General features: G+C 36.8%; 1 protein-coding gene across 1 annotated transcript; it reads left to right on the top strand.

Moving 5' to 3' along the window:
• The first annotated feature begins 16,590 nt into the window (after window positions 1–16,590).
• Window positions 16,591–60,907, top strand: LOC124357767 (pH-sensitive chloride channel 2-like). Its single transcript, XM_046809805.1, has 10 exons — window positions 16,591–16,646; window positions 19,156–19,330; window positions 24,345–24,571; window positions 27,217–27,299; window positions 33,555–33,716; window positions 46,045–46,122; window positions 47,726–47,881; window positions 49,956–50,118; window positions 52,229–52,391; window positions 60,631–60,907. The coding sequence occupies exons 2-10, from the start codon at window positions 19,175–19,177 to the stop codon at window positions 60,835–60,837; spliced, it is 1,395 nt and encodes a 464-aa protein (XP_046665761.1). The 5' UTR covers window positions 16,591–16,646; window positions 19,156–19,174; the 3' UTR covers window positions 60,838–60,907.
• The last annotated feature ends 11,182 nt before the right edge of the window (window positions 60,908–72,089 follow it).

Here is a 72,089-nt window from a genome sequence, read left to right as displayed (position 1 = left end):
TACAAAGAGATATTTTTAATATGAAAGAGATAATTTTTTAAACAAAGAGGATAAAAATTATTTTAGTATTTACAGAATTCGCAAATAAAGTCTTTAGCTGATTCTTTCATTGTGCATGCTGCGTGATACCACTTTCCGCACAATATACATCTGTACCACAGTTCCCTGTCTTTTCCATGATCTCCACAAAAACCACACAACTCATTGGGCGCCCCCTCAACTGCGTCTAGATCGATTACACTTCTGTCTACATCGTCAAACTCGTCATCATTGCAGATGGCTGAAGGGTCTATGTCTGATTCATCTGATGTGTCCCAAACGCTTTTCTCTAGTTTGTGATAAGGCCTAACTTTGGTCTTTTTTACCTTACTGGCAGTAGGCCCATTGCTTTTATTAAGTTTAGGAGACAAAGCTAAACTTTGAACAACTTTCTGGTTTTTTTTGGTCAGTCTCTTTTTTTTCAGTTCTTCTTTTAGTTTTTTCTTTTCTGCATTAGCTTCTAGTTTTATTTTAACTGGAGTGCTAGTTAGAATTTCTGAATGTTGTTTTTCCCTGGGTTTTTTCTGATTTGCAGGCTTATAAACCTTCTTATTTGAACTCAAGAAAGGAGCGTATGCCAGAAAGGAGTTGGAAGCTTTGGTCGATGTGCACGGTAACGGATCATCAAAAAGACTTGGTGCAATTGCAGTTGACTGAGGACTTCCGAAAGTTGATGGTGTTGACACTTGACTTGTGGAAGGGAGTGTTTTTTCTGGACAAACAGTGATCCTAGTTGGTGTAGGCATTTCATGCTCTGGAACTCCTTCTACTGGAGGGATAGGCAAGTCGCGCATTTCAGCCATTCCGTTGTCAAAAAACTTATCAGGGTTGAAAGGGAAAATCCCAGCAGAACGGAAGCCTGACGCAGCATTAGACATGGTAGCTACCTTTATAAAAGCTTGATTAAGGAGTCCGGCAACATCATACTCGGTTATCTTCTCATGACCGGATCGCATTAGATGAAGATCATATTCTCTATACAAGGCGTTTTTCAATGGACCGAAAAAAGTCAGGTCCAGTGGCTGAAGCCGATGGGACGTGTGAGGGGGCAAAGATATCATATGAATGTTGCTGTCTTTGCAAAACTTGTAGGCCGGTATGGATATATGACTGTTGTGATTGTCCAGGATTAGAAGAACAGGATCCTCGGGTGTAGGGTGTGAGTGTTTTTTAAAGTGAGCTAGCCACTCCAAAAACAGCTCCGAGTTTGTCCAGCCGTTGTTAGAGAGGCAGTAAAGTGCACCATGTGGTCCATTCACTTGAAGGTTGGGGGTCATTCTTTTGCGTGGATATATCAGCATTGGTGGGATGTAGTGGCCACCAGCACTTACACAAAAAACTGCTGTGATTGTTCTTCCCCTTTCCCCTGAAGTAGCCCCACCTACTCTTTTAGCACCCTTTAGTGCCAACACTTTTGGGCACTTCTTTTGGACGGTTGTTATACCGGTTTCGTCCTGATTGTACGTACGGTGGGGGTCTATTTCAAATTTATGTATCACTGCTTTCAAGTTATCAAAAAAAATCTTAACCTCTTGCTCATTGAACGCTGAAATTCTGTTAAGACTTGTGTTTTCAGGCTGGCGTAACTTCAGGTTTGTGTTGCGTTTCAAGTAGCTATATAACCAGTCTTTGCCTGCCAGACAAGTTTCTTTGTTGAAAGAGTGCTTAAGACCATTGTCTTCAGCAAATCTGTAGGCAATTCGGCGAAGCTCTTTGGGTGTTAAACCATAAAAAAGACTACTTAGCAGCAAAACAAATTCACTAAGTTCAGCTTCCGTCTCTGCCGGGAAAATAGTTTTCCGACCTAATCGAAGATTGACGTCTCTTAGGCCTATTGGTTCCTGAACGGCAAGGTATTTTCGTAAGGTCGCCTCTGGAATGTTGAAACTTCTTCCGACTTCTCTGATTTTCCTTTTCTCTTCTTTGACAGCCCGCAAAGCATTTTTTAGGTCATCTGGCGAGTACTTTAGGCGATCACCCTTTCGAATGTAATTTCTCGGCATCTGAGAACAAAACCACGAAAAACAAAGATTAGGCAAACCTTTGTATATAAGCGTGTGAGGGGGAATCATGCGCGCAAACGCGTACCATTACCCGACTGCGACCATGTGCGAATAAACCTAACCTAAAATATGCAACTGAACTAATCTAAAGACCAATCATATACCGAAACACGCGTAAATTAACGTAGTTTAAGACTATGTACAGATTATTTAGATTGGAGAAATGATGTAGGCTTACCTTCTTATTTCCTGATGAGAGAAAATTATAAGAAAATCACGATAAACACTTCTTTCACTCTCACTCATTAACAACTGCCAGTGGCGCGCCGGGTGTTGTTGTCTAGTAGTTCGCATAGCAACCGCTAGGTGCAGCACTTATCAGACATCGGATTACTATGTCCGTTTGTCTCAAACAGTGATGCGCACTATTACCCACTGCGCAGAATTACCCCACTCTCCCCTACGCGTCCTTTTTCTTGTGAAAATAGTAATATGACTTTTGTTGGCATTCAATTCTAGATGTAATTTATCATCAATTAGGGCATACTGCATGTGATTATGGGCGATATCATAATATTTATGGCTTGTATATAGCGTTATGTCATCAGCAAACTGGACTGAATTAATTTCTTTTGGAAGGTAGTTTTTTATGTCCGATATGTAGATAGAGAACAGGATAGGACTAATAACACTTCCTTGCGGTAGGCCCTTACATGTATGTCTTATAATAGTATCATGAGGAAGTATCAGATGAAGACTTCTGTCAGTAAGCCATTTACTGAAGTGAGTAATAAATTTGGTTGGAATACCAGCGAAATAAAGTTTTCTCAGCAATGTAGGTATGGATACATTATCATAAGCATTTGTTATGTCAAGTGCGGTAACAATAACATTTTCTGTATGGGTTAATGCAATATGGATACCCTTTGTCAAGGACAGTAAATAATCTTGACAGCTACGTTTTTTCCTAAATCCAAATTGAGTATCAGGAATAATTTTCAATTTATTTACAAGCCACTCAAGTCTATTCTTTATCATTATGTTCATAATTTTCGTAAGGCATGATATTAATGATATAGGCCTATATGATTTTTCTCATCTTTATTTTTACTGGGTTTCAATATGGCGATTATTTCTTTCCACTGTACCGGTATACCTTCCTCATTTTTCCATATCTTGTTGTAGATGGTAAGTAATATTTCCAGAGCATTCTTCGGGAGATGCATGATCATGCTGTAGGTAACATCAAGTCCTGTGGCATTATCTTTCTTCTTCGTTTTAATGGCATTAAGAAGTTCTTTCATATTAAAATCGTTATCTAAATTGTGGTTGCTGTCATTGATTAAAGGATAATTTATTTCATAGTTTTGTGGTACGTAATCGGGCACAATGTGACTCATAATTCTTTCTGCCAAATTGATATTGTTATAAAGTTCATGATTTTGAGAGCTTGTATTATTTTTAAGTTTTTGTACTTTTTCCATGCATGAGTTGTAGATTTTGTATCACTGATCTGGGTAGGTACATAATTTTATCCATCCTTGTTTTTTGGCATGTTGTATTAATGCTTTGGCTTTAGATTGGGCAATTTGATAATTTCTGTAGTTCACAGCAGTCTTATTTATGTAAAACAATTTTAATGCTAATCTTCTATAGGCTACTGCTTGAGAACATTTTTCAGTCCACCAAGATTTGGGTGAAAACCTCAACTTCTTGTTATCAGTTGGCAACGTTATATTGGGAATAAATGATTTAGCAACGTCATTTATAATGTCGTACAGCTCAGAAATTTGTATGGACGACGTGTTCGAGATGTCATTTATCCTGGTTTGTACATAAGCAGTATAGTATTCCCAGTTTGCTTTTTTAAAATTTATAGATGTGGACCTATTTAGTTTAGTATTGATATACGAATAAATCTGATTAATTTGAAAAGACATTATAATTGAATAATGGTTACTGCCCATTGGATCCTTCAGTATATCCCAGTTCTGTAATGATGAATATAATTTAGGTGTAGCAAATGTAAGATCAATGGTAGACTGTTGATGACATAAAGCTGGAGTTGTTGTCGGATTGTTTGAATTGGCTAAAATAAATAGAGTTATTATAATGTTTGTATATATCATTACCTCTGCTATTGGCTTTATTGCCTCCCCAAAAGGGATGATGGGCATTGAAATCGCCACATACAATGGTATATCCTTTATCATCGGAGAATATGTTTTCAAACCAAAAGTTTTGGTTAAATTTCTTACTAGTGCTATATATGTTTATAATTTTTATTTGATGTTTTAAATTGGTAGTTATGATACTCAAGAGTTGATTGATTCTGAATTATATTCTTTTATTATTTTTATTGATATTGCTTTGTGAACTATTAAAGCTGTACCACCATATCCATCTAACCTATCAATTCTTACCATATTGTAATAATTTGTATCTGATAATTTGTCTGGGTTGGTTAGCCAGGTTTCTTGAATAGCACCTATATGTATTTGTTCTTTTGTGAAGAAATGCATAAGTTCAGGCCATTTAGGTTTTAATGACCTGGCATTCCACTGGCATATTTTAAGTAATAATAATAATAACGTCTTTATTTGAAGCGATTTTCAACATTACATTGTTGTTTTTCAAAATAACTCAAGTCATACATTTTCAATCAAGTCACATACAAATCTATCTACCATCATCCTAGAAATACAAAATTAATTTAATCAAACCGATAATACAATACATTAAACAGCTATTTAGGAGTGAAACACTCCTCCTCGAAAGCCAGTTTGAGATTGTTTTTAAACGAGGAATATCCATAAGCCTTTAGACTGAGGGACGCTGTTGTATATCTGGGGGCCAAAGTATCTAAATCCATTCCTCCCCATCTCCAGCCTTACCCTGGGCACCTCAAGCATAGCGTCCTGCCGAGTATGAGAGTTCCTAATCTCAGCCCGGGTCTGTAGCATCCCCCTGAGGTAAGAGGGCTTTCCCGTCAGCAACACCTTGTGAACAAGGCAAGCCACCTGAAGTTTGAAAATGCACTTTATCGGAAGGATCCTTGCTGTACGGCGATACTGGCTAACGTGATCAAATTTTGTCAGGCCTCTCACAAATCTTACAGCAGAGTTCTGTAACCTATCAATCAGGACCGTACCCTCAAGGGTCAATCTTCCCCCAAATACAGGAAGAGCATAAACAATAACTGGGAAAACCACAGCTTTGACAATCTTAAGTTTCACTTCCTCCTGAAGTAACCCCTTAAACTTAAACAATACTCTTAACCTATTCATTACACCACGATTGATATTTTGAACATGGTTCCAGAAGGTTAACTGCTTGTCAAAAGTAACGCCAAGGATTTTTACTGTGTCCGAAACCTGCAAAGGAACACCTCCTAAGGAAACTCCCAAGGGTCCATTACCATGAAAGACTGCATTTGAAGAGGGGTAAAAATTAACAAGTGAACACTTTCTTGGATTCAACTGAAGCCCGTGATCGTCAGCCCAGAGCCTGACCCTCGACAAATCAGCATTAATCTGCTGCATTGCCAAGGAAGATTGTAATGGAGAAGAATATGACAACACAAGCTGAGTGTCATCAGCGTAGGAGTAAAGGGAACAGAACGATAACTCAAGATTAAGATCCGCAGTATACAATAGAAACATAATAGGACCTAAGTAGCTACCCTGAGGAACCCCAGACTCCTTGAGAGCAATATTTGAAAGGCGATCATTCACCCTGGTTACCTGGGTTCTGTCGATCAGATAAGAGCGAAACCACATTGTTGAAACCTCATCAAAACCGTAGTAATGCAGCTTATAGCCAAAAACATATAAAAATTCACTGAATCGAATGCATGTGAGAAATCAAGAACAGCTAAACTACTACAGAAATTCTTATCCCTGGTGGTAAACAGTTGGCTTGTCAAACTTAGTAGAGCAGATATCGTACTGAAACCCTTCCTGAAACCAGACTGACTATCGGGCAAAACACCGCTGCACTCCAGGAAGGAAACCAACTGATTTGTCACAATTCTTTCCAATACCTTAGACAGAACTTGTAAAATGGAAATGGGCCTAAGCTCGGACACACTTGTAGGATTACTATTTTTGGGAAGCGGGATGACCAGGCTTTTTTTCCATCCAGAGGGGAATCGGCCAGAGGAGAGAGAGAGAGATTAATGATATGGGTGATAGCCCCGATACAGAAAGGACTAACTGCTCTGACCACGATGATTGAAATTCCGTCAATGCCAAGAGCCGCTGTGGAGATACTGTTGATAATGTTTTTTACCTCACTCTCGCTCACCTGCCGAAACTGAAATTTATCTTGCACCTTTTCGCAAGTAGCGTGCTTATAAAAAGCGAGCCTTTCCGGGTTCACACTGTTATCGCCGCCCAAGCCAGCAAAATAGCGGTTAATTTCATTCGGGGAAATATTAACCGATACAGAACCGCCAGCAGTGCCTGCCTTTAGATCTCCTGCGCGCAAGGTTGCCCAGAAAGATTTTGAGTCACTGCACTTTAACTTTGCCGCAAAATAATCTTTTTTTGCCTTTCTAACGGCGTGATTGAGTTTATTGCGTGCGCTACAGTATGCCGCATTCGCACGTGCATCATTACGACAAAGTAAATCTTTTTTTAATTGGTTCAGAAGCATTATTTCTGAATTTCGCCAGGACGCCTTCCTTTTGGTCACACGATTTTTTACCAATGGAGCAAATGCATCAAATACCTGTGTAATTCCCGCGGTTAACATATCCACAGCATCGTCAACATCACTCTGAAGTTCAACCCTATGCCATTCAAAGGAGGAAAGCTCTGAGGAAAACATTTGCAGATCCACCTTTGACAGTTCTCTGTAGGAAATGAATTTTTCCTTCATCCTTTCCTTAGTCTTGCAAGGGCAGTCACAGAAAACCAACTTGTGGTCGGTGATACGCTTGCCTCAACCATCCAAGATCTTAGACGTGTCAACCACACCAACAGTCATGGTGCTCAGGGAATTCCTAATGATATGATCAATCAAGGCTGCGGCATTCTCTGTTTCGCGGGTTGGCTCATTGACGATCTGAGCAAGGTTCATCGATGCCAAGAGATACCTGAAATAATTGAACTCCGGCTTATTGTTCCCAAGAAGATCAACATTAAAGTCGCCCATAAAAATCACCTCATCTACTTGAGAGAGCATGTCAATGAAGACGGCGTGGAACGGAGAAGTAAAGCATGAGTAAGGGATATTCGGAGGCTTTTAGACCGCACAGACACACAAGCGTAATCCCTGAACTTTTCCCAACACGCATATGTATTCCAGCCGGCCATCAATATGATCAAGATTGATCCGCTTCATATCGAATCTTTCCCTGAAGTAGACGGCGACACCGCCGCCATTTGAAGGCAAGCTAGGTCCGCACGTCCTACCAAAACGCCAAAATGAATAGCCCTTCAAACTGTAACAATCCGAAGACATGTCAGGAGTAAGCCAGGTTTCTGTGATACCCAGGAAATCAAAGTCAAAATCCTCAACCACAGAGCAGAGCTCACTGAACCCCGTGTTAATTGAACGAATGTTCACATGGGCTAATCTGCAGAAAGATGGCGGCCCAAGACTGCGTTTCCCGACAAAGTGGGAGATAGAGGTGGTTGTACAGAGCTGGCCACTGAGGGTAAAACATTCAAAGAGGGGTGACCGTCCAAGGCTGCGGTCTCCGAGGAGTAGGCGCTAGAGGAAGAGGTACAGAGCTAACCGCCGAAGGCACTACATCCACTCCCCCCTGAATATGGGAGGAAATAAACTTGCCGAGAAGATGGTTCCCCGTTCTGTTAAGATAATGACCATCACGAGCCAAGTGATATCTTTTTATTGAGTCATTGGCGTCAACAAAAACCACACCGAAGTTATTGCACATGAGATCTAATTGCTCGTTAAAAAGATAAATGGATGAGTTGATGATATCTCCTCGCTTCAGGTCTCCACTCATGATGATCCTAGATTTAGGGAACTGACCCGTAGCAACACTCAGCAGATCAGCCATGCTGTGGAGAGCGCCTTCTTTCCCCATCCACCATTATATCCAGCACCCCCATTGTACCCATTTACCAGATTATTTGTCCCAGCATGAATGAAGATAAGTTTTGGCTGGGAAGCCACATACCCCAAAAGCTTTTGCTTAATATGTACTATTTTTGCCCCGGGACAGACATCAACGGTTGCCCCATTCTCAGCACAAGGGGTACCCGCGTACCTCAACAAATAGTCCCCAATCACCAACGCCCCCGCGGATGATAGACACCCAATTGAGTATGAATCAGAGCCGGCCTCTCCAGAAGTACAACAGACCCCCAAGTCAGCCTTACTAGCAACTACCTCTTTAGGTGCTTTACCAGTTTGCATTAATGATTTCGTAATAGTATGCAACCTGAAAGGCTTGACCCCAAATATTGACTGAAATCCCTTAAAACAGACTGGAACCTCAACCACTGTCCCCTCTTGCACGACCCTTACTTTGTAGGTAAATGAACCATCGTTTTGTTTGGCATCTGGTCCTCTAGGCCTTCTTCGGGCAACTTGTTGTAAACTTATCAGGCCCGCTAAGTAACTATTTTGGTGGTCCCGACCACCAACTAAGCCTAGTTCATTGAAATCTGTTATTAAGATCTTTCTTTCCTCAATAGATATGTTTCTTAAACACTCATACCTTATGCAAAAGCAATCATCGCCTGTCTCATGAGTTGATGCTCTCATTTTCTTCATGACGTCTGTAAGCCGACCGGTTTTTCTTGCGGTTTCTAGTTGACTTCATCACAAGTAACCCCCTCATCGTCAATATCACTTTGCAGATCGCCGTCAATCATTTCAAAAGTCACACAATACTTAATTGAAACTTTACTGTTAATGCTCAGGATTAAAGTAATTAACTACATCACTTAACCTCAAAACAGCATTAGCCACATCGATAACAAAACAGAACTAAAGCTAAACAAAACCATACAAAACAATCAGCTGTTGATGGACTTTGTTGGTTTTTTAGCCAGTACCAACTGGACTGAGTTGTTTCTTCCCCTATGCTACAATATTTTTAATTATTATATCTAGTGACTGAGTTAGTTCTTCCCCTGGAGCAGCATGTTAAAATTAGACCATACAATATCAAACGGCATCATAAACTGAATTTCGATTTTTTTGGACTTAGTTGTTTTTCCCCTTCACCCTTCAAATGTTTCTGCCTCTTTGATGAACTTCAGCTGAAAATATTAACAGCTGTTAAGTATCAGTTCGCTTTCTATTACGTGTCGTAGCGCAGTCTGTCGGATCCAATATAGAACACTCCAACTTGTCTTCTCCATTCCAGTAAATTTTTCAGGAAACATAAAAAATGAATTTTTAAATAATGCCTAGGAATATATTTACAACAACTCTAAAAATAAGAAAAAAATCGTCCAAAACCATGGAGTATTGTGTAAATAAAGGATTTTTTAAAGAAATTAAGCTATTTACGTTTTAAAATTGGAGAAGGCGAGTTTTGGTACGACTATTGGGATAAGGCAAGTTTTGCTCCAACACAGATGGGATAAGACCAGCTTTGCTTCTACCGAAAATGATTTGTAATATCTGGGTGGTAACGTGAGTGAATGTAACATGATTGGTAACGTGGGGTGTCTCAGCACCCCCAATTTTTTTGTGGTTTTTTATTACTAATAGCTCGTTTTTTATGTTAGTTCTTCATTAGATCAGTTAGGTTGATCAATAAAAAGACTGTAGTTTTGTATTTAAAAAATTATATTTCATTAAACAAATTTTTATACTAATTTTACAAAAACTTGGATTTTTTAGTAAGTTTTAGTATATACAAGCAATAAACGCCCATGAAAGTGTAACTACCATATACGAAACATGTGGTTTTCTTAAATTACATATTTATTCAATAGTAAAAATATAAAAAAAATACTAAAGTACTGGATATAATTACTAAGTTCAGTCCATATTTAGTCCAAATTTTACATTAAAATTTAACTGTCGGATTCTTCTGTAAAGTTATCCGGAGGTTCAAGGCAGGGCTCACAGATGGTTTTCATGTGTGTATTACACATAGGCTTATTACATTTGTAGCATGTTGTCTTAACCTTCATATCCTTCATCCTGGGACAAACTGAGCACCTTACCTTTCGACCAGGAACGGGAGCAGCAGGTGGAGGTACATCATCAAGCTTAGCTCTCTTTGCTGTTCTCTTCCGTATAGCTTTAGGCAAGCGGCTTGTTGTAGCTCTTAACGTCACTTGGTCGTCCACAAAACTTAATCCTAGCTCTTCTAGGAAGCTTTTACGACTCAGCTTATTTTGAGGTACGTTGCTATTGAATAACACCAAACTATTTACACCTGCTAGGTCTAAAATTCTAAAAAAAAGCACTAAAGGCCAGCGGTTAGTTTTTCTTGATGTAGAGTATGTCGTACATAGTTTATCAACAACGTCTACTCCACTTTTTGTCATGTTATAGAAGGTTATTATATTGGGCTTGTTGTCGTCTCCAGTACTTTCATCGATTGAGTCATCTTCCAAGTGCATGGTTGAAAGAAGCACAACGACCTTATTTCTTTTTGGTACGTATGAAACGATTGTTTTATCTTTCTGATATGCAAAAATTGAAGACTTCAAAGGTCTATTTTTACTAATAAGTTCTGGAGGTAACTCCTTTTTGTTTTTTTTTAAAGTCCCTACTAATGTTACATTTTGTGTTAACAATAAATCTGCCAAGGGAACACTGGTGAACCAATTGTCGGTAGTTAGGTTTCTTCCTGTTCCATGAATGGGTTGAGACAAACGCATTGATACATCAACTGTACTGTTCGATACCTGAAATGGTCCATTGGGTTGTTTCGGCACATAAACCTCAGAGTTCAGAACGTACCATGTTCTAGCATCTACCAATGAGTACACCTTTAAGCCATATTTGGCCGGTTTGCTAGGAATATAAGTACGAAATGAACAGCCTCCTCGAAAACCGACTAGCTGCTCATCCAGAGTACAGTATTCAGAAACACTGTAATATTTCTTACAGTTATTATTGAACATTTCAAAAATTTCTCGGAATGCACTTAGCTTGTCCTCTTGCTTTCTAGCAGGCCGAGTGTTTATGTCATCAAACCTGATGTATCTCAGTAAAAATCTAAATCTCTTCAAATTCATAGTGGTTTGAAAAATATCAATCCCTAATCTGTCAACATTCCAAAGATCGTCAAGATTTTGATGACCAGATTTGACTAATCCACTGAGAATTAGTAGCCCAATAAATGCCTTAATTTCTGTAACGTTGGTTTTATAAGTACTTCTGTCGCTTTTATTTTTTTCTGAGTCTTTTTCAATTTTTATGTTAGTGTACACTACTATTTTTTCAATGATATCGTCATTTATAAATAATGAGAAACACTCCTTAGGAGTTTTACTGTTTTTACCTGCAGCCCGCACTCCTGGTAAATGTGTCACAATGTTTTGCTGCCGTGTCCTCACATTTCTGGGCAACGCATGTTTCCTCCACTTAGTAAGATTATCCTTGCCAGTGTATGTTGGGTCGTCGTTGGTAACAACCACCGGTTCTTCATCTCCAGATTGCTCAGATTCTGAAAGATGGTCAGAAAGTTCAACCTCATCCTCTTCAGAATCTTCATTTGTTGAAGAAGCAGCTGACTCACTTGCATCTTCAACCTCCTGAAGGAGCCTTTGTATTCTTTGGCATTCTTCTTGATCCATACTGCAACATAAATCAGAAGCTATAAATATAAATACTATTTATGTAGGATTAGATTAAGTTAAACAGATTGTAAAGGTTAGGTTCGTTATCATGCAAAATTAACAGTAATTTAATTCAAATATTTTAACTATTATGCACAGGATTTACACTTACTTCAATAAAAATAGAATAATCCGTCCAGCAAAAAGTTGGAACACAATTAGTAACGTGGGGTGTTAGCGACACCCCAAACACTTTTTGAGGTTATGACGGACAAACACGTGCAGCGAACTTAGTGGCTCAACTGAATATCGGATGTCTGCAAGGTCACAGGAAGGTACTTGGAGCGTCCCGACTGCTGCCAACCTAGGAAAAAAAATATTCCCACATTTAGAGTAGTGGGGTGTTTTGTACACCCCACGTTACCAGTTAAGGGTTAACAGTGGAAAGGCTGAACCAAATTAATAAACACTGTTAAAATTATGCTCAAATATTTATTTATCAATACCAAAAAAGGTAAATAATTATATTTAACATGTGGCGTAAAGTTTCACTAGTCCTCCAGTGGTTCAAACCAATACATCTTCACTTCTTCTTCCTGACAACAGTAAGGCTTCTCATCCTCATTGGTTCCAACAACAGCTTCATCATACGTACTGAGAACATTCTTCAAATAGTTCGTTGGTGGATTATCAAACCAATGATCACCAAAGTGACTGATAAGTAGTTTTTTGACATCACTTATCTTAACTGGTTTAACCATAGCACCTCGTGGAACCTCATTGACAAATATGTCCTTTAAAGTTTTACCTTTCTTCATGACTGACCTCGGGTTGTTTATGTCAGACTGATACGATACTTCACCTCTGATCAGAACTTTATTAGTTGACTTGGCTCGTGAAAGTATGAACCGTTTGCACATTGAAAATTTGAAATGCAACTGTCCTGGTTTTTTCATAACTGCTGTGGCACAGTTTTTCCAGTCTAGCACTTGACAATCTTCACCTAGTTTTCTAACTGTTCCATGTTTGTTGAAGATCTCAGTATATGTATCAGGTTCATAGATAACTGGTATTTTCCTGATGGATTTTTCAATTAAACCAAAAATCCTATCTGATGGCAGGAAGGAATGCCCTCTAACTGGAAAAACAAGTTCTATTTTCTCCACATTTCTCGGAGCGCTATTTAGTAAATAATGATCACACATAAACATCATAGTAGAGTTGCGATTCTGACCACCGCAACCATCAGCACAAAGCCTGATTACAGATGTATCAGACAGGTCAGTTTTGACTAAACAATCATGGACAGCTATTTCATTGGATGACTTGCTGTAATCATTTTCATTCCAAGTGTAAATATGTACATTGTCTTTAGTAAATTTTTCTTTGGACGAACCTTTGATAATGGTAAAATTGTAGGTATAAAGTTGTCTACAATAGTAGGGACATTAGTCCGGTACTTTGGGAATTACTAAGTTCTTCTGACATTCAAAATTAAATATTTGCATTCTTTCAGCATTATCCCGAAGCTTAGAGAAGAACGCTTTTGCACGTAATTTATGAACATATAATGCAATCATTGCGTTTGATTTAAAACCAGGATCCTTTGCAGTTTTCAACTTTTCTTTGTATGAAATGCAAGTAGAACAGGCTTCTGTGACTGGAGTGCCAAATCCAATATTATATTCTAAACAAAACAGCGATCGGAAAAATGTTTTCTTCACTTTTAACTCATTTGACGACTGATTGTTGTAAATCCTTCAAAGCTTACTTATACTTAAATCTCCGGGCAATTACTGCCGAGCTTGTGACTTTCCTCTGCAGTAGTGTGTTTTCCTTCAATAAAATGTCTGACTGATAATTTTTTGCAGTGTATCTCTGTGACATTTATCACCACCGCGTTTTTCCCTGGGCATTTCACCTGTAATTAAATGATTGCGAGCAATTCCCTTATTCTCTATCTTTTGAAAATAAATATCTAAGATTCCAAGAAATGTTTTTTGGCACACTTGAAGTTTGAATTCAGAAGAATTCTTAACTTTAACATAGTAGTTAACACTAATACCTTTCTTGGAGCTATTCTCCTTTGAAGACCTTTCTTCTAGCAGGTTGACGTATTCTAATATACTTCAAAATAAATGAGTCTTGGATGGCCTTGTCGGTTTCCTTGTAAAAGTTATCACGAAACTCCTTGACATCTCCCATCCTTAGACTTGTACATCTAAATGTCTTATTTCCTTTGTGGCTACAAGATAGCATGTTCGGCAATTTCTTTGACTTGTGCCTGAAACAAAAAGTATATATGTAGATTGGCTGTTATAGTCTTAGCTCAGTTACATTTACACCATAATAATGAATATTTATGAAATCCTTGTGTTCAAGAGTAAACATTAATGCAAAACAATCCTTTACTTTTCGCTTTTTGTAATACCATAGCCTACTTTTAGTTTCCAATTTGTAGCTAACATTATGAACCGAATGATTTAATTTGATTAATGTTAACATGTGAGTAAGTAAACAGCTGATCTGATTATATTCAATTCCAATGCATTATTCAAATTAATCTTGTGAAGAAAGCTGTATTAACAGTAATGTTTGATTAGGAACCTAAGCCTAGTAAACAAAGAAACTTACCTTTGGCGTTTTGCTATTTTTCTTTTCCAGTTTTCAAGGTCTGCCTTCTTCTTCCTACCTTTTCCCTTTTCTGCCGGAGATATTATACAACTATCCATATTACACCTGTTATTAAATAAATGAACGGTATTGTTTAATAAAATAAACAGAAAGTTAATACAGCAACAGTGCTTCTTTGACAGAGTATAAGAAACACAAAATGGGTGCAAGCTGTGTGGTCACATGACGTTCCAGCTGAGCTGTGATTGGCCAGTTGGATTAGACCAGTTTAGGCATGACAGATGCGTTGGAAAAGGCAAGTTTTGGTTTGACACTGCATTTTCTACGATAGTTTTAACAGGAAAAGACCAGTTTTAGCACAATATTTCATTAAAAAAACAAACATGGATTTACCCAAGGAATCCAGTGCTATAGCTAACTCAATTTCGGAAAAAAGTGGTTAAGGCGAACTTTGGCATGGGACGCCTCAATTTATAATTAAAAAATTAATTAAATAAACTATTTAAATTGGACCAAATTGTGAATCTGAACATTCTCGAATCCCCTTCAATACACACAAAAAAATTTCATCACAATCGGTCTAGTCGTTTAGGAGAAGTTCAATCACATACACGCGAACACAAGAAGTATATATAAAGGTTATGTTCCAAATTGTTATATTTAATATAAATTCCAACTACAAACTAAGAATGAAGAAATCTCTCTTTTTAAAATGTTTAAACAATATTACATTTTACAAACTACGCAAGAGGTCTTTCTCTTTAAATATTTAAACAATAACAATCATCAAACTGTGCATTGAAATGTTTTTCTCTTTAAATATTTAAACAATTAATTATCTTTTACAAACTACATAAGGTGGCATCTTTTTTTCAAACATTTAAACAATTTCATAAATCTTTACGTAATCAACTGGAAGAAAATTTCTTGTCATAATTAAGAACAATTTACATATCTTATACGGAATTTATAAACATATTATATTAAGTAAAAAACAAATAATTTAACATTTGTAAATTATCTTTAAATTGATTGCTTTTAAATACAATTACTCTGAATGTACAAGATGAGGTCCGTGTTTTTTACTATAATGTTGTCGTCATGTTTGAGCTGGAAATGGTGTTGTTTTTTTAGATTGTGAAACCTGTCATTACAATCATTAAAATCTAATTTTAATATAAACCAATATAAAGTTTGATTCATGCCCGTAATTATAATTGTTTCATGCTAATTGTATATTTCTGATCTCTGATGTTATTTTATAATGAACACAAAGTAATTAAGTTTTGTTTTAAATAAGTGTTAGTTCATGTGAATGTGTTGTATTGCAGATTGAACCTACTAACAAATCTTGTCACAGTAAACAAGTTTACCAGTTCACAGCCAAGCCTCTCTTGGTGAACTTTCAAATCAGACTTTCTATAGTAAGAATATAATCACTCTGTAATAAATCTGCACTCTAGTCTTGCGTAGCCTAACTGCGTGAAATTCCATATAACAAGAAAACCTCAAAATTAGGTACATGCTAGGAAAACTATTTAACGTAATAACGAAAGAAATGTTGTACTAACTCAAAATCATACGGAACGGACTGACAGAATTGCGCACGCTTACAACCGAAAATCGGGCGGAAATCGAGAAGTGCTGGTTCAGATATTTCCCTCCCCCCATAATTAATGATTTCATAACCCTGCTAATCAATTTGTCCAACAAATCAGCTAGCTTTCCTGGTCCGAACCAACCAAAACCCAGTAATAATTGTACAACAAAGGATCAAAAGAATCAAACTACTACCCTCAAGTAACATGAGCAGACTTGCCAGAACATTGCAATATGATTACCTACCGTTTAACAATCTACTTAATATTACAACTCCTTATTTATTTTCTTATACAATTAAATCCGCAAAATAGAAAAAAACGAATTTATTCTACAACAGTACAGTATTGTAACCAACTTATACAAAATTCAATTAATTTAGTTGACAATATTATATTTATTTAAAAACAATTAAGTGAATTAAATTAAACTTTCATTATTAAAATGTTTAGGTAATCATTACATTTGACAGATAACATTACACCCTTGTCAACAAACGCTGTGGAGTAAAAGGTAGCTTGATGTATAATTCTGATTGTACTGTATTATAGCACCTGACTCTTATCTAATCCTCTGTTGTTTAACTCGGCGATTATGCGAGGACACGCGCAGAGACTCGGCAGTGTGTTCCTCACCTTCACATCAAGTATGAAGTTCTTGCAGTTTTCTATTGTTGTTTCTTTTAGTTTGTGTACTATTGGAAATGCTTTGTAAGTAAACACATTTAATTGTTTCTGCAACCAGAGCATTATTGTTTCAGTCAGTGTGTTTCATTTCATGAAAATCTGTGTCCTTTATAGATAGGTCTAACTTAATATAGCGTTATTATACAATACAATATATTATTAATTTGCCGCAGATCATATGCCGTAGATAGATTTAATTTTCTTCATATTGAAAATTATTTCGAATTATCACATACATGAAGATAAGAAACACAATAATATACCTAATCGCTTAATATATAAAGCGTACGAAGTAGTGAACTAGTAGTCATATACTTTTCAGCTCTTTAGTTTTTTATATAATGTAATTATAAAATTATGATTTCAAGTTCTTAATTAGCATTAGTGTAAGCTATTTAGAATAAAAATAAACCGGATGGTAGAAAAAACAAAAGAATGTATTTTACATAATAAACCTTTCTAGTTTTATTTAGACTTTTCAGAATTTTGTGCATAATCGATAATTACATCGGCAAGAATCTTATTTGACTGTACCTGAGATAAGTTTTAAGAAAAAATGTGTTAGAATACTTACTAATGGCTAATAAAATATGCATATTTAAGGCGTCATACTCTGCCTGTAAGTGATTACAAATTTATTTTAGAATATAATAAAGGAACGGTACTTGATCTAGTAAACCGGCATTTATAAGACAATATTCTTTATTAACACCTAGCTGTTACCCGCGGCTTCGCACGCAATCTTTAGAACCGAAGTCTTTATATTAGTTAGTAAAAGCAATTTTGGTTTAATATGATGGGAGTCCTATAAAAATTTTAAAACAAGTAGGCATACATCAGGTAGATATTATTTAAGTTCATCGTAAATAGTATCAGAGTTTACCTTAATTATTATATCATGTTTGGCACGTGTAGGAGCATTTCTGGTTCTAATTAATTATATACATAACGTCACAGCTGAATCTGCCTTGTCATCCCGATCAAGAAAACACAAATCTCGGAAACTTACTTCGGTCAAAAAGCGTATATTTCCAGTCCTTGTCATATATTTCAGGTCTAATATATTTCCAGTACCATAGTAGAGTTTGCCTTGTTGTTCTGACGAAGAAAAAATATATGAACTTACGTAGGACCGAGATGCCTACTTCGGTTAAACAGTGTCTACTTAAGACCGTTTGAATGCATTTACCCACTATGCTACAGTTTAGCTTGCCAGATTGCCTCGATCAAAATACTATATACGTTCGATTATCTAGTTTTCGGAAATCTATTTTGGTCCAAATCGGCTTGACATAGTTGAGTTTGCCTTGTCCTGATGAAAAAATACACACATAAATAGGACTGAAAAGCCTATTACGACCTAGGGGAAGTCCTACCTACTTCTTAGGTACTTTCGGTATAAGAGGGAAATCCTTATTAAGGTTATGCAACATTAAAAAATAATCGTTATTAAAGTTTTGAGTTACACTTGTTTTTTGGACTGTAGCCAGGGAACGAATGAATCGTTGAGGCATGTTAGTATTTATTTCTCTGTTTTTCTATAAGCCATTGTTAAAATGTAATATAATGTCAAGGACACTCACCAGTTTAAAGTAACTTATGTGCAAACATTCGCAACTTTGTTCATTAAGGTTAGTTTTTTAACAGTATTTAATGCATTAGATGATTTCAATTCGTCACTGGCGCAATATAGAGTAAAATTTATATATTAATGTTTAATTTACTATCTGCATTACATTACCGACCAAGCACTGTTTACTTATTATTGATAAAATTAAAATGTAAACAGATGTTTTAGAAAGTTTGTCGAACTATAGATGTCAACAGCTGTTTAGTGCCATTTTAATTTGAATTATGAAACGTAAAACTACAATTTTTTAAAAATTTCAAAATATTCCAGGTAACTTTTCTTAAATTCGTCATAAAAACCTTCCATTTCAATGGACATTTTACAAAAAGAATTAACCGAATTGGTCCAGCCGTTCTCGAGATTTGCGCTTACCAACACATTTTGCGATTCATTTTTATTTATTAGATATCATTAAGATATGTTACAGTGTCGTTAGCAGAATTCTTTAGTCAGTCAGGTTTATCATTACCATGAGAAGAACTCGTCCAGCGTGTTGAACTCTGAAGGGTCTTCTTCATGGTACTTAGATTGTGGGCCTTCAGATATTTTTTCAGATGTAGTGGCCTAGTACATCATTCATTATTTTCATTTTGTGTAGTTCTTTCATTTTATTGTGTATTGCCTGGTATTACTAATTAATGTGAATTAATGCTGACAGGAATTTTCCACCTCTGGAAATGAACGGCTCCAGCCAGTACGAGCTGGTGTCTCGGCTGACACACCGCAGCCGCTACTCAGGTTCGACCTGTCCTCGTCCATGGTGACCCCTCGCAGTCAAACCCTATTTGCACGATCTGTACTACCTAGTATTACTAATTAATGTGTATTAATGCTGACAGGAACTGTCCACCGCTGGAAATGAACGGCTCCAGCCAGTATGAGCTGGTGTCTCGGCTGACACACCGCTGCCGCTACGATCCTCAGGTTCGACCTGTCCTCGTCCATGGTGAGCCCCTAGCAGTCAGAGCCAGGTTGTACATTTACCATCTCCAGATGAAGCACTCAACCGCCCTGGTTAGTTAACGTACCATCTTAGATAGCTGTAAAGAATAATTTTAACAATAAGCATTTACAAACCTTTTTTTAATTTTTCATTTTTTTAGGGGTAGAGTAAAAGAAGTTTCTGGTACTTGCGCTTTTTGTTACTTCACTTACTTTTTGTATGTTTTTGGTTTAAAATAACGAAAATATCACCAAATCCAACTACCTGAATCAGTAACGTTCTCCAAAGTATGCTACCCGAGGGTCTACGTTGCTGTCAAAATAATATTTGTAAAGATTGTCTTCTGTTAACACTGTATATTTAAATATATTATTTTCATTTAGTCCTTATGTTCCACTAAGTTGAACATTTCCAATGTTTACATTATAACAAAGTATTAATTTTATATATTTAAAAGCAATATTAGGAGGTTCAAATAACATTATATGATAATATAAATTGTTTCGGAAAGAATAAGTAAAGGTGTCGTTACATCCAAGGGTAGTTGAAGTCCTTAGTACATTTTACGAGCTATTGAAATCATCACAAGCTTTCTTGAGTTCATAGTTAATATATTAGGATTATATTACCGGATTTAAATTCTTCCTATTTTTATTATTGTTAGTTGCATCAAGTAGGTTTATATTTCCAAATTCAATTTTTTTAAATCAAACTTAAAAATAAAGTAGTTACGAAGTTTTCTTACGACTATGCTTTATCGTTTATAAATGTTGGCTGAGAATATGGTTAAAGATGCTGTGTAAAGGAGAGTGTACAATTGCTATTGCATAAATAAATATCTTCATAATTCAGTAAGCGTTTTTCAAAGTTACAGACTCTGATTTACAAGACAACTCTTGTCATAGCATACAGATAAATAATCATCATTCAAATCTAAAACTAAATAAAATGACATTAAAATCTGTTTGGAATGATTTGAAACGAACGGTAACTAAGGCTCTTCAAAGCAGGGGGTAAAGTATTGTATATTTCCGGTCCAAAGTACCTAAAACTTTCTTGCCAATTTATAGACGGACCCTTGACAAATGAAGTAGGCCGACCTGTGGAACACTGCGAGTGTTTATTTCATGCCTGAAAATAAGCTTTGTCCTGATATATTCAGGCTTGCCAGTCTGAATAACTTTGTAAATAAGTTGAACAGTTTCCAAGTAATAGCAATCTTTAATCGATAACACCTTAGACCTTAACCTAAATTCATTGATGTGACCAAATGTTTTGAGACTATAGACAAATCTTAGGGCTCTGTTTTGCAATCTAGTGAGAACCATTACATTTTCCCGAGTAAGGCAACGAGCGAAGGATAAGAGAATAGTATATTGTGGGAAAAACTGTTAAGCGGACAATTTCAAACTTAGCAGACACTGGCAGTATGTTTACACAAATACGTTATTTTTACTCGTATATAACGTCCTCAACCTGATCACGACGCTTTTACATATAGATTTTACATGACTCGTAAAATCAAGATTGGAATCCAACGTGACTATTTGGCTCATGTTATTAACCAGATGTGATAAAACAATTTATCCATTACTGAATTTATCATACCATAGTTCTCGGAAATAGGTTAGAAGGCTAACAATGTACAAAAATTATTCGTGTTTTCATTATATGATTAGTAAAGGAAATGTTGCATGCTGTTAGAAGAAAGAAATTGATTTTCACATCGAATACTATAAAATCTGTACAACAATATTCAAAATTCAAACTGATATTGAGTTATAAATTAACTATAATTATTTGTTTCTCTAAAAATATATATAAACAAGTCTTAGTAAACCTTTTATATTTGAAAAATAAGTCCTCCCAATGAAAAATACCATACTTTAATCTTCTGCTTGCAAATGAAAATAAACAAACCATTATTTCGTATAATTTCCTTAAAACTATTACCTGGTTGACCACCGTAGCCTTCGGTACCCCTGTCAGTTTGCGTCACAGGTCACGAGTTTTGATCGATGCTCAGTACACAGTTTTGAGTGCGGCGATCAGAGCACACGGGGCTCAGTGCAGGACTCCTTCGTCTTTCAATGGCCTCTGGTAGGGCAGTTCGTCTTCGGTTAGGGCTGTTTACTGGTAAGGTTGTACACCATAAATTACTATTTAAGTTAGGTAAAGTCTCGTTTTATCAAAACCAATATATTCCTCAAGGTAGGGTAGTTTTAAGATACAAGTTTTACAACTTAAGGCTAGGGTTTGGTACGTTATAGTGTGGTTAGGGTAGGTACACTTGCGCTACTAAACTCAATACAGTGACACTCCCACGCCGACTGATCTTTGCTTGTAAAAATAAATTAAACCGACGAAACAATACAAACTATAGGGCAGTTTTCATTTTTTCAACATTCAAGTTGAACAAAATGTCTGGAATCACCTTGATAACAAATTATTGAAACCACAACGGATAAAATTATTAAATTTAATCTAGTAAATCTCTATTCCATTTTATTTAAATGAACAATAATGTAATGCCTGCTCTTGGAATAAGATCAATGTTGAATCTTTAAACGGCCGTCACTTCGTATAGAATATAAACGTTTTAGGAATCGTTCTATCTGAAAATTTGAACACTTTTACCAAGTATTGAATTTCGGTTATTAAAGAGAATATTTTAGATTTCCTACTTACGTATTTTATACATCCTTTATGTGTTTCATTAAGTTTCCTACCGCAAAAAGAAAGCGTGGCTGATACAATGTATAAGTACCAAAATTGCTCATTCAATTACCTATATATTTAAACTTGTTACATTATTCAGTCTACGGGCGTATCTAATGAATAAGTTGGATGGAGTTTATCCATCACAACATATTCCTGCCCACCTAATACATAGCCGAGGCCTCACCAAGGGAATAAAAGATTAGTTATATTTGAGCAATGCCGGTTAGTTATCAGGCCACACGGTTGACTCACCGTGGGATCCACGTTTTGTCTGTAGGTGTGTTATCTCAGAATAAACGTGCAAATATTATCTTTCATCCTTATCAGTTAAGTCAGAAACACACATGTTTTCTGCAATTCTTAATAGTCTTAAATATTAAAATTTCCTTCAGTATTGTTCATTCGAATCGAATTAGAATAAAAGTGTTGTCTTCCACTGAGAACAATTTTGGAACATAATACTCTTACGTTCTGTCATGAATTAAAGTTCTACTGGCGCCACTATTTTCACTAATTAGTTTATTCGACAATCGTCGTGAAATGGATGTCACTGTCCAATGGCTTATAAGAATAAATTGCAGTAAAGGTAGAGGCCTCAAACTATTAATTTTCTTTAATATGTCAAACCTCCAAATGTCACTTCAACTACACAAGTAGATTCAGCAAATGGGTAGGGAATGTTGTCCATGCAATTTTGGAATGGCCAGAGATACTATGTCGTAAGTGTATTGTTTTATTAAAATATGATATGTGCCACTATGACAAAGTCATTATTTTATTGAAATAAAGTACCTCCAGGAACTTGCTAAGGATTTTGTTCATTCTGACCAGTCCGCCTGTAGCTCTCAAAATAAAGTTCATTTTGGCATTACATTATTATATGTAATATATTTATTATTTTTAACATAATTTCCTTAATGTAAGTCACTTAATATAATTGTTATATTATTTTCTAATATAGTTACAAGTTACTCCTTTATTTATGCATTCATATAGTGATTGGATAGTTTGTGATGAACAGCAAGAGGGCATGATGGAATAAGGTTGTATTTAGAAGATTGTTCAGTATAAACGGTTTCATTTTCCCACCTTTACTGTCCCTCTTTTTTGATTCATCCTTTATCCTTTAAATAAGATGCAAGTTCCACAGACATAGACTTCCATTTTAAAGCTCGTTTCAATTTGTTAATCTATAGTGAAGAGAATGTGAACACTACTTTACTTAATCTGCATACAGTATTAAAGACCATTCTCAATTCAAAAGCGACTTTGATGAATATACTTTCAAAATTCATCAAAGACGAGTGAACACAATTCCATATTTTTATTCAAAAGAGATATTTTTATTTTTATTATGAATCAAGCTAAATATATCCATTAAGTAACCTTTCTGAAATTAAAACATTTAACGTTGGTTGGAGTTGTTACTGGCACGATCAAAAGCTTTCTAATGTAAGACCTTCGTTGAATTGAATAGCTCCAACGATTTCAGTAGCAATTAAACTATTTTTACCAGTGGGGAAAATGTTAAGACTAAAGTCAACGTTAGTTGGAGTTGTTACTGGCACGATCAACAGCTTTCTAATGTAAGACCTTCGTTGAATTGAATAGCTCCAACGATTTCAGTAGCAATTGAACTATTTTTACCAGTGGGGAAAATCTTAAGTCTAAAGTGAGACTTAAATCGAAGTCCTTAGCTTTTCAATTAATACACTTATGTTATAATAAATTATGGCACTGAAGTTATTAAAATTCCAATAAAAACGGACCCAGACAAGGAAAGGCTTCTGCACGTGACATGACATTATAAATAAAAATGCATATACTGTCTGCTGATTAAGCCAAGTCCTTGTTTATAATGAATATCGGAGTGTAAAGAGATTATTTAAGACCAGTGGGGCGTAGCCCGAAGGAATTTTGTAAATAGAAATAGGCCAATATGTTAACCAGGGACCGTAGGAATTTCCATGTGAAATTTCAGAAGTTGGTCTGGTAGTTTTTTCGAGAATGCACAATAAAAATGGCATTCCTAAATAACCCGTTTAGGATTTTTTTTTTAATTGCAAAATTCTCTACTTCTTGATGGATTTATGATATTGTTTTTTGTTGAAAGATACCTCTCTCTCTATATACTATCAATCATGGCACAATCGGTGACTGCTGAGGCATTATCCATTTTTACTCCGAAAATGTATCCTTAGAATATAAACAAGAGCTGTAAATATTACGTTTTTCGAAACATTTGGTAACCAATTGACTTAAAATAGTAAACACGTTAACGTTAAAACTCAACACGTTTTAACGTAATTTTGTAAAATCATATTTTGTGTGGTTTGTGTAAAGTCTAATGTCTTTTTGATACAGCAATTCAAGGTCCAGATGCTGGTACAGTTGAGATGGAAAGACGAGCGTCTGGCTTACAGTAACTTCAGTGAAATGACGGAGCTGATTGGGCAGCGGCCAATCGTTGACAGGGTCTGGCGTCCTCATATTTTTGGGTCTAATGAACACGAGAGCAGCCTCATGGGACTAACCTTCACTGACCAAGTCATCTCTATCACACCTCATGGGGACGTGCTGTATTCTGCCAGGTATTGTTTTACCATCATTTACTAGACAATGACATACAAGTGTGTACCACCAAATGCCTTTATTTTCCTGCAAAGATTTTGTTGTTAGAGCCACTTAAAATACAGCATATCATAAATAAAAATACTTCACCGATTATTCAATCATATAATAAAATATTTATTTACAAAACAACGTTTTAAATTAAACTGTATCAAATATCACAAAATCTAAATCTTTTTAATTGCAGCGAAATTGTTTACAATGTATGGCACACGTCAATATGGACTTTCTAAAATTTCTGATATTTTTTAAACAATACACATTCATACATACATACAATTTTACAATCATCTTCCATTCATCGCTATAATCCTACCCACTTAGTACAGCGGTACAGCGAAGTCAGTCTTCAAATTTTGCGGTCTCCCAGTCGAATGCAAAAAACTAACCTGCATTATAGAATGTTTGAGACGAGTTTTAAACACCTTAGGCGTTGGAGCATCTTTAATTGAATTGGGCAGCCTGTTGAGGAAATGAACACCCGCTTGCGAGGGTAGGCGTATACAAACCACCGTTATGTGATATGTTTCCCAGTTCGGTAGTTGACTACGCCACGTGTCTCACATATTGTATGTCTTGGCCTCTGATTAAGGCACATTCACACATAAAAAAGTTGTTTCCCAAGTGTAGACGCACAGCTACACATTCTTGAAAGCATGCCTGCATAACTCTAAATTTGATTTTGGCGATTATTCGTATCGCTTTTTTGTGAGTCTGAATGCTCTTAGAAAGTGAGTGTTTGCGCAAGCTCCCAAAGTACTAACATCAAGAATCCCTCAGAGTTACGCCTCACTGGCCTATAAAGTTTTGAAAAATCCCATCTTGGTCTGTAAAGTTGCAAAATATTGGAAAAAAATTGAGACAGCGTGTAAATGTATTCAACTGTTCTGTGTAAATATTGTTTTATGATAGTACAATTATGTGTTTTCATTAGTTTAATCACTATTTTCAATTTTGTTAACATTTATAGTTTGAAAGCATAGAGTAAACTAGATAATGACAACATAAGTAATTTCAACCTTTTCTGCAATCGCTGTTGAGCACATAATAAGAAAATATCCAGATAATAAAATTAAATGTTTCAGTAAAAATGTACTTTTAACTGCACATTTTAGCAAATATTAAGTATGCAGTGTTTTTTTCAGTCATGCACACAGTACTATCGTAATAAAGTTATAGAACTTAAAGGTAATATATATATACAGGGGTGCTGAAAAGTCCCGGGACGGTCTAATAACTTTTGAACTAATTACAATATAAGAACCAAAATTTACATCAAGCTTTTGCTCATATAAAACTATTATTTTATGTATTTCACCATGATATCCTGCTTATGGGGGACGTCCCGCTAGGGGTTGGTAAAAATTCTTAAATAGAAGCATAGGTCGAGTCGTACATCAAATTAAAGCTCTTTTAATTAGAAACATTTTGGCGAAAATCTGACGTAAAACAGTTGACTCATTACAAAATGGCGGACACTCAAAGATTATAAATATAGAATTTTTCAAATGCAAACATTCTGGTTGTTAGAGAAAACTGAGACACTTAATCTTTTATTTTACTTCTTTTACTTCAAATCACTTACCAATACAGTTATAACAAATGTTCAAAGTGTTTGCCTTCAGTTTGCTGACAATATCCCAATCGATTGTAGAACGCTGATGAGGCATATATAAAAATATATAAAAAACAAATATCAAATTAAGTATATTATTATACATTATAGATAAAGGTATTACATTAAATAGATCAAAAATGAAACAGTCAATAAAACTTTAACTACATAACATCTCAACATAAAAAATATAATAATACTTCTTCCCCGTATTCAGCAGTCTTTTATAGTGGCCTACTTTTTCATGATACAAGTATCTTGTGTCAAGATCTGACGATATAAGTTTTGTTATTGTATGTGGTAATTTTTTTTATTTAAAAATATATAATACGTTAATTACGGTCTTTCATTATATTCTTTTTTTAAATAGCCTAGATTTCTTAATTTATTTTAAAGTAGTGTAGCTGAATATCCATGCATGAAACACTGTTTTCATAATAAAAGAATGTTATTATTTTTTCTTAGTACCATAATACGGGGGATATTGCTAGGGCGAACATTTAGTATTATTATTATTATTATTATTATTTAATAATGTAAAGAGATCTCAAGTAATAATTTGTAATACTACATTTATTGGAAGAAACTAATCTACTTTACTCATACGAAGTAACAATTGTAGTAATTTAACAATAAACCATTTCACGCCTAAGTGCATTGAATGCCTTGTAGCCTTGGCTTGCAATGGTTTTCTCGTACTTGTAGCTCTTTTATCTTATTATCAATTATTTAAAATAACGTTTTTTTGCCGAAGGTTCTCTAATAACGTATTAAAAAGTTAAGTTGATGTAAAAATCTCATAATTCTCTTAACAATAATTCATCATATAAACGTTACTTTTTAACATGTGGGAAATCAGTACCGTCATACTGTACTGATATAATCATAACATTCACGTATAGGGAGGCAACATATGACTTGTTTTACGACGTACTTGTGTATTGTATGGATAATACAGTTAGTTTTATAATATGTCTTGGTCCGTTGCAGATTTCATACGAAACTGCGGTGTGAGACTGAAGAAGGGAAGTTCCCATTTGATTACCAAACTTGTCATCTAATCATGAATAATTGTAAGTATAGTTTACACTGGCAATGTATGTAAATAACTATATGGTAACATATAACGTAACGTATTGATACTATCATGGATCTTAAGGAAACAGAATCTGCAGCGTATTTTTAGGAATAAGTAACTGCTAATGTCAAGATAGTTACGAATGGGTTCTGAGACCACCCCCACTCCTACAATCAGAACTTTACAATAGTCACAAGCGACAATAAAGATTTTATATGACGTTCAAAGCTTTTTATTGCGTTAGTTAATTCTTAGTTGGATTTGGAACGGCATGAAATATGTCACCCTTGGATTTCTATTATTATGTAGTAAACAGCTGATTGCTATTTTGCGAATACAGTATCACAATATATAGTGAAACTCAACGTAACATTGACTGTGTTATAACTATATTCATTCAGCTTCCCTATAATAGTATACAATTTTTAAAATTAAAAAATATCTATAATAAATTTTGTACTTTCGTTAATTCAATATTAAAAGCATTGTTGTCTTCAGTCTGATAATACAAAACTGATGTGTTTCTTACACAGGGAGGTACAACCCACGGTAGGTAGAATAGAAACGGTATGGGCCACGCGCATGTTCCCCCACCACTGACGACGTCAACGGGGCCCACTCGCTGCGGTGCCCAGCTCATAACAACGTTACTAGTGCTCTTCCCAGCATTGTTTTATTGCGTTCTTGCCATACTCTCCAATACAAATTTCCCGCAAGTCGTATTTTATAACTGAAATGATGTTTTGTCTGCTATTAATTGTTAAATAAAAGCTTTAAATTTAACGAAATATAATATTATCAATACACATTGTGAATAGTACAATAAATTACACTAGGGTCTACACTTGGGCCTACATAGCTGCATTGATATGGTGATCCGAATAATATTTTACACATGAAATATATTATTGTTAGTGAATTGAAATTTAAAATATTACCCATCCTAAATGCTTACAATAATAATATTATAATTAAACATATAGTTTGTCGTGTCAAACAGTGTGCTTGAAAAGTCCCGGAATGGTTTTATTGTTTTTACCATTTCTTGTGAAGCAATGAGACTTGGCATAAATGTATCAATATTACCCACAAATATAGATTTTTTATACAATTTTAAAAAATACGTTAAAGGAAACGTTAGGTTTAAAACACAAATAGACAAAATAAATGCATTAGCAGAGTTATTATGCATTACTTACTCGGTTGAAATTATTGAAGTTTAGCTAGCTTTTTTGACTCTTTTTCTTCCACAATTTGTTTTTTTGTTTTCCATAATGTTTCCTCTTGTCACTTTTCTTCTTGTTCATTGCTTTTATCCTGAAGAATGTGCGTGTTCGCACAAAAGCAAAGAATTGCATACTCATCTATATTGCAATATTTGGTTTTCAAAAACACTAGTCAGAGTTTTCATTACATTGCAGTCTTTATTAAGGCTATTTACACCATGAAAATTGTTAAAGTCGATTTCCATATTTTTCACAGTCCATTCCATTCTCTGGTCGGTCCTCATCAGAGCTCCACGTGATATAGCAGAGAGCCAATCGTTTTGTGATGGGAAATCTTTCGTTGGATGACCATAAATAAAATTTGATTCCAGTTTTTTTCTTCTTTTACCCTATAGGCTATATATCCAGCCAGCATTTGAATCAAATCCGTCTTTTCTTTAGTCAAAACATCATATTCATTAGTAGCTACGTTTTCCGATATCTCCTGCTATTTCTGGCTCAATAACTCCTATCAACTCATCTTCTTCTTGTGGGTCAACTTCTATAAAACTACTAGTTTCACTTTGTTCAACTTTTTCCTCAGAGCCTTTTTCAGCAGCACAATCGAAACTGTTCAATAAATCAACGCTGAGGGTGGATGTCTCTTCACTTTTGACAGTTTCCAGTAGCTACAATAGAACTTGCAAAGTGGCCTAAAAGTAAAGCTTTTATTCGTTGTCCAACAGCTATCGGTAGAGGGTGGTCATAAAATCGTCTCAAGCCCACGAATCAGGGAAAAATACGATTCAAGGGATGTCCTGATTGCACCTGGCTGCCATGATGTAGGTAAAGCCTTCAGCTCTCAAATCATTGTACAGTCCCTGAATACTCAATATAGAAATAAGAAAGCCATTTGAAATGGTAACAAGTTGGGACTTTCCCAAGACACGCATAGAACTGAACAAATCAAAGAGCTCATGAGAGCGTGATTTTGCTCTGCTAAAATGTAGCCCATAGGCTACCTTTAGTTTGTTGCATGGGTGATTAGGCATTCGCGAATTAAGAACATCAAAGCCATTGTTAATGATCCTAATAAACTTCACAATGGATTCATTTCCGGGAAAGTTAAATTCAATTGCTGTAGCAACTGTCCCAGAGAGTAGCTCTGCGGCTTTTTCTTACATTTTGCCTCTCGGTACCTGACAAAAGTATATGAGAGGTGGAAATTTTGTAAGCAAACTTCAAATCCTTTTCATGTTGTAGTTCAACGAGTTTAGAAAAAATTTCTTTTGAAACTACTTCGCCAGATTTCAATTGATAACCATGATCCAATAAATGGTTCCTACAAAGTTTTAAGCAAATGTGGAACATCAAAAAACGCCCAAATTTGACGAGTGGCGTCAATTGGATTTTTTTAAACTAGTTACTTTGCCAGGTATAATACCCAAGGTTTTTCATAAGCTTTTGGTTAGATGGTCCCATGTCACTTACAAAGGCCCTTACTCGAAAACCTGTAGCTTCCACCTTTGCAATGGTTTCAAACAAAAGTGCCTTATCTACAGGTCGGTCAAAATCATAAAAAACGGGTTGCTTCCACTTACCTACTATGCTTCTGACCACAATCACTTGTACCATGGAATATGGACCCAAAATTCGATCTTCCACATTATCATAACATAAGTCAGAGTTGACCTTCATTTCATCGTAACATAAAACCACGTTCTTTTCAAAATCAACTAAACACGTTAACTTGAGTTTCCATAACTTTTAAACTCATATCAATGAAACCTGGTTTTATAGAAAAAGTGACTTTAGCCGACGTTTAATAGTAGTCTCACTGGCAGTGGGGGTGCTTTAACACATCTCTAACGAATGAAAATGCCTTTTTTGAAATACATCTTAATGTAATTGCCTTTGAGACATCCTCTTGGCTCCAACTCCTACACTGACCTTGCAAAATATACTGTTTGTTGTGATTTTGTAAAAAGAGATTCATATGACTTAAGTTTATTTTCCAACACGGAAATTTTTGCAATTGCTTCGGCTAATTGCTTATTCAACAATAAATTATATTCTGATTCACTTTTGTCGTTTACTATAAGGTTTTTCATCATTGGTTGATTCTGGAATCGCATCAGACGGTTCATCTATGTTGGCGATCTCACAAAAAATGTTACTAATTTGTTTTTTTTGTTTCCCTACTTTCAACTCGTTTTAATCGTGAGATTGCACGTTCATTTAAAAATTTGACAGACCAAAGAAAGGAACTGCTGTGTTCTTTAAAATCCTTCTACTTTTCGTATTTAATAACTCAGATTTTAAGTCTCGCTCGAAATCATGTTCCCCAAAATGGGCTGAGCATTACTTTGGCGTTATCGACGTTAAATTCATCGGCCCTTTTTGCATGCATTTACCCATTGTTTTCTTAAATCAATATCCGTAGGGAAACGATGAAAAGATATTCCGTTTCTTTAGAATGTCTTGAATGGTTTGAACAACCAGCTACTGCACAACAACACGGCATTATTATTATTACATTTTCACTAGGCCAACACATAGTCACATACGGTACTTTTAACAAAAATTAAGACTGTAAATAACTTAAAACTTAAATATATCAACATCAAACGCACTATAGACACTTCACTCAGCCTACTGTCAGACACAATGACAAAAAACGCGGGAAACATACAGCCGAATGACAGCCGGAAACAGACAGTAGCTTGTAGTTCCACGTAACCAGGTAGCGGTGAAGTCGGCGCTGGGCCCCCGTTGACGTCACATGCTACTGCGCATCCTCCTCGCGACCCCTACCGTGTCTATTCTACCTACCGTGGTACAACCTGAGCTATGTTGTACTACAGTGGGAGGGCAGCAAGCCGGTTCTCATGACTCCTGATGTCTCCAGTCTGATAATACAAAACTGTGTGTTTCTTACACAGGGAGGTACAACCTGAGCTATGTTGTACTACAATGGGAGGGCAGCAAACCGGTTCTCATGACTCCTGATGTCTCCAGTCTGATAATACAAAACTGATGTGTTTCTTACACAGGGAGGTACAACCTGAGCTATGTTGTACTACAGTGGGAGGGCAGCAAGCCGGTTCTCATGACTCCTGATGTCTCCAGTCTGATAATACAAAACTGTGTGTTTCTTACACAGGGAGGTACAACCTGAGCTATGTTGTACTACAATGGGAGGGCAGCAAACCGGTTCTCATGACTCCTGATGTCTCCAGTCTGATAATACAAAACTGATGTGTTTCTTACACAGGGAGGTACAACCTGAGCTATGTTGTACTACAGTGGGAGGGCAGCAAGCCGGTTCTCATGACTCCTGATGTCTCCAGTCTGATAATACAAAATTGTTGTGTTTCTTACACAGGGAGGTACAACCTGAGCTATGTTGTACTACAATGGGAGGGCAGCAAACCGGTTCTCATGACTCCTGATGTCTCCAGTCTGATAATACAAAACTGATGTGTTTCTTACACAGGGAGGTACAACCTGAGCTATGTTGTACTACAGTGGGAGGGCAGCAAGCCGGTTCTCATGACTCCTGATGTCTCCAGTCTGATAATACAAAACTGTGTGTTTCTTACACAGGGAGGTACAATCTGAGCTATGTTGTACTACAATGGGAGGGCAGCAAACCGGTTCTCATGACTCCTGATGTCTCCAGTCTGATAATACAAAACTGATGTGTTTCTTACACAGGGAGGTACAACCTGAGCTATGTTGTACTACAGTGGGAGGGCAGCAAGCCGGTTCTCATGACTCCTGATGTCTCCAGTCTGATAATACAAAACTGTGTGTTTCTTACACAGGGAGGTACAACCTGAGCTATGTTGTACTACAATGGGAGGGCAGCAAACCGGTTCTCATGACTCCTGATGTCTCCAGTCTGATAATACAAAACTGATGTGTTTCTTACACAGGGAGGTACAACCTGAGCTATGTTGTACTACAGTGGGAGGGCAGCAAGCCGGTTCTCATGACTCCTGATGTCTCCAGTCTGATAATACAAAATTGTTGTGTTTCTTACACAGGGAGGTACAACCTGAGCTATGTTGTACTACAGTGGGAGGGCAGCAAGCCGGTTCTCATGACTCCTGATGTCTCCAGTCTGATAATACAAAACTGTGTGTTTCTTACACAGGGAGGTACAACCTGAGCTATGTTGTACTACAGTGGGAGGGCAGCAAGCCGGTTCTCATGACTCCTGATGTCTCCAGTCTGATAATACAAAACTGATGTGTTTCTTACACAGGGAGGTACAACCTGAGCTATGTTGTACTACAGTGGGAGGGCAGCAAGCCGGTTCTCATGACTCCTGATGTCTCCAGTCTGATAATACAAAACTGTGTGTTTCTTACACAGGGAGGTACAACCTGAGCTATGTTGTACTACAGTGGGAGGGCAGCAAGCCGGTTCTCATGACTCCTGATGTCTCCAGTCTGATAATACAAAAACTGTGTGTTTCTTACACAGGGAGGTACAACCTGAGCTATGTTGTACTACAGTGGGAGGGCAGCAAGCCGGTTCTCATGACTCCTGATGTCTCCAGTCTGATAATACAAAACTGATGTGTTTCTTACACAGGGAGGTACAATCTGAGCTATGTTGTACTACAGTGGGAGGGCAGCAAGCCGGTTTTCATGACTCCTGATGTCTCCAGTCTGATAATACAAAGCTGATGTGTTTCTTACACAGGGAGGTACAACCTGAGCTATGTTGTACTACAGTGGGAGGGCAGCAAGCCGGTTCTCATGACTCCTGATGTCTCCAGTCTGATAATACAAAACTGATGTGTTTCTTACACAGGGAGGTACAACCTGAGCTATGTTGTACTACAGTGGGAGGGCAGCAAGCCGGTTCTCATGACTCCTGATGTCTCCAGTCTGATAATACAAAACTGATGTGTTTCTTACACAGGGAGGTACAACCTGAGCTATGTTGTACTACAGTGGGAGGGCAGCAAGCCGGTTCTCATGACTCCTGATGTCTCCAGTCTGATAATACAAAACTGTGTGTTTCTTACACAGGGAGGTACAACCTGAGCTATGTTGTACTACAATGGGAGGGCAGCAAACCGGTTCTCATGACTCCTGATGTATCCAGTCTGACAGAGTTTGACCTTATTAAACTGGACACCATTACCTCTATGGACATAAAGGGGAAGAGAGACAGCTTTCTTCTTTCCACAAGTATAATAACTGTATACCATAATAGTTTTGAGTCCTAGACTTCTAGGGAAAAACATTTAAAATAAAGTAGTGTGTGTGCGTGCGCGCGCGCGTGTGTGTATGTGTGTTTGTACACACAAATAAGATAAAAATAAGGTAGATATTTTATTTTTTAGATAAAAGTATCTATTTATTAAATGCAAAAATAAAAAGTTCTAACAAGTAGTGTACTTATTTAAATCCAACAAGCTAAGTAAAATGTAATAAAAATATAAAATATGTAATGTTGGTTTTGTATTACAGGTATGAACGTTCAAAATATTGGTAAAATGAGACTGAAAGAGTTTTATTGCAGTACTGTCAAAGTCTCTTAAAATTGTAAATGTTTTTAGAATTATTTGTTTGATTTGTTTTTTATCATACCAACGTACCTAAAACCTTTAAGACCGTTACGACCCACTTATAAATATGTGGATTTAAAACTTATTTCAAGAAAATATACTAAGTGTAACAACAGTATAGAAACTTTGTTATAGCTTCTAAACTATGAAACTTAGTTGATACACTTTCCACTTTGTTATCCGTTAGTTGTAAGATTTTCACGGCCTTACCACGAATTTAGTACGGTCAGAAGACGTCCCAACGAAGAGTCAAATCATTAAGTTTTAATGTAAAAAGCTCTGTTTAAAACTATTAAAACCCCACAAATCCGGCTTCGAAAGGGTGCCTCTAATTAGAGTAGTAAGGATTTAATTGTATGGGTGCTTTGTAAATATAAATATTTATACTTACTTGAGTATGGTTGCACATGAGCAACAATACATTATATAGATAAAGAAATATAATATTTTGCCCTCAATTGCACGTGTTCTTGTCATAACAAAAAGCTTATCCATGTAATGAGAAAACAGTTTAAATCCACTAACTTATTTTCGTCCAAAAAATTTATTTAAAACATGTCATATTTTTACTGCTTCTGTTTTAAAAACATGATTATATCACTTTTGAAATTTTGTATTTATTTAAGAATTGAAAACTTATTTTATAGCTTTACTAGCTGTTTCCCGCGGCTTCGCACGCAATTTCCCGTTGAAAACAGTACACTATATTCACTTATTCTTTTTCTATCACATTCTAAACATTGCTGAGATAATTGATAGTCGTTCCATCGTGAGCCTCTTGGGCGCATTATGAAGGTATGTACCATATTCCTGCCTCTATCTTTCGTGGTTTTTGCTAGGTGTTGATAAGTTATTCAGAACAATTAATGTATATGGATGAATCTCGGTAAACTAATTAGGTTATAAAGAATCAAATTCGGTATGTTAAAATTAATTTTCTGTCTAAGATATTTCCAGTATTATTTAGGAGTGTGCCTTCAAGAAAATGTATCAAAGAAACCCAATTTCGATCATAAAGTGTCTTCTTTCGGCTCTTTTCATTTACCTTCCATGTAACCAAATTCGATTACCTTATGTGCAAACATTCACGGATTTTTACAATGAGGTTGTTTTCATAATAGCGTTTAATAGTATTTTCATTGCATTAGATAGTTTATTGATCATTGGTGCAATCTGAATTTAAAATTAGGCAATGACGTCTTCTATGCAACCTGCATTACACTACTGATCAAGCACTTTACAATACAAATTTTTCTAAATTTTAAATGTAAACAAATGTTTCTGCCTCTTTGATGTACTTCAGCTGAAAGTATTAACACCTGTTAAGTATCAGTTCGCTTTGTATTAAGTGTCGTAGCGCAGTCTGTAGGATCCAATATAAAACACTCTAACATCAACAACGATTTATAAAATTAAAAATTTAATTAAATAAACTATTTAAATTGGACCAAATTTACTCTAGTATGTATGCCTATATTACTTCCAGGAACGTGTAGAATCACTGTACAAAATTTCACGATGTTTCGTGCATTGGTTCCAGAGTTATAACGGAACATACAAACAAACATTCGCATTTATATATATATATTGAATTGAATTGAATTGAATTGGTTTATTTCCAAAAGCTTACATTTCAATGGCCCCGCTAAGTACAACACTTATCAGCGGGGTCCAAATTAAACTATCTTAACTAAACCATACAATGTATTTATTAAATTACGTATCAAAATTGGCATTCATTACTTTGTTAAAGTTTACAAGCACGTGTAACAGCATACAGGTTTGTTTTATTTTATCTTTACATTTCAAATTATTACCACTGATAAAACCGGTCTCTTAACTCTTAAAATTAAGTTCATGTTCCTAACTAACAAATTTGCACTGGTCATATAGTGTGATTGGATTGTATGATTTATATTCAGAAGCAGTCGATGTCCTTACCCAATTCCAATCGGTATGAGACAAGAATAAATACCCCCTCCCATCAGGCGTTCCTTGTTCCTTGTTCCGCCACTACCAGTGTTTATTTCTGCAACTGCAATGCACGTGCAAAATCTAGGATGAATTTTGCTCTAATTATTAAAGTTCATTTTAGATGATTATCAATAAATAAATAACTGTGTTAATTTATTTCACCCATGTGTAGCATTTACAGCATTCAAAATATATGTCAATGTGTCTGTTTGCCTATTCAGTCTGCGATATGTGTTTGTGTTATCCCTGTGCTAACCTAATTGTGTTTTGTGTTATTGTGTATGTGTTATTTCATTGTGTTTTGACGCATTTATATATTGATAATAATTCATTTTCCTACTCCTTCCAAAATGTAAGTTATTTCATATTGCATATTTTTTAGCCGTATCTAACGAATTTCCATTCCCTAAACTCTCTTACTGCAGTACAGTACGCGGCCACCACAACAACCTGCAGCTCCTCCCCTCTTTAGTCTAGGCTTTCATACCAATGGAAAACCCTAGCAAACGGTTTATTATTGTATAGATAAGATTCATGTGTTATATTTGGCATGTGTTTGTATTAAAAAAAGCATTAAATAAATAATAATAGTAATTTAAACTAATAAACTTTAACAAAGCCAACTTATATATCAACAACAACAACAACAAAAACTATAGGCTATGCTTTATAAATTATATATATAAACCAATCTATATATATATATATATATATATATATATATATATATATACTCGCTTTCGCTCGCCGGGGGGCTCCGCCCCCCAGGCCCCCTTAGGGGTGTTACTTTAAGTTCGGGTTCGAGATCAATTTAGGTATTAGCTAATTTTCTATTAGTACAGTTTTGAAATCAGGCAATTTTTTGAGAGTGGGTAATTTTATCAGACTCAATTGTATTTGGGGTAGATAGTAGTTGTTCAATATTCAGGTAGGGAGAAAAAGATAGGATTTCAGTGAAAAAAAGGTGAAGAGGCTGATTTATGAGCTTGATATCAAGGATATTATAAACTATTGCATTTGATCATTTGAAGGTAATAGAGATGGTGGTTTTAAATGAAGAAAATGCTTTTGATGGAATAAATGGGTGGTTGGAATTTCAGTACAAAAATATGTATGAATTTTGAAATGAGTAAAAGTAAGTTGGCTGTTTGTCGGTTAACCTACGCTCAGGCATTGAGGTTAGCGTATTCAGTCTCGCCACAGGGATGCACAAAACGCAGAGACCATGTATATGTACACATTTATAACAACAAGTAGCTTATTAAATCAGCTTTGGTTTTAAGTGCAATAGTTAGTTATGTTTATGGCATAACTTATGGTTGAATGCAATGGTAGAACAGGTTGTTAAATTGTTAAAGTATTGATTAAATATGTCAGATGGTTGATGGCATGAAAACACGATGACTTAGACAATGTTAATGAATGGTGAATTGACTTTGAGGTAAAAGAATTGGGTTTATTTTTTAGGATGAAAAGAATATTGCTGTTTAATTAATTTGTCATTATTCGTTTTAAGCAAAAGAGATGGTTGATTTTGTGTGTGTTGAATATGAATAGTGGTTTAAAAATATAGAATAAAATGTGTTTGGAATTTTGAAAAGAACAGAAAATCAGTTGTTTGCCCGTCGGTTTACCAACGCTCAGATATTGAGGTTGGCGTATCCAGTCTCGCCACGGGGAGGCCGGCAAACTTAGAGACCATATCTATTTACATATTTACACAAAACGGGGAGTTTTATTCTGGCAGATCCCCTTGCCTACTGCTAATAAAGTCATCAGGGAGTTTTGGTAAAGCAGTTCCCTTTGCCTACTGCTAATGAAATCATCAGGGAGTTTTGGTAAAGCAGTTCCCTTTGCCTACTGCTAATGAAATCATCAGGGAGTTTTGGTAAAGCAGTTCCCTTTGCCTACTGCTAATGAAATCATCAGGGAGTTTTGGTGAAGCAGTCCCCTTTGCCTACTGCTAATGAAATCATCAGGGAGTTTTGGTAAAGCAGTTCCCTTTGCCTACTGCTAGGTCAAATCACGACGGGGAGTTTTTTTTAAGTGGCAGATCCCCTAGCCTACTGCCGAAGACTTAATCAGTGTTTAGAAGGAGCTCGTCATATACAATATTCTTTGCATAGGCGACTCCTTCTACTATTCTGTCGTCTGGTACAAGAACGACGATGTCGTCTGGACGTCTCACTCTGCTCAACAGGACGTAGAGCTGGCCATGAGTGAAGCAGTCCGTTCTCAGGTCGACTCCGACGTACTCAATTGTCTGGCCTTGGCTCTTGTGACCAGTCATGCAGTACGCCAACATGAGGGGGAACTGACGGCGACAAACCCGGAGCGGCGATCCTTCGGCAAACGCGAACCTGAACGTAATCCGGGGAATTCCGATAGGTTGCGTGTTGCCGATAAGTCTGACGGTGATCAGTCGGCTGCTGATCGCCGTCACAATGACTTTGGTGCCGTTCACGAGTCCATCACCGATATTTAAGTTTCTCATGATTAAGCATACGGAGCCGACCTTGAGACGCAGGACGTGATCTGGCACTCCTTTGCCAGTGGCCTGGTTGAGGAGATTTACGTCCACATCCAGCCCGTCGTCGTCTTCTCTGTCCACGGTGTCCGCGCTTCTCAACTCATGAATGCGCCCGTCCATGAGGTCTAGGATGCGACCGTTGATCTCCTTGACGTTCACATTCAGAGTTGAGAGTATTGCCCGTCTCGCACAAAGATCAGGATCTCGCAGAACACCAGGAGGAAACACATCCGTTATTAAGTCCGCGAGAGAAGTGAGGCATCTCACCCCAGTGAGGGGAATGAGAGACTCTCTCTCGCGGCCTTCTCCAAAAAGTAAAGGATTTATTGTTCCATTGCCTACTCCAAGGAGGAAGTTGGAGTAGTCAATGGAACCACTAGTTCTCTGGGGTGTCGTCAGGGAAAATAGTGTGAACAGTCGCCACAGATGTGACGCCCGAAGTGACACGCACGCGACATCAGCTGGTGTGCGAGCCTTCTCAACGACGGGCGCAATCTGACGGAAGTCCCCGGAGCAGATGAAGATCTTATTCCCGAATGGCACACTACTATTCATGAGATCCCGGAGGGATCTGTCGATCATCTCGAAGATGTAGCGGTGTGCCATCGGGGCCTCATCAAACACAATGAGCTGTGCTGCTCTGATGAGTTCTGCTCGCTGGGACCCGTTGGTGATGTTCCACACACCTGTGCCGTGACCTAGGTCTAGAGGGAGTCGGAACATGCTATGTGCTGTTGTTCCTCCATCCATGTTCCTTGCAGCAATCCCTGAGCTAGCCACGGCGAGTGCAACCTGTCGACAACCACGGACATACGCAAGGATGACACGAATCAGAGAGGTCTTCCCATAACCCCCGGGACCGTCCAGAAATATGATTCTAGAAGTGCGTCGGTCACGGGGGTTGAGAAGCAGAGAGCGAACGTACTCAAACACACGGCGCTGGTCTGGGGAGAGTTTGGGCACCCAGTCCTCAACGATGGTTCGCTGGAGGTTCTCGCCGTAGTTGAGTAGCTCTCTACCTAACTCAGTCGTGTCATCCTCGACGTAGGGGAGTCCATGATCTTTCAAGCACGATCCCTGCTGGCGGAGGCTCCGATCGATGTCTATCAAGGTAAGTTTCACCGCCAGTTCAGGGTCGAGAGGGTTCCTTTCTAAGTGATCCTCGCTAAGGTGGTTCTTGAAAGACTCCCACAGAAGAGCAGCGGGAGCTCCCATGTTGCAGAGGATCACGAAGAAGGAACGGAGCCTAGGTCCAGTCATAAACGTAGATGCCTCGCGCAGCGCGTGATTGTATTCTTCTTCGTCTTCCACCAGGCCGAGATTGCGGGCTACGTCCTGAAACGTCCGGCAACCAGGACCGCCACGAGCCAGAAGATCAACGTAACCACGGCAAGGTGTAGACATAAGTAGAATACGAAGGTAGTATTGTTCTCCTCGGTTGGGAGAGACCCACATCAACCTACATACCTTCTCACCACGCTGGCGAGTCGTTACAAAGTGATGGCCATCGGGGTGTTCGTACAATTCCGCAGTACGTGGGCGCTTAGTGTGCACCATGAACTTCTCGTAAAATGTCTGGTACGTGACATTGTCAAAAGTTTCATGGTGCGGGCGATTGAAGTAGACCATAAGCTTGGAGCTTGCTTGAGTGACTGCATCAGAGAGCTGTCTCGGCCGAAAGACAACACTTTGTTTGCCCTCTAAATGCACGGGAAGACACTCAACGGTGGGCTCGAGCTTTGACACAGGAAAGTCGAGAAGACGCCAGCATGCGTCGCTGGCACCCACCATTCTCTTCGTCACGTAATGCTCGACCTCATCCTCTTGTTTCCCCAGGGGAGTGACGGTTACGTTCTGGAGAGAACCGCCTTTCATGAGGTACTTAAAGAGGTACTTGATTACGCGACGAGTAGAAGCAAGCTCCAAGTTTATGTGCGCCTCGTATTTGAGCAGTAATGCGGAATTGTACGGAACGACCCAGCCATCATGCACTTTGATCTGTCTCCTCCGTGATGTGATAAAGCCTTCGTTTGTGTAGTCTCGTTTGTATTGGACGAACCCCCTCTCGTCCACGTGGGTGGTTTGGCAGGCAGGCTTGGGGTAGAACTTGTTGCAGTGCCCCTTTGCAGAGTCCCAGCACAGGAAGTCGGTGCGGTGGTCAGTACCACATGGACCATGAATCATGTGTTTCAGCACCAACTTCCTGAGTCTTCCAGCGGCTTCCTCCTCCGAAGGGATGTCTGCGCGTATTACGGAGTCAATGTCACGTGCCTGTACCGGTCCATCGCCGTCAATTTTAAACACAATGTGGGCATGAGGAAGGCCCCTCATTTGCATTTCAATGACATAGACGATGTAAACCGGACGGCTAAACATTGCTCCGCTGCGCAGATCTCGGAGGAGTTCGCCAAGTTTAATCTGGAAGATTCTGCAGGCTGTTGAGGGGTCACTGCGCCCGCTGTTGTGAGGGCAGGCCTTCTTGTTTTCCTCCCAAGTAGCACTGAAGGTGAACGTCAGGAAAAACGTAGGTGAACCCAGACGAGACACAAGGCCCATTGCGTTCTCGTAATGTACCTTCATGTATCTGGGTCCACCGGTAAACGAACTTGGGAGGTAAACTTTTCCAGCCTGCACCCCACCCTCACCCAAGACTGTTTCATCGCGGGTGATGTCGCCTAAAACCTGCCCACCAGCTTGCCTACCCCGTTGAGCTTCAAGGAGCTCGTCCAGTGGTCCTATCCTCAAGGAATTTTGAGCAGCAGAACGCGTTTGGGAGAAACGAATAAATCTTAGACGCTCCTCCTCGTACCTCGCGAACATCTCGACCTGCCATGCTTGAGACAGCCTGCCGAAATGCGAGAAACGGGGATCGGAGAGGAGGAGACATCTAGAGTAATTGTATTGTGAAAGTTTCCCCCCGTGGTTGTCTAAGCGCCCAATATGCCACCCTAAATTACCTTGAGGATAGAGCAACGGATATTGGAAAGGCTCCATTAAGGGGCTAAAGAGGTCAACGGAAGACGGACGCCTATCACTCTTCTTCCAGATGGTCAATTTTCTTGGATCAGTTATGGTGTCTTCATTGCTCAATACAGCGTGCACTTCAATGCCTGTTTGCCTATCTCCAAGAACAGGGCCATGGGTAGATCTGCTGGTCACTTCAAATTCCAAATGAGCGTTGACTGAAGGCTCATCACTCAATCTACGGAAATCATTGATGAAAGGATTACAGGAAAGAAGATATGTATTAATTTCATCAATGACTTCTGAGTTCAATGATCTACCCATGGCAATGTTTTTGCGCTCCTCGCCATCATCTATGTACAGGCGGCACCGGTTCACAAACTGGACATCACCTCCCTTGGTCCTAAACTTTTGACCTGGAGCGTCCAGACTGTGAACCTGGTGGTACATCTTACCTTCGATCTTAAAGAAGGCGAGGCCTGAAGGATGACGGTACCCCCCAGTCACCTCGAGAGCGCAGAAGGCAAACAAGTCATTGTAGGCACGGGCTCGTTCGATGAACAGACGGTTAGAATAGAAACTGGCGTCCAGAGGAGGTAAATTATGGACTTTATAAGATCCCTCACCGCAACACCATTTCTTCCTATCCTTCTCTTCATCGAACAGCCTTGCATGACAATGAGGACACTTTGAAATGTTTTCGTCCCATAAACTTATTTTTTTTAGTTTGTAAGAATTAATATAGACTAAATTATCTATTTTCCAATACGCCATTGGGCCATGTTCAACTACACGTCGTGCTAGTATGTTGGAAATGTGCCTTAATTCTGTCAATTTAGGATTTTTTATTCGAAATATTTGTACTTTTTGTAAATTTGTGTCAGGATGTTTTTCTGTATAACGCTGAACAGCACCCCTGTGAACTTCAGGATGCTGCTCAGTGTAGCGCTGAACAGCATCTCGATGGACCTGAGGATGTTGCTCAGTGTAACGCTGGACAGCATCTCGGTGGACCTGAGGGTGCTGCTCAGTGTAACGTTGAACAGCATCCCTGTTGACTTGAGGATTGTTTGAGGAGTACTTTTTCTTTGAATTTTTTATCTGCTCCTCCTTAGTGGTTGAAAGAGTTTTAGGGCGGCCACGTTTCACTTTTTTAGGTCTACCCGGCCCCTTTTTAACTGGAGCACAGACGGACATGGTACTTATTTCTAATGGCGGTAAAGATTCGACAATGCTTAAACAAGTAGAATTAGGATCTTTGATTATTAGCTCAGGAGGAGAGGACACTGATAGCGTAGGGAACATATCCAGTCTACCCGTGCGCAGCATTTCAGCCAAATGGGGGCGCATTGATGGTATATCATAGCGCAGTTTGGCTGGGTCCCGGCCAAGGGCAAGTGAAGTAGCATTAGCAATGGCGAATACGCCGCAGTCAAAACCGTTTTCTTGCCTTTGGACGGGAATAAATGCTGGAACGATGGATAGGTCCGGGAACAGAAGGGAGAGCAGCTTAGTTTGGTCTGCAGTGAGGTGGGCACTGTTCAGACTGTCGTACACATACAAATTACTGCCATCGTGGAAGACCACAATCCAATGACCGATAGAACTGGCGTCGATCTTCCCCGAGAACAGAATTTGTATGTGAGGTGTAGCGACAGCCGAAACACCTTCCATTGCATCAATGGCCAAACAGCTTACAGGATGATACTCAGTGTTTTCATCCAGTATGCTTCCGAACCTATCCATATGGTCAGTACTAAGATAGTCCCCACTCTCAACCTCTCTTACCATTCCCTCGAGGAATGCATTCATTTTAAACGTCAAATAAAAAGGAATAAAAAAATTAAACAATAATTAAAAAGGAATATAAGCTTCAATTAAGAACACAAAAAACACAACGAGAACACAAGGAACAGTCAGAAAAAAGGGCAAAATGTTGCCTAATAGTACAGCGAAGAAGCAGAAATAGTCACTTGGACGTCAACAACAGTGCCCGCCTCTATCTACAATTTAGCTGATTTCAATAAATATTAAAAAGTTAAAAAGGAAGTTATAAGCTTTAACTAAGTAAAAAAATAATAAAAAGATATAAGATAAAAAACAACGAGAACACAAAAGAAAAGTAAGAAAATTGGTCACAATATGGCGTAATAAGAAAGAAAAGAAAGCAAAGAAGTAGAATAGAAGTAGTCACTTGGATGTTAAGAACGATGAACGTGAACTTTTATTTAAACGTAAAATACATATATTTTTTACTGAAACCATTAAGGAAACAACAAAAAAATAAAGCCTAGTAAAAAACCGAAAATATTCAGCCAAGTTAAGAGTACAGCTATTCAAGTAGTCAATGTAGACTGAGTAGGAACGTAAAGTTAAGTTTGGATTTCATAGACATCTAGGGATATCAACTCCTACGTACCGTACAGAAGTCGCTAAGGCCATCAATTCTCTTCACTAGGATCCCTAATGTTGTCCCGACACAAAACTATCACTTCGGAAAGCAGCAACTGAATTTTGCTGTTGACTTTTGGAAACGCGAATGAAGATGGGTGGAAAAATAGCAAAAAATGACAGTTTTTTGCAAATATCTCGTAAACGGTAAGAGATATCGAAAAAATGACGAAATTTTTTCCACCCCTGGACCGACCCCAACCCCTCTGAATTATTTTTCCCTATCTATCGACACCAAAAAAGTTAACCTAGGACTATCTTTACGTTAACCCCCCCCTCCCCCACCCTACCTCGCAATGTCCCTATCTACTATATCACAAAATTATTTATTTCTCGGGATTGGGTAAACATATTGAGACACTTCAAACTGTTTATTGGTGTAGAATTTCACGATGCATCTTATGGTGTTATTATTTATTTTCTAAAAATTTGTTTTTTTTTATTAGAAATTTTTGAAAATTTTCAAAAAATACGTTTTTCAACTTCTCGCGCCTCCTGTATATACACTTTAAGAGATAGAGCAAAAGTTTAAATTGCAAACTTGTAGAGAGTTTCAAGGAGAATACTGTAAGTGGGCTCCGTTTTTCGATAGGATGCTTCGTTAAGTCACAATCGAGCGCCTACGAAAGGTCTACACGGGGAGAAAATGCGTCCGCCATTTTGATTTTTTTAAGGGGTTGAAAATGAAAAATTCTCACTTTTCGGGATTTTCCTGGTGGTTACACGTGGAAAGCTATCTGTGTACCAAATTTCAAGTCTCTAACTCATCTGGAAGTAGGTTAGAATTAGTATACGTGAGTGAGTCAGTCAGTCGGTCAGTTACACATCCCCGGGGGGGGGGGTTAATATTACCGGGGGTTAATGACACACTTGGGCCTTTTTTAGAGGGTATTGTGTCTGTGAACATAATAAATATTCCTCTGTCCCTATCTACTATTGACGCTTAGCTAACGCTCAGCCAACTCCCGAAGTCACTGAACCTTTTCTGTAGATCACGTGATTTCCTATATCCCGTTTAAAATTTGTTTTGAGTTACGACCAACCGTTTAGCCGCTATCAAGCCCGGAATGTAAATTTTTAGGCGAAAATGTCCAATATTTTCACTTAATCGCGTTTTGCGGTCAAACTAAGGGAAATATAGTAAAAAGTCACTGGACCTTTTTTGTAGGTCATCTTATTTCCTAAATAAAACGTTAGTCTTATTTTGACCTCCGACCAATGGTTTCGCCGCTATCGACCCCAAAAACAAAAGTTTCGCGTAAAAGTTACAACAAAATTGTACATAATCACGTTTTTCGGCCAAACCAATCGAGATAGGGCAAAAGATTACTGGACCTTTTCTGTAGATCGCGCAATTTGCTAATTTGATGGGTCAATCAGATTTGAGCTACGACCAACGGTTCGGCCGCTATCGGGCTTGAAACATTATTTTTATCGAAAAAATCTCTGGAATTTCAAATGTTCGAGCGTTTTGTCGCTTAACCATGGAAGATAGAGCAAAAAGTCATTAGACCTTTTTTGTAGTTCACTTCATTCCTGACCATGAATTTTCCGTCAGATCCGAGCTAGCTCCAACGGTTCGCCCGCTATCGGGCTTACAAAAAATGCCTGCAGGGTGAAGAATGCGCGATTTTTTGGGAATTTTTTTGAGGGGTTGAAAATGAAAAATTCTCACTTTTCGGGATTTTCCTGGTGGTTACACGTGGAAAGCTATCTGTGTACCAAATTTCAAGTCTCTAACTCATCTGGAAGTAGGTTAGAATTAGTATACGTGAGTCAGTCAGTCAGTTACACATGCGGTTGTATATATATTAGATATATATAGATTGGTTCCAAATTTCACATTACACAGTGGAATTTATGTTTTGTAATATGTATGATAAAGTGTCTACCTTGTAAACTGAGTAGGCCTAGATCGGGTAATTCATCGGCATTAGTATTTTATAAACAGAGATTGTGATATTACTGCATAGTTTTAATAATAATATTGTATTTATTCAGTGAATTTCTTATTAATTTCCTTGTTCAGTTTCAGAAGACTGTGACGGCTGGTCTCATCGGTATCAGTCTCATAATGACTCTGCTGGGGACGGATATAATTCTTGCGGTAAAACTTTATTTCCTTATCTATCAAATTGTTTTAGTGTTTTACCTATATAACTTTGAATGTGCAGGGTATATAAGAACTGCACTGTAATATTTGGGCAATTTATTCTTTGGGTGAAGGCAAACAAAAATGTAATGTAGACAAAGGTGATATAAAAAAATGCTTGGTTTACTCTATGTATAGAGGTTTCAGATTGTATTGTTTATATCAGAAATCAGTAACGACAAAAAATCAGACTTGGCATAGTTATTGTTCTTCAATTTCAGACCAAAAGAGAAAATTAATGTTACAGTATCATATCATGATTAACTAACATGGCGGATAGCTGTAGTTTTTAAAGCGTAATAACTAATAAGATTCAGTTAATAGCTCACATTTTGTGTAAAATTGTTATTTAGTTTGTTGTTGTTATCATTATTTATTGTTGTTTTTATCGAGTTAGGCCCTTTTCAACTTGTTAAAAAAAGATATCAAATTGAGCAATAAATACATTTTAATTATAATACTCACACACATACTTACTTTTGATGGCTGTGTTTTGTACGATCATAGTTTTGCATAGCAATTTGACACTACCACACTACGAGTATATGTTACTTTTGACCAGTGTTGTGAAAAACAAATCACTCAAAAACAATATTAGTAAATTTCGGCCTTCGTCAGCATGATCAAGTCGTGCGTCCGGCCGTATTTATGGACGACAACCTTCTCGAAGAAAATAATTCCACAAAGTTTTTGGGAATGATTCTGGACGAAGGACTAACCTGGACCGATCATGTTGACAGGGTCTGTGCTAAAGCTACCTCAGGTATTTATGCTCTGCGCAATCTAGCAAAATTTTGTTCCTCAGATGTTTTAAGAATGGCCTACTATGGCCTAATCCATCCTCATTTTGCGTATGGAATAAGACTTTGGGGAAGTTGTGCAAAAAACAAAATGGAGCGCCTCTTTACACTCCAGAAAAAAGCTGTCAGAATCATTGAAAATTTCAATTACAGAGAGTCGTGTAGGGAATCTTTCAGGGAGTTGAGATTGCTGACTTTGCCCTGTCTCTATATTTTTGAAGTGATAATGTACTGCAGATCAAGGTGCACCTTGATTCGTGGCAGTGTCGTTCATCAATATGAAACTAGAGGCAGGGACAACTTTCGAACTCATCAACGCAGATTGACATTAGCGCAACATCTACCGCAAGAAGTTGGTGTCAGATTAATCAACAGGCTTCCTGAAGTAATAAAAATTTCCAATAATAAAAATCAATTTAAAACGCGTCTCAAACTCCTATTGGTGTCCAAGGCTTTCTACTCTGTTGATGAATTCATGATAAGCCGCTTGAATTGTGTCATTGTGTCTTGAATGATTGTATGAATTGTGATTATGAGGTTGCGTGAATGTGTAGATAATATCGTGTAAATTGACAACCTATTGACGATTGCGATACGATGTAAAAATTGTTAAAAGAATGCAATAAAAAGATTATTATTATGTTGACAACCAAAGCGTTTTCGCTCCCCCCCCTCCAAAAAATAACAAAAAATTAAAGTACGTTTACTTTTTTAATATGCTATCATGCTTTTTCATACTCTTATTTTGTTATTTTTAGTGATTCGCAAAAGCTCCCTGATTGTGGTGTTCAACTTCGCTCGCAAGTTTGGCTTCTACTTCTGGGACTACTACGTGCCAAGCGTGCTGTTGGTAGTGACGTCTTGGGGCACGTTCTGGGTAGATCCCGAGGTGGTCCCGTGTCGTGTCTGGCTCGGTATGTTCTTACTACCTTACACTTTATATTATCTTGGTAGTAATCTTAGATTGGAAATGTTTAGAATACATTAGTAACATTACAACCACTTCATAACTCGTACCGATTACAAGTTATATTTTTCTTAAATAGTAGAACAAGCGCTTGTGAATCACCAGCCCCAAAATTTTGATTTTTTTACAAACTGCTATGAATTACTTCTGAAGGCTTAGTTAAGAAAGGATGTAGTCACCGCAAACATTTCAGTTCTGTTTGTTTATTGTATCCCAGACAAGGCAGTTAGACAAAGAGACAATTAATTGTGGGCTTTTGTAATTTATAAGAGTTAAGTTAATTCTATTTCCTATGAATGAATATGGTGTAGCACATAATAATTTAGTTTCATTAAATCCAGAGTGAGGCAATTAAACGGCACGATTTCGACTCTGGTTGACGGACGTGAGGGGAGGTGGGTTGAGTGTGGGTAAACATCCTTGAGCGTCTAGACAAGTGAAAATTTCAGTATCCACGGAGTGTTGGCCGCGTGCACAAAGTTCGTGTGCTGTAAATGTATATAAAAAAGGCGAATAGTGTGGTTGGCACTAAGCGCACACTCCGTCGAAAATTCATTCTACCGCCACAGGCTCCCGATCAATCAAGGACAGCTGTCCTCCTTTTGCGCGAAAAACTTTGACGCCACTGCTAACACCACAAAGAAACGAGATGGTAGTGAAAAAATAATCCGGACCTTAGAGAGTTTGATTGGGACAAAGTCCGCAAAAATCAGCAAGACGGCAAAGCGCAGAACTTTGTCTCAGAAATCGATCAGTGAGATGGATTTTTAAGGATTTTAAGCCCTACACCTATTGACTACAAAAATCGTATACGTTTTTTCCAAACTATTCTTAATGTTACTCGCATGTCCAGGACGTCTTATCAGCAGGAATGATGATATCCCTGGCCTGTCCGTTCACCAGATTTTACAGCTCCAAACTTTTTCCTTACAAAAATCAAAGTAAGTAAAAAAAGTGGGTTATCTTAAGTGGTTTTCGAAGAAAGTAAAGATTTTCGAACGAAAGAAGATCTGAAGGAGCGAATTCGGCTTGAAATGAGCAAAATTCCGTTGCAGATGCTACAGGCGGACTACATCTCAGAATTCGACAATATATGGAAAACCACGGACGCCACGTTACTGGCACTGTGTTCTAAAAGTTATTGCTTTTTTAAGTATAACATTAATTTTCATTCATGTACTTCATGTTTCACGTTAAAATATTCTTTTTTGTAAATAAATAATTGGCTATTGTTCAAAATCGTTTGAAAAATCACTACCCCACCCTGTAATTAATTATCTGTAAATGTCTTTAGAAGTAATTATCTTTCAGAAAAATTTATAATAATCGTAAATAAGTAGTTTTATGTTTGTACTGGATTCAACGTAAACTGTTCCAAATTGTCTCCGGTTAAAGTGTGAACTCTTTTAAATGCTGTATGTATTTAAAATGTGTATAAAGTGTAGCTTGCATTTTCTGTTAAATTCTTACATTTTTTAATTTTATTTATTCTCGTTATTTAACTGAATGTTTCTTTTTTAAATTTCCTCCCTACCAAATTGCTAGCTTTTTCTATACATTTTAAAATTATACTGTGCTTTATTACAGACAACGTTTTTAAAGTTTTAAAGGTTTAAGTCACCATGTTGCTAATGTAGACTTTGTGTAAATATCCTCTTTTTAGATATGTTTTAATACTTGTACAGTTTGACTTGCTTTACATGCTATGAAATGCACTATTGTTTTATGCTGTTTATCTTTATTATAGTTGTTTTATGACTGACAAGATCTGATGCATGTTTATGTCCTTGAGATCAATAAAGTTATTCTATTCTATTCTACTGCTTTTCTAGTTCTAATATTTGAGAATAAAAAAAATATGTTTGTTGTCTGTAAGATTTAAAGAGACATCACTTTATTTCATTATTTTTCGACAAACGCTTTGTATGTAATTAATTTGAAACAGTTTACATGGATCGGGCAGTACGTTTTTCGTACGTATATATTGTGAAATATCCAGCAATAAGAAATATCTGTTGTAGCAACCTGCACAATGCTCGGGTTCTTTGGTCTGGGAGTCATGAACGACGCTATGCCCAAACTGACACAACTGAAAATGAACGACATTTGGTTTATTGGCTGCAATCTCTTCATATTTCTATCTCTAGCGGAGTTTGCTTTTGTAAATATAGTGCACAGACAAGAGTAAGTAGTATTATATTTTATATTTGCATTTCACACAGTAAAATCACTAAAATTAAACAATTCTCAATTAAATGTATAAAGTATACTATTATACTATAATTATACAATAATTCATATAATCTAATCATACACAGTTGCTTAGATATAGTTATAGATATATTTATAAATATAGTTATAAATATAGATATATTTTCTTGCAAAATGAATTGTTTATATAATTTGTGACTTATATTCACACAGCATTTATTAAAATAAGAAAATAATTTCTTCTTCGAAAAACATTTTATTTACGTCTTTATGTGTATAAGTGTTTTACGAAAAAGTACTATTTATACAGTATTTATAACACTTAGCATTATAACTTTACATTTATCTTTGTCTACTGTTGCCCAATGGTTACAACAAAAATGCCATAGTTTTCCAAATAACTTTCCGAATCAATATAAATAGTCCCAAAGAGTTGAAAATGTTACAATTTACGTAATAATACAAATTTACTAACATCTGATTATTTTTTGCGTTTCCATTCTGGTTTTTGTCAAATTCATCACACTATATAATTGCAGTGATTATATAGTTACACGAAACTAGTAAATGACTAACCTAATATTGCGTAACTACAACAAGAAATAAATAAATTCAATAGCTCAATCTGGTGTTTGCCACACCAATCAGTATATGGTTGACTAATCATCATGTACTTTTGACCTTTCAGCTGTAAAGTGTAGTGTTTCCAGATTTGATACTTACGTGTTTAATAGCTGGATGAGATGAAAACTATGCGTACGCGAAAAGAAATGCATGCATTGAGAACGAACGTTAACTTCTTTCGTAGATTCGCAATATCTACTGAGGTAAACAAATGTTTAATCTGAAATTTTTGAATTATCCTGAGTATAGCATGAATTAATTAATGGCAAATCCAGTGGTGCATCAGGTTTATTTATAGGGTCAATGATAACTAATTAAAATTACCGATGAAAATTAATTTGCTCTAAAAGTTGTCTTACTCGAACAATAACGAGACATTCAAATAAATACACAAATAAATGGGAAATTTCTTGCTCCTTGAACATTTTGTCCACCACATGGAAATTTAATACGATTACAAATTCAAGTGTTGCCAAATTCCAGAAACAAGGAGGTTCCATTCACAATATATTCCCTTTTTATCAATAAAGAGAAATTCAAATAAAGGGAATATATTTCTCATCTGGGGAAGTTAACGTGCTCTTCCCGTCTTATACCAATGAATGCTAAATTAATTTTTCTAGCAGTTGTTAAGACAACCTTTTAGTTTTAAAAGTCCAATAAAGGAAAACTTATATAAACATGAAATGTAATGTGTTGTTTATTTACTTAAACAGGATTATATGGAGAATAAAAAAAAATGTATCTAAAAATCGACTTTTCTCACAATTCTTTCCCTATTGAGGGTAAGATATACGATAATAAAATATCAATACTTACTTTTCCTGTTCCATACATTTAGTTTTTAGACAATCGCTAAAAAATGTCTGAGCCATGTTTATGTTTCAGTTTTTTTAATTGTCTTTGCCTGAAGAAAAAATTGCCAAAATATTACCGCAGGGTTCGTAAACAATTTGCATATTAATTACTAAAGTATACTTTTAGTGTCCACGAGGAAATTTTCTGGAGCTGATAAAGAAATTTACCTTTTTCATAAAATCGAGACAGTTTCAAAAATTACTTGGAGTTAAATTCCTTTGTATATATTGTGCTAATATAATTATTCAAGTCATAGGTCATTGCACTCGGAATAACAACATTCTTGATTAATTACTCTTTAAGAACGTGCAGGTTTCCAAACATGTTTAATATTAACACCACCCGATAACCCTTTCAGTTTAAGCCGGTACAGGCCGATTCACTATTGCTAGTCATTCCAAAGAATTTGGAAAATATAGCGCTATAACAGATTTTGGTACATATCTGAAAAGATTTCGCTTTATAAGCTGCTTGACAGGGTACCTTTTTGAAATGATCCGATAAGACATTATATGTATGAAATACGGCTAATTATGCTTCAATCCTTACTTACTTCTTCTCTATCATTTATCAAATTGGTTAAATAGTTTTATTTTTCCAGAACGAAACATATACCACTAAAACGTGCATCCAGTAAATATATTTTGAAATCGTCTTTGAGAACGGAAAGTATACCTTGGAAACGTAAATCCTCCTCCTGTCCATCGTCTCCTGAACTTAGGAGGCAGAGAAAAACTGCCCTTGCTGCGAAGAGAAGACAACAGGTAACCAACTGTTTGCAATTTTATAAATTAATATTTTTTGTACATCTTCGGTTAAAGTATAATTGATCAATATTCTCGACTAGTTCAATTTTTACACTTTATTGAAGGATGAAGAAAAATTGAATTTTGAGAACTGTGTACGCTGTTACATATTCATGTGGTGCCATAATAAATATAAAAGAGTAGTATATAGGATTTTATTCAGTTAGTTAAAATAAAATTAGTGCTATAGGCCGCTTTGAAAGCGACCTATTAAGTGACCAAAGAGGGAGGAGTGAATGAGTGAGAGAGAGATGAGGTTGAGGGAGAAGAAGCGCGGACTCACTTCCCTCTCCACATTCCTTCCCAACCAATCCTTAGTCGCCACTACCACTCGTAGGGTATGTGTTACATACAGTAACAGCTGTGTTACAAACCTCGTAATAATTACAACAGCTGTTAACAGTAAATATTTATTAAATACTTCCTGGGATCAGCTGACTTTGTTATTTGGTGAACATGTATTGTATTTGGTTCTGTGAAATTTGTTATAAACTTGCTTTTTTTCTCGTGAAATAGTTCACAAACTGATAATAAGGACTGTTGTTAATTGATTTCGTTTATTTTGATAATAGTTTTGATGTAGTTTATTGTTCGTAATGTAATGTTTTTTGTTCTTCCTGTTACATAAACCTTGTCTTGTTTGTGTTTATGTTTTGATTGTTTACGTTTTTGTAGATTCTTATGATGCAAACAGGTTCCACTTGTGAAAATGCTCATGTTCTACATGATCACGGTTATAATCAGACAGCAGTAATATCTACAGGTATTCCAAACTCCCGAAACTGTGATGACAAAGAAAGTAATGACGGCATCCACTGGCAAACAGTGACTGGTTCATTCAAAAGACCTAGGAAATTGGTTTCGAACGGTCCCGACATATCGAAGAAATTGTGTTCAAACCTAAGTAGCTTCTCATTAACTACAAATAATCGTTTCGATGCTATTGGAGGGTCAAATACGATGGATGAGAGCACCACATCGACGCCGCCGTCTCATGTTGGCGAGGATAAACCACCTCCGATCTTCGTACCCAACGTTGTAAACGTTAAGAGCATGATAACCGCTATTGAAACTGTTATCCCAAATGACAACTACACATTTAAATGCCTCAGCCAAAACAAATTCAAAGTTAATACAACAACTATTGACGGTTATCGGAAGCTGGTGCACAAACTAAAAGAGTTGCAGGTCATCTTTCATACCTACCAAATCAAACAAGAGAAAGCATATCGCGTGGTTTTAAAAAATATGCACTTTTCCACTAATGTTGCGGACATTAAGATTGCTATTGAATCCTGTGGGTTCCAGGTTCGCAACGTAATGAGTATGAGACAGCATAAAACCAAAGCACCTCTTTCAATGTTCTTTGTTGATCTGGAACCAAATCCGTGTAACAAAGATATATTTAATATCGAGTACCTCCTTAATGCAAAAATTACCTTTGAACCACCGCTCAGGAAATCCGAGATCGTTTAGTGTAAGCGATGTCAAAGTTATGGACACACCAAAACGTATTGCTGGCACCCTTACAGGTGCGTTAAATGTGGCCAGAACCATGACACACGGGCATGTTTGAAATCCAGTGATACCCCACCCACCTGCGCTCTATGTGAGGGGAACCACCCGGCGAACTACAAAGGTTGTTCTGTGTACTGCGAACTTAAACAAAAATCGTTTCCCCCGATCAGACCCAAAGTACCTGAAAGTAAAAGTCATGATCAATCACCTCGGGGAACCCAAGAAGTGGTAAGACCTCCCAGTCCATCCACTGTTCGAATCCTGCCGGGACGATCATATGCACAGGTGGCATCCAACTCGATGTCTGAAGATTACAGTACTCAAAACGCTTTAAGTAAAACACTTAACGACTTTTTCTGCAAATTTGAAAAAATAATGATACAACAGGCTGAACAGATAAGTACTTTAATGAACCTATTGTCTTCCGTCATTTCGAAGCTAAAATGAATAATTTTTATAGAATAGCACTTTGGAACGCCAATGGCTTGAGTAACCATACTCAAGAGGTTACAATATTTCTTGGTCTTCATAAAGTTGATATTATGCTTATCTCCGAAACTCACTTCACAGATATGACACATTTCAAAATTCCCTTTTACTCTCTGTATCAATGTAATCATCCAGTTAATACTGCTCATGGTGGTAGTGCGGTATTAGTTAAAAATAGTATAAAACACCATGCCATACCTACTTATAAGTATAATTATATTCAAGCTTCCAGTGTTGTGATTGAAGATTGGTCAGGTCCACTCACGATATCTTCTGTGTATACCCCTCCTCGTCATAACGTTTCATACCAGCAATACAGCGACTTCTTCAATACCTTGGGTTGTAGATTTATTGCGGGGGTTGACTTTAATGCGAAACACACCATGTGGGGCTCTCGGCTGTGCAATCCCAGAGGCCGTAATTTCCTCAAGACTATCAACGACAATAACTATCAATATTTTTCTTCGTGGGAACCGACTTATTGGCCTACTGATCCCTTAAAAATTCCTGATTTGCTTGATTTCTTCGTGACTAAAGGTATTTCCCAAACGTACACACATGTAGAATCTTGTCTTGATTTATCCTCAGACCATTCTTAATTGATCTTCACTTTAAGTTCATCTGCCATTACTACAGAGGGTCCACTGCGGTTAAGTTCTAAATATACTGACTGGGACCAATTTCGATCTCTTCTTGATGAAAACTTGCATTTACACGTTTCCTTGAAGACAAATGGTGAAAATAGATGAAGCTGTTGAATTGTTTTAACAGGGCAGTCCAGAAGTGTGCTTGGCAATCAACGCCGTATCAACGAAATGGAACCACTAATGGCCTGAACTACCCTCTTGCCATCAAGAAAAAGATTGCTCAAGAAAGAAGACTTCGTAGGATTTGGTAAAATTCCAGGAATCCTCGTGATAAAAACAACTTCAATAGAGCGGCGCGGGATTTGAAACGTTTGTTATCTAACTTCAATAATGAAAGGTTTCAGGTTTTTACTGCAAGTCTAACTCCTACAGAAGACACGAAATATTCAATGTGGAAAACTACTAAACACATGACTAGTCCAAGAGTGCCGATTATCTTACCAGTTGGTGGCTGGGCCAAGACCAACAAGGAGAAAGCTGAAGTATTCGCTACGCACTTACGCGATGTGTTCAAGCCCAGTGACTCAGCTCAAGCTCCTGACCCAGAAATTGAATACTTATTAGAATCACCTACCCAACTATCACTTCCTGTTCAGCCCTTTACTCCCTCTGAAGTAACTGAAATAATTGTGAAAACAATTGAAGCCGTAATAAGCTCCTGGGTATGACCTCATTACAGGAAGGATTTTAAAAGAACTGCCTAGGAAAGCTATTATGTTTTTGACTTTTGTCTTCAAACGCAATATTGAGAATTGAGCATTTTCCAGCACAGTGGAAATTATCGGAAATTGTCATGGTAGCTAAACCTGGGAAGCCTCCACATCAGGTTAGTTCTTATAGGCCCATAAGATGTCATAAAGTCCTATTTGTCAAACAGGTTTTTTCGAGTCAAATTTCAAGACGAATACTCCGACCTCCACAAAATTGAGGCGGGCGTTCCACAAGGCAGTGTATTGGGTCCCATCTTCTACACCCTCTTCACATCTGACATACCTGTACGAGTCGATATCACCATGGCCACCTTTGCTGATGATACCGCTATACTAGCCTCTCATGAAGTCCCAGGAACTGCATCCCAACGACTACAATCTGAGCTGGATGACTTGTCGGAGTGGCTTGTGAGATGGAGGGTGAAGGTTAATGAAACCAAGTCCACTCATGTAACTTTCACAACAAGGTCTGCTAACTGCCCACCTGTCTCTCTTAATAATATCCTCCTCCCCCAATCTGAAGAAGTGAAATATCTGGGTATGCATCTAGACCGAAGACTAACTTGGCGTTCTCATATCTGGCAAAAAAGATTATTTTTAAACTCAAAATTAAAAAAAAAAATATCCTGGCTTTTAAACAAGAGGTCGAAATTATCATTAAGAAATAAGTTGTTAGTATACAAGGTGATTTTGAAACCTGTTTGGACTTATGGTATACAGCTTTGGGGTACAGCCAGTAACTCCAACATCGAAATGAGTCGCCAAATGCCAAAACAAGCTAAATCCACTCTGCAAGTTTTTTAGATAAATGCCAAAAACTGATTGCTTTTCTCACATCCATTACATTTTTATGATTTTTGTTTAAAAAAAAAGGTTAAAAAATTAGTTATATTGTTTTAAAATTGCTAAAAAATGGTACAAAAGTTATAATTACTGCAGCCGATTAAATATATGGCATAGCTTGTTTTGGAACAGTAACTATGATTTAGCTGCTTTTGGAAACTTACTCTCCGCCATTTGCTTTTTAACTTTGGTTCCAAAACCAGTTAAATTGCGTTTACCATTCCAAAATAAGTTAAAAACAGAACCTTATATTATTAAATCCTTTTTTCTCAAAACATTGTAGCCTATATTGTTAGGTAAAGTTAGGTTAGGATTAATGAACACAATCGTATTCATTTTCAATACAAAACCATGAATTTATTTATCTACAGAGTTTATAAAATAAATGTGTCGTTTATTAAAAATATTTTCACTCAATCATAGGCTCATCCTCTTCATTTATTTCAAAATCATCATCATCATCTTCTTCGCCTTGATTGGTGGTAGGTAGCTGGAATAAGTCCTTGAAAAACTTCAACTTTGGCTCCCGTTGCCAGTCATTTCCATAGTGGAGATTTAGCAAGCATTTCACATCATTGATTTTTACTTGTTTCACTGGGTGTCCTTCTTGTATCACTCTCAAAACTGCATTGTCAAAATTTTTCCCCCTTTTCATTACTGACTTACTCTCGCCGATTTCAAATACATAGTTTGCTTCTCCTTGTACCAGGATGGAGTTTGGATTACTTTTACTTCTTGAAAAGATAAATTTCTTGGCCTTTTGAAATTGAAAATGCCATTGTCCTGGTTTTTTTAGAACAGCATCGGTTAGAGTTTTCCAATCACTCACAGGGCAATCCGTCCCAAGTTTCACAACAGTACAGTGCTTTTCAATTATTTCAGTGTACTCATTGGGATTGTTGATTACACTCAGATCTTGAAATTTCCTTTCAAGTACTCCAAACACTCTATCAGGGGGAATGAAAGAATGGCCGACTACCGGAAAGAGTAGTACAACTTTAGTAACATGTTTAGGTGCATCATTCAGGAGCCAATGAGCAATCATACCGACAACAGTTGTGTTCTTGTTTTGGCCACCACAGCCGTCAGAGAAAAGTTTGACTGTGGTGACATTTTCCATGTTAGCGCTTGTTAACCTGTGGTAAACAGCAGATGCAATTTGACTGGACCCTTTTGCATACTGGTTTTCAGTCCAGAGGTAAGAAAAGGTGTTTTCTGAATTCAAGAGGACTTTAGAATGTCCCTCACAAATCACAAAATTATATAGATATAGCTGGCGCTTATAGTATGCGGCTTGGTCCGGTATTTTAGGAAGGACAAGATTTTTCTGACAATCATAGCTCAGAATAAGCTCTTTATCATTATTTTCTTGCAAAAGTTTGTAGAATTTGTCTGCACGGACTTTGTGGGCTTTTAGGTTTAGCTTTAGTGTTTCACGCTTGCCTGCATCTTTTTCTGTGGCTAGTTCACACTCAAGCCTTGTGCAGGTTGAACACTTATCAGTGTACGGAGCGTCAAAAACCAATGTTAAAGTTCTCAGAAAAAACCAGCCTGAAAAAGTCATACTCACACTTTAATTCTTCAGTTGGATGCTGCTCAATATACATTTTCCACATTTTTGTAATGTTAAGCTCACTTGGAAGGTATTGCCTATGCTTGTTTTTCGCTCTGCAATAGTGTTTTTGTACTGGAATAAATGTTTTAATAAAAAGATTTGATGCTGTCTTTCTTTATATTATATTTATCAACTTGGCGTGCTCCTCCACGAGTCTCCAAAGGTACGACGACGCCTGTTTCCAGGTACTTTTTGCAAATCAATTGCACTCGGTTTTTACTCTCTTGCAAAATTGTAAGTAGTGCTGCCCGACATACTTTAACATTCTCAGTTTTTTTGTTCCTCATTTTAGGTAAGAAAAAGTCAGTACTTACATTTCTTTTTGATTTGATACCTTCTGGAAGACGAGTCCTTTTTGCTGAGGAAACAATGACGTGCTGAAGAATAAAATTCTTCTTTGATTGAAGGTCAGCGTCTTTATAGTATTGCTGATGTATCTTTCTAACATCCTGCAGGGAAAGTTCTGCGCAGCGGTACTTACTTTTGGCCGAATGTTTACAACTAGGCATCTGTGGAAATCCCTTCGGGCGGTGTCTAAAACAAAATAGGGATTATTAGTTCTCCTATACCTTTAAAAAAATACTAACCTGTAATAAAAACAAATTATAGATCGCAAACGTTGTCAAAAACTGTTGTAGTTAAGTTAGGGCCTAAGCTGAATTACTTTAGGCTGGTTGAGATTAAGTAGTTTAGTTGCGGTTATAGGTTAGTTTAGTTGAGGTTAGGTTAGCTTAGTTGAGGTTAGGTTATTTTAGTTCAAATGAGTGTTAAGATTAGGCTAGTTTAGTTTTCTTTACCAAATGTTGTTAACTTACCTAGCAACTTTTGCAACAGTTTTCTTCCATGCTCTTTCGTTTTTCTTCCTTTTCTTTGCCAAAGGGCCAGGCATCTCTTCTACCAACTCTATTTGTTCCACATTTTTTGGAGTTTCCACTGTTATGTCCATTATATTGACATTTTCTTGTTGAACAATTACAACTTCAGCATTTATAATATCAATACCAACGCCTTCACTACCTTCTAAAATACCTCCTGTATGTTCAGCCTCCATGTTTATGACACACAACAAATCAGGAGCTTTTAAAATAATGTTAAATAATTGAGTGCTATTGCTTCTTATAACACTATTTTAGCCTTTGAAATTTAAAATTAGCCAACAAAATAAACAATTAATTCAGAAGGAAAATGATCAGCAGTTCCCTATAGGAAAAGTCTTTTGGGATTTAACTTATTTTGACACAGAAACATGAAACATTGTAAGTTATTGTAGTTTGATATAGCTGGTTTTGGAACATTGTCATCTGTGCAGATATGACTGTTTTTGGAACCGAATGGCTATAGGATATAACTGATTTTGGAACAACCTTCACTTTTAAATATTAATTTTAAACAGTTTTTAACTGGTTTTGGAACATTTTGAAGTGACAAATCTGTAGCCTAGGTAATACAGAACTCAATGTCATCAATATCTCAACTTTTTTAAATTTTGGATTTAGCCTGTTTTGGCACTTGGCGACTCAAATTCTCCAACGTTTTCAGTCTAAAGTCCTTCGGAACATCCTGGAAGCTCCGTGGTATATAACTAATCAATTAATACATCAACACACAAAAATTCCCACAGTAAAAGAGGAAATAACTCGCTACAGCAAGAATTACCAAGACAAGCTGTATTCTCATCCGAACTACCTTGCGATGAAACCTGTTGGATAATAGTGCGTCAGTTACACGTCTGAAGAGACACTCAATCCTGGACTTACCTCTTAGGTTCTAATTTCAAAACTTTCTTGTTTATTTGTGTTAGCTCTATCGCTGGATAGAGTCTAACTCGTGTTAATTTATTATTTTATCTAATTTACTTATTGTTCTAAGAATGTGTCTGAACAGATTGTAAATAAAATTGTCAAAAAAAAACTTCCTAATTATACTAACATATTAAATAGATGCAATGCACTATTATATTAATACAAATAATAATATTTGTTATTACGTAACAATGAGAATAACAAAACATACCGTGATGCTCCAAAACACCAACAAGGGGGAAGCAGAGTACCAGCAAAAAAATAGATCAAGCGGTGAAAGAGGACGTGGCGGTAGGCGTGGTCAAAACTCCTGCTCCTCCCTCAACCCCCATGCGCAAGAAACCTTCGCGCAGGTCGCTTTCAATGCGGCTCATCTATTATAGATGCACGTTAAATTTGGAAATAACTTTCAGCGTTAGTTGCGCGTTAATTTTAATAAATACATTAAATCGAACGCAATTGATTGAAATCAGCTAAACCAATTGCGGAAACTATTCCTTGTCTTTGACTGTGTTTTGTTTTTTATGATATTTAAATCCAAACTAATATTTCTAAAAATTTGTCTTGTTTTAGAAATCTGTTGCGTTTGACCTTGCGATGGAAGACTTGAACATTGACGTAAGGATGAGGCGGCAACTGTCAAGGAGGAGACAAGCGTTCGCAGGCACCCACATGACCAACATTGAAATGGCAAACTGGATTGACAGACGTAGTCGAATTCTCTTTCCTGTTGCTTTTATCATTTTTAATTTACTATTTTGGAGTGCGATGTTTATTTAACTATATAAACGCCTTTAAAAATTATTATAATATATGTAGTTTAAAATAAATCATATATTTTATACATCAATGGTTTATGTATTTATTAACTGACTTCAAAAAGGGGTTGGAAATTCAGCTTTAATAGCAAACATGTCTGTGCGTTATCCAACATAGTTGTTATAACAAATACTGTGATTTATTGTTAGATACAAAATAGCTGCACTTTTCCAAAATATACATATTCATTCATCCATGTTTAATAATTAGGTTTCCTTGAAATCCGGAAAGTAACAACTTCAATCCGGAAGGTCACTCATATATTTTGTTTTGAAAAGTCTAATTGTTTACTACACACTCAAAAACGAGTTGCGATGAAAAACCCTCTTTTAGTTCTTGAAGTATATTGGTAAATATTTGAGACTGTGCTCTCTCTTTTTAGAAGTTCATTCCATTTTATATTTTTGCAATTAAAACGTTGAGAATGTATGAGTCGTCTGATATCAAAGCAAGATACATACTGTAACTTGGAGTAACTCAGGAGTTACAAAAAACTAAATAAATCCTAAAGACTGGACAAATATTTTTCAGAATTTAATTTTCAAAACTGTATATCATCATCTGTTTTAAAAAGCATTTAACTTTTTAAATTTATTATTTGAATATTTAAATTTAGTGGCAGTGTAAAATTAATTTAGGGTCGACATACTTGCAGTCTTATAGGTTTTAAATATTATTAAATACTGAAAAGACGTCATCAACATATCGTATCCATTCTCGTGAGAAATGTATAATTTTAGATTTATCCGTAGTTTTATCATAACCCTTGAAAACAGTTACCATGAACCACGAAAGAAGATTTCCAATTTTTTCATCTTAACAGGTTTTTTCAGCAGTTCCTGTGTTTAGAGACTTCCATCTAATAATTTTACAGGAGGAGGTCAACTTTCCAATCACCACTGGGTATGTGGTTCTTTTAACCTATGTAACATCCTTCTGATAGAAGGAAATAAAAGAAAACAGTCATGATTAAAGTTAAAAAATTAAGTTAAAATTAAAATAAAGTTACCATTTAAAAATACACCTGAGATTGAATAATAAATCGTACTTAGAGACTATGAGACGTACTTGTTTTATAGCATAACTGTAGGGCTACCCAAGCTTGGCTAAGTGTATCGGTATGGCCGATCTATGTAACTTTGCCCGGCCCACATATCTGCCCTACAGTTTAAAAGGTAGACTTTATTCACCACTTGTGGTGGTTCACTCTGTGATTATTTATCACATTATTTATTAAATATTAACAACTATAACCATGCTGATGGAATTTATATATGATTTCTTACGACCGTGTTTTGTACCAGCGTCACCAGTATTTATAGTCTCAAATCTCTCCTTCCTTTCCAGTTACCCTAACCTTGTAATAGAAGTTTTTTCCTTTCACTCCCTTGAGTACAGAGAGAGGATGTGTCGTCTCGCACTTGTATTTGGTTGGGCACATGCTTGTCATATCGGCTGTAAATTCTGGATGATAACCTCCTCGCCAGATGCTTCTTTTGTTTGTGTGTTTTATCGTATTTTTTTCTTTAGTTTAGGCATTACCGCAATTGATTAGGTATTACCGTCATATAATGTTTAACGAAAGAGCTCAACTCTCCATTAATCAATGTGTTCATGGTTCTATTAATCTAGGTAATATTCCTCCAACAGTATGAAATACAAAAAAATCGTTATAATAGAAGGCAATACAGGGAATATGAATTAAACTGTAAATGAATAATAAATTATATCTAGCGATTTCGTAATTAAAATTTTAAGAGAATTCCTTTTCCTTTCACTCCTGGAGTAGAAGGGGAGGATGTGACGTCTGCCACTTTGTTTAGTTGGCCAGTTGTTTGGCCCTTAGTTGTGTCGAGCTTGCGTACTAATCATATCTTAATCTAGTTGTGTCGTCTTCCGGCTTGTGCAAGCATACCATAAAGTGATCTTGCTCCCTTAAGCGTTGGTGGATTTCGTTGTGAAAAGCACCGTTGCAAAATAGGTAGAGCCTTGTAAATATTTCATAACTATGTAATTTTTTTATGTTAAATTATGTTTTTATGTTTAAGCCCAATAGCAAACCAGCTATATCCGTCTTAAATGATTTAGAGTTATCTAGCAAAAACTGTTGTTTATATTTCGGTTGGAGATATTTTAATTTATTATTTTGTCAAAAAGCGTATTAAACTTATGTTTTTTTTCCTGGTAACAAAACTGTATAATTTAAGGAAAGTATAACAATTGTATTAATATTCACGTAACTTGTTATGCATCTGTCTGTTGATACAGCAGTTTTTGCAAATAGGCGGTTACCCATTTTTAATCTTGCAACGGATGCAAAAACTGTTTAAAAACTTGAAATGAAGGTAAAGAACCAACAGTGTAATAAAATAGATCAAAATTTGTATTTATTAAGATATAGTCCCAGAGCCAAAAATTTAGTTTGAGTTGTTAATGTAAGACACTCTATGAACCGAACAAAAACATCTGTTTTAGTATTAAACAAAGACACAGTTTACAAAGGATTACTTAGTTCATTTAAAGATATTGGCAAAAACTGCTAATCAAACTTTACTGAACAACTTCATCTTCTGGTTGAAGTTCTAAGTCTTTAACATAGCCCATAACTGTAAATGCTAAACTGTTTTCAACCAAAAATATCTCATCTTAGTTTTTCATATTTAATTAATAATTAATTATGTCTTTTTCTCTTGGCTAAAGGGTACCATATCAACCCAAATTAGGGTTGTTTATTGCATGATGAAGTGCTAGTAGTATGTTTTCCACTATGTGAATGTGTGCATGTATCTCCGATTTAACTGTCGCACCACGCACATTACAAAATTTACAAAACTAGAATAGAACCTTTATTACTTTTTTCTAGCTAACCTTTAAACGCTAATTTTTTAAAAGTAATAGATGATTGTTTAACTTTACCAACTTTAGGTGGGACAGGAACTGATTCCAAATAGCTTTCAGTTCCACAGTCACAACTTTTCACAGTTCTTATTGAGTAAAACACGTAAATTAATTGAAATCCACTCTACAATCACAGTTAGACTTGGGCGTTCTATCCATCCAGTACAACAAAACACAAGAAAAGCATTCAGTTTTTTGCTCTTCATTTGGAGAGCATCATGTAAAAAAGATTTGTGATTATGTGAAAAATATTTCCCCTCTTACACCGTTGCTAATAAATCATAAAACAGGATAGTAGGATAAAACAATCGTCATGCTGAACGCTCCTATTTTTATACGTGACTGAGATAAACAACACTTCCGGTACTTATACCGGAAATGTTGGTTTTTTTGTCTAACAGAGAAATCACACTTATGTGATTTTTCTGTTAGACAAAATTAGAATCGTAGAAAAAGAGGCGTGTATCAATCGTAGTTATTATAAATAATAATAAGATTAACATTACAAGAAGTCCTCGGCTTAATAAAGCCTGAAAGTCATACAATTGGGGATGTCCCTCAAAACAACAGGGATATCCCTCTCTTTCTGTCACAATTGATAGTCCCATGTTACATTCAGTCTTTAGTAGCTAGATAAACACTACGATATTCTTAGGAAAACAATAATGAAGCGAATTGTTATTTCAAGCGTGCACTATGATATTATCATGGGTATAAATTAGGTTAAAACATACTTAACATGACTCGTATGACTTTCAGGCGTTCCACGTTGAATTCCATCCTGGCGTATTAAACCCGTTCCCTCGAGGATTGACGGGTAAAGTGCTCTAACAATCTCTCCTGGGAATTCTGTCAGGCAAGAGATAGTTATATTCTATTTGTAAAATACGCTGCACAAAATTGTAATACAAGGTAATCCAATATCACATCCATTGACAACTTTTCAACTCATTTTTAACAAATGAGGAAATCTACTTTTTGTGTTCAAAATCTGTAAGCAATCTAAACGGGAGAAAAGCACGCCACCACGAAATTATCAAATGACATCGTTCCTTTCGTAAACTTGGAAGAAAAAAGAAAAAGTGGCGTTTATTAAAACCATTTTCTTTATTCGTTTTCTACATACTCAATATTAATCATCATACCAAGTTGAACACATTGAAAGTATGCAAAATATTTTTGGATAAAAATTAAAATAAAAATCCATTCCATCTGAATGGTTAAGTGCGTGCAACTTCACTGCTGGCTGGATATAATAAAAAATAACATGCTACGACTGAGGTACATTTTATAATTGATTACATAAATAATAATTGATTAACATTACAAGAAGTCCTCGGCTTAATAACTACGATTGATACACGCCTCTTTTTCTACGATTCTAATTTTGTCTAACAAAAGCGAGAGCGTTCAGCACGACGATTGTTTTATCGTACTATCCTGTATTATAATTTATTAGCATCGGTTGTAAGAGGGGAAATATTTCTCGCATAGTAAAAAATGTTTTTTACAGGATGCTCTCCAATGAATGCTTTTCTTGCAGACTGGAGATACAAAATATCTGAGAAAATGTACCGGAATTGTCGAATGGCACCGCTCATCCTCTGCCAGTTATACGGTAGGGATATACCTGAATAATATACGTATAGAGTAGATAGTCTGAAATTATTCTCGTTCGCAATAACAACGGATTACCTTTAGCCTGTCACATTTGACAATCAATCTACGAATATTTCACTCCTAGACAGTTATACGGTAGGGATATACCTGAATAATATACGTATAGAGTAGATAGTCTGAAATTATTCTCGTTCGCAATAACAACGGATTACCTTTAGCCTGTCACATTTGACAATCAATCTAAGAATATTTCACTCCTAGACAGTTATACGGTAGGGATATACCTGAATAATATACGTATAGAGTAGATAGTCTGAAATTATTCTCGTTCGCAATAACAACGGATTACCTTTAGCCTGTCACATTTGACAATCAATCTAAGAATATTTCACTCCTAGACAGTTATACGGTAGGGATATACCTCAATAATATACGTATAGAGTAGATAGTCTGAAATTATTCTCGTTCGCAATAACAACGGATTACCTTTAGCCTGTCACATTTGACAATCAATCTAAGAATATTTCACTCCTAGACAGTTATACGGTAGGGATATACCTGAATAATATACGTATAGAGTAGATAGTCTGAAATTATTCTCGTTCGCAATAACAACGGATTACCTTTAGCCTGTCACATTTGACAATCAATCTACGAATATTTCACTCCTAGACAGTTATACGGTAGGGATATACCTGAATAATATACGTATAGAGTAGATAGTCTGAAATTATTCTCGTTCGCAATAACAACGGATTACCTTTAGCCTGTCACATTTGACAATCAATCTAAGAATATTTCACTCCTAGACAGTTATACGGTAGGGATATACCTGAATAATATACGTATAGAGTAGATAGTCTGAAATTATTCTCGTTCGCAATAACAACGGATTACCTTTAGCCTGTCACATTTGACAATCAATCTAAGAATATTTCACTCCTAGACAGTTATACGGTAGGGATATACCTCAATAATATACGTATAGAGTAGATAGTCTGAAATTATTCTCGTTCGCAATAACAACGGATTACCTTTAGCCTGTCACATTTGACAATCAATCTACGAATATTTCACTCCTAGACAGTTATACGGTAGGGATATACCTCAATAATATACGTATAGAGTAGATAGTCTGAAATTATTCTCGTTCGCAATAACAACGGATTACCTTTAGCCTGTCACATTTGACAATCAATCTAAGAATATTTCACTCCTAGACAGTTAGTTTTAAACGGAACTTTGATAGTTTAAAATTGTTTCTATTTTGGTTGGTAAATGTGGTAGAAATATGTAATAAACGTTTGTTATGTATTTTAATTTTATAAATGCTACTCTAAAAATCTGGCACTTATAGCTTATTTTTCAGAATATTTTAAAAACTGTATAAAAATTTTAAATGTGTTGGCTTTGAGACGCTAATTACATAAGAATGTCAAGAAAACGATTAAAGAAAAATCTTCCGACACGCCTCATTTTTTTTCCAAGTTTACAAGATAAAGGATGCCATTTGAAAATTTCGTAGCGGTATGGTTTTCCTCCGGGGAGTTTTCTTACAGATTTTGAAACAAAAAAGTAGATTTATTTATTTGTTAAAAATGATTAGAAAAGTTATCAGAAGACGAACCATTGGATTACCATGTGTTACAATTTTGTGCAGTGTATTTTTCAAATAGAATATAACTATCTCTTGCCAGGACACAGAATTCCCAGGAGAGATTGTTAGAGCACTCCGACCGTCAATCCTCGAGGGGGACGGGTTTTAATACGACAGATATTTTTAATACACCTTCACTTCGAAACAGCTATCTGGGTGAAGGAACACGGTTTGTTGACACACGTTTTACAAAAAATAGATCGTTTCTTTTCGCAGATTTTCTTTGTAGCAGACATGTCATCCCTTTGCGTCTCTTCTTCCCATGAGATGAAGTTTTCCGTCTAGCCGTGGTTCTTTTGCTTCGGCACTTGGTGGTCTCCCAGATCTTCTCCTTTCAGGGTGATTGAAATTAGCAGCAACACGGTCAGACATAAGGTGTTCAATTAGTTTTAGTCTGAATTTCTTGTGCGTAATGGGCACTTTTCCACAAGCTGTTTTTTTTTTCTTTACACAGAATATAGGAATTCACAACTCCTACCTCAAGTATAAAAAAAAAAAACATTTTTCGATATCATTTTCGGCTGCGGTGAATGAACTGATAGTTGATTATAAAGTGATCGCTCCTGTCATTTCCGCCCAAATGTTTATTGTAATCAATTATGCAGTTTGGTTTCATGATTGGGGGCTGGTCAGGAAATCTAGTTGGAACTGGTGTCATGTCTTTTTTACGGGCCTTGTGTTTTGTAGTCAACATTGTAACAGCTATTATCTTTCCAACAAAGAACAGCGACATTTTTCTTTCTAAATGCTTGAAGGTCTCCACTTTTCATCTTTTTTAGTTTGAAACTTTGGTATATTTTGGCGATTTTGCATAACATTACCAGTCACATACATGTTCTTGCTCTCAAGTTCCTCAGCAAGTTGTGGGCTATTATAATACCTGTCCACGTAAATGTGATGACCTATTGGTTTGTTGTTGTCATCTTTTACTACAGATTCACACAATTGTGACACAATTTGTGTGGTTTTCAGAAGTTGAGACCCTAGAATGATTTCTTGTCTACCCATGTATGGTATAAAGTTGTTTATATACCCATTACTACTATCAGAGAGGACATAGACTTTGAGGCCAAACTTGACCGGTTTTTTTGGGGTTATACACCCTAAAAACGACTTTGACCCTAAATGAAATTGTGCTTTCGTCTACTGAAATATGACAAGATGGGTTGTATGAAAGCATGCACTTTTCCTTCATGTAATTAACCAATGATCTTATTTTCAAATCACGAGCGGTACCAGCTTCGTGCGAGAAATGCAAGTTCCAGAAATACAATAAATATGTCTGTTGAGAGAAAACATCTCCAAAAAACTGCATTCGGTCAACCCATTTGACAGAAAAATAATCTTTCATTGCAGTCCTAGGATGAATACTCAAATTCAAAATCACTCCTAGTAAAGCTTTTAGATCTGTTACTTTCATGTCAGTCCAGTTTTTGAACCGACTTTTGGGGCTGGTAACTCCAGCTCTGCGATTATTAGCAAACAAGTTTGTTTCTTTGCATATTTCATCCAACAGTATTTCGTCGAAAAATAAACTAAACTACTCTAAAGGAGTGGTATTTTCATCAAAGCTTTCTGGTAAAACAGGTCCAGGATCTACAATTTTAGACTGAATGGTACTTACTGGGCCATTGTCATCATTTGTAATGCCAACCCACACATCAGGAGTGACATCATTGTCAGAACTGTTATCACCCACCACATCACTTTGTTCCCCATTTGTTGCACTAGCGGCATCGGCAACAGATCCTTCATCCCCACTTCCTTCGGTTGCACTCAATGTTCCTATCCCCTCTAGTCCAGTCCCATTATCCTCATCATCGTCCATGTCTTCATCACCATTAGACTCATAATGAAAATCACCTTCTGATACTGACCTGTCGAGCCAGTCAATTATGTCACCATCGTCCGGGTTGCCCGCCATTATGCAATACAGCAACACAAAAACAACCGTTCAGTACGCAGGGTGCAGAGCGACTGAAAAACAGAGGCAGGCAGCCGACAATGGCCTTGACTTGCCGCTAAAACCCCTCCCCCATCAAGCAGCCTGAGCCATTCCGGCACACCCTTCCCCCACCTTACTGCCACCAAACTACTTCATTCAATAACTACAGAACTGATTGCGAATTTACTTTTTAGAGTACAACCGGGTGGGATATAGGATTAAAATATTCATGACTTATTCTAAGGCAACGTACATTATAAATTTAATCTACATCAATTCAATAGGTATGATCGAGTATGAAACAATCTAACAACTTCAGTTCAGTACGCCGAGTGGAGAGCGACTCAGTAAACAAAGAGGCAACCGACAATGACCTTCATTAAGTTGCCGCTAAAGCCCCTCCCTCCCCCAAGCAGCTCAAGCCACTCCGGCAACCCCCCCCCCAACCATACTGCCGCCAAACTACTTATATTATGTTCCCGATTAGCTGGAATAGCTGACAACATTTACTGCCAACAATAAGGATATTCATAAACATGATTATGCGTATATACACGCATTTGACACTTGGCCAAAATAGGTGTATGCGTAAATATACGCATATGACCCCCGGGAAAAGTTAAGTTAGGCGTATATAACCGTCATTGACCCGGGAAGGGTTAATATTAACAAAATGGCGTTTGTTAAAAAATGTTTAAAGTCAAATAACAAAAAACCAGCATAGTTATAAAAACTATACTACACGCCAACTATTTGGAAAATTTTATTGTAATTCCAATGGTAGAGTAGAGTGGGGCAAAAAGCTTGCACTTAAAGTTTTTGACGGCAGCCTGTGACGAGTAAAATTATTAAAAAAAACAAAATTTTGCATACAGTAAGGTTAAGATGTTAACTATTGGATGACATGTTTTTATTAAAATATTGTAATAAAAAACCTGCTAAAAAATGAAAATCTAAAAAAAAGTTTAAATGCGAACTTTTGCCCCGCTAGTGGGGCAAAAGTCCGCTTTAGGTGGGGCAAAAGTACGCATTTTTTATTTTGAAAATTTGTGTATTGATTACAAACTCAAAGTTAATTTTAGGTTCAAATACAAAATGGAGAAGTTTAAAAAACAAAATTAATACTTAAATTAAAAAAAAATTAAACTATTTTATACTAACTATAGTGGAACTTACACTTAATTACTTTTACATTACTTACTAATAATAATTAATCTGAATTTGTTGTCTTAGTAATAAATCAACACATATTATTAGTCTATACATATTAAGAAAATACAAAGGTATCTATTATTAGGTAGATATTATTTTGGATACAAAGTTACAACCTGATTACAAAAACTGTATCACAACCTCTTTAAAAGTTAGCAGTGGTCACAAATATATTGGCCTACACCTTCGTAGCTTGAACAGTCCTCATGCCACCATGATCCACATGAAAAGCACTGAACCCAGTCTTCAGTCGGAGGATCTATGTATTCTTCGTCACAAGCTGGGCACTTAATTTTTTGTGATGAGGTTGAAGGCTGCTCTAGGTCTACATTTAACGAAATGGGCTTCTTAGTTGGGACTTTAGCACGGGGTTTCCCCTTTTCTTCTTTCAACAATTTCTTTCTAGCTTTTTCTTTCAATACGCCTCCTTTTTTATCTCTGTGGCTTCTAGAAGCTTATTTTTAAAGGGTGAACTTGTAAATATTTCAGATTTCATTTTTTTTACTTTTTTTCATTCTCTTCTGGACGCCTGTACGCTTCGGTAAAGGTGTTATCATTTGTGGGGACACCCAACGATTTTGATTTTTTTGACTGGTTTTTGGGTGTAGTTTTCTTGATCGGTGTTGACTGTGTGTTGCTAGAAGTTTCTTGCTCAGCTATCTTAGGGTTAATAAGATTTTTATCACTTCTAGCAAAGTTCCTTACATCATTTTCTGCGAGGACCTGATGGTCAGCATTAACTGAGCAGAAATTATCAACAACATCCTCTTCCAGGACTTCATCGGGAGCACCAGACTCATCTGCACACGCTTGGCTTGGGTTATTTTCCTCCACTGGCTGATCTGTAACACTACTTGGGAGGAAGTCTTCCTCAGAAAAAATATCTTTATTGAAAGGAAAAATGCCGCAAACCTTAAAACCAGTTAACGCTTTTCCCATAGTAGCACTCTTTTCATATGCCTCAGCAAAGATATCTGCGACCTGGAACTGGGTAATTACTCTACCTGGATGATTCAACAGCCATCTGTCACAAGATTGGGAAAAAAATCTTTCAAAGACTTAAAGAAGCTCCTGTCAAGAGGTTGCATCCTATGGCTACTATGTGGTGGTAGAGAGAGAAGATGGATACTGTGCTGCCTACAAAATTCAATACTTTCAATACTGATATGCGATCCATGATTATCCAGGACTAATAGAGCTGGATTTGTTTCATTTGATGCAACATGATTCTGGAAGTGTTTCAACCAAACGGTAAACAGATCGGAATTACTGTACCCAGAATCGGAGCACATCATAATTGAATCAGGAGGAGCTCGATTCATGAGCTCTTGTTTGGCCCTTTTTCTGGCAAAGATTATGGCAGGGGGTATGTAATTTCCACTAGCACTCATTGAGCATATGACAGTGGTTAACTGACCTCTTTCTGCAGACGAAACTTTGCCGACACCTTTTTTTCCTTGAATGGAAACAACTTTGGGTGTTTTTGTTGGGTACTGTACTCATTCCTGTTACGTCTGCCTGGCATGATTGGGCCTGCACGTCAAAGCAAATCCGAATTAGATTGTTGGTCCAACTTTTTCACAGATTCAATGTTAGAAAAAATTGTTTTGCATACAAATCAGTATATTACCCTTGTACAGCTAAAGTACACTAGACTTCGTGATGCCAAAACCACTGACTTGATCGAAATAAAGGCGTTCATAGGCATACTTTACCTTTTAGGAGTTTTTAAGTCAAACAGGCAAAGTCTGGATGAGATATTTTCTACCGATGGTTTCGGCATAGGAAAATGCAGAATGACGTTTAGTCTCAGACGGTTTAAATTTCTCCTAAGGGGACCTGTCAGTGAAAAAACAAATTTAAAACAAAAAATTTTTTTTT

The sequence above is a fragment of the Homalodisca vitripennis genome, chromosome 3 (assembly GCF_021130785.1).
Source record: "Homalodisca vitripennis isolate AUS2020 chromosome 3, UT_GWSS_2.1, whole genome shotgun sequence".
Classification (NCBI taxonomy): domain Eukaryota; kingdom Metazoa; phylum Arthropoda; class Insecta; order Hemiptera; family Cicadellidae; genus Homalodisca; species Homalodisca vitripennis.
This window is presented reverse-complemented; position numbering and strand designations above follow the sequence as displayed.

Coding starts and splice junctions, on each gene's coding strand:
- LOC124357767 (XM_046809805.1), top strand. CDS start 19,175: ATGAACGGCTCCAGCCAGTATGAGCTGGTGTCTCGGCTGACACACCGC. Junction 46,123..47,725: donor GGACGGATATAATTCTTGCG/GTAAAACTTTAT, acceptor TGTTATTTTTAG/TGATTCGCAAAAGCTCCCTG. Junction 52,392..60,630: donor CTGCGAAGAGAAGACAACAG/GTAACCAACTGT, acceptor GTCTTGTTTTAG/AAATCTGTTGCGTTTGACCT.